Genomic DNA, 72,089 nt, shown 5'->3' on the forward strand with positions numbered 1-72,089 from the left:
GACTTGGCGCGAATCCCCGGAAGTCCAGTGAACAATGTCTTGGCCTCTCAGGCGAGCTCCCGTGAGCACCGCAGCTGGGCCGGACCGGAGCGGATCAGTCATGCTCCGTGACGGGATGAAGCTTGGTCTTCTTCTGCAGGGATGTGCGGCTGCGTGGAGCCGGTTGAAGATCGTGTGGAAAAAGAATAAAAGTCCGTGTCTCACTCGTCCCGAGTGAGATTCCTGTTTTGTCTTTTCAAGTTAAAACCGGAAAAGTCCTTTCCAAAATAAAACGTCGACTAAGATGAAAGAATAAATGAATGAAATGAATTGAAATGAATAAAACAAACGTCTAGTCGCCTCCTTAGTTACTGAGTCGTGTGGTTAGACCTCTTGAGGTCAGAAAACAACTTGAGCAGCGTGGAAAAGAAGAGGACAAAGAGAGTCTCTTAAAAATACCGAGTTAACTAGTAGAACCCCGGAGGGGTTCTGTTGTCGCTTGGGAATCTGAGTGAAGAGAGAGAGAAGTCTGTGAGTTCAGCCCTTTTAAGTCATGTCTCAGGTGACTCCCCCCTGGGAGGAGGGGTCAGTGTGGCCCTCCAGCCAATTGAGTTGTCAGGATTTGGCCCCCAGGGGCGGGCTTACCGTGGGGGACCAGGAAGTGACCTGCTGCCACATGGTGATAAGGGCCACATGCTGGATTTTTAAATGTAAGGGGTTTCCCGAGCCTGGCCTAAGGTTTTACAACTCTTTGTTCTAAGTCAGGACTCTACCCCAACATGTGTGTGGCTCAGATATGTCAAGAACCGCTCATCTTATCACCTTCACACCTGATAAGGAACTGCAGACTGTGGAATGTGCTGCGATTTGGACACATGCTATGTTCAATATTGATCAACTTTAAACAGGGTTCATACACATTTTGACCAATGGATTTCCATGACTTTTCAATAACTTTAAACCAAATTTCCATGACCAAGCATTTTGTGAAACCTCGGTGTATACATGACAAAGTGACAACATTTAGTATTTAAGCTAACAATGAGAATTGTTAAAGTATACAGTATACCTTAAATGACACAAATTAATGATAGTTTGATTGAAGTTTAACCCGGAGACAATTTGAATTTGTACTCTACTTCGCCTCTTTCCACACACTGAACAACCAACTGGACTGGAAATTGTAAAAATAGTTTATCCAGACGTGCGCAGGAACACAGTCTCCCTCTCTTTACCTTCATTAGAGGAGTCCATCCCCACTTCCCCCTTACAGTGCAGTTCCTGGAGCATGGGTGTCATGGCTGTGTTGAAATGACTGTACTAATCAGAGTATATTGATAATTAACATTAAGAGCTAAACTCAAAAAGTACAAGTTGAAGCAGCGACAACTGAGTTAGGGGCGGTGTGGCCTAGGTGTTAGAGCGGGGGTTCTCCAACAAGAAGGTTGCCAGTTCAAATCCCACATTTCCCCATCTGCATGCCGAAGTGTCCTTGGCAAGATACTGAACCCCTAAATGGCCCCTCATAAATGCTGAGTGTACTAAAAATGTAAGTCGCTTTGGACAAAAGTGTCAGCTAAAATGACATGTAATGTAAAGGCAACGCTAGCAGCTAGTTACTAGCTTCAGCTGTTGTACTCGTACTGGATCGTGTAACAACGTTAACCGAGGAAGGTGTTGCCCAATGCTCGATGGATAACAGCTGTCTGCGTGCCGTAGGGGATTCGTGGCTAGCGCCTTGCATCTGTGACTGACCGTGAGCATTGATCCCCATTGAAACTACACTCGCTGGTGTTTACCTGGCGTTACAAGGTTGGCGGCCACCTCCTCGGCCTTCAGGCGTTCCTCCTCAGCTAACTAAAGTATGGCGGGCTGCTCCGCAGCCTCCGGGTTGGCGGCCTCCGGGTTGGCGGCCTCCTCTGCGACATTCCTTAAGACAGACATAAAATAAGTACACATAACATTTTCAATTAACGGCCTCCACTCCCATGTCAAACCTTTTTTTTTTAAACAATCTGTTTATCAAATTTTACATAACTAACAAACAAACATGTCTGTGACTTGTCATTTCATGGAGGATTTTCAAATGACCTCAAATCTCCTGGACTGTTTTGTCATGACAGAAAGACACACTGCTGACAATCTTGCAACGGAGCTGACCAGGGTTAGTGAAGAATGGGGTGTAAAGGACAAAATTGTAGCCTGCGTCACAGACAATGCTGCCAACATTGTGTCAGCTGTGAGAGACCTTCACTGGGACCACATACCCTGTTTTGCCCATGTTCTGAACCTTATTGTCAGAGCTGCCCTGAAGATGGTCCAAAGCATAGTGCAAAAGGTCAAAGCCATTGTTGAGTTCTTCCACAGGGGCAGAGTGGCTTCAGAGAAGCTCAAGGCCACACAGCAACAGATGGGACAGGAGCAATTACACCTAAAGCAGGATGTGGCCACAAGGTGGAATTCAACATTCTACATGTTGAAAAGAATTTTAGTGGTCAAAGATCCTGTCATCTCCACCCTGGCACTTGTGAATCCGTCTCTGCCAACCTTGTCCCTAGAGGAATGGGAAATTGTTAAAGAAACAGTGGATGTTGTCAGGCCCTTTGAGGAGGTCACAACTGAAGTGAGCGCTGAGAGGTATGTAGATTAAGTGATTAACACCTATTTTAAATCAAGATCGCAAACTCAATTTCTCCTTAATGATGGATTGTTTTTTTAACCTTTTTTCACCAAGACTGTGCATTGTGGCCACATCTGTGCCTTCTGAGAGAGATTTTTCTAAAACGGGGCAGATAATTTCAGATCGGAGAAACAGGCTCAGCCCATCCAAGGTCCGGGAGCTTGATTTCTTAAATGCAAACCTGCCTTAGAGCAGGCCCTAAACTGCAAATTTTTTTTACAGAATGTTCCTTTGGTTTTTAGTGTGATTTAATTACTGTTATTGTTATCTATCTGTGGCTGATTAGTGTGATTTAACTTAATTTTTATTTAACCTTTTGAGATATATTATTTTTGAGAGAGCAATGCCATGTTAAATAGACCAGGCATTGATGTCACGGAACATGTTGTGCCGGCGTGCACTGGTCACCTGTTGAGCATGCTCTTAATAAACGGTCTCGTGTTCTCAGACCAAAAGAGAAGAAGGTGTGCTGATTTTTCCTCCCGTGATTATAGTTAAAGTGTGTTATTATTATATGCAAAGAGTAAATTATTAATAAATGTAACATGGTGCAATATTGGGATTTTGGGGTTACAATAAAAACATTTTATATCACATTTGATTAATTTCGCATTTCATTCAAAGCGACACACTAACTTCTAGATGGCTTGCAAGTCACCTAGTGCAAAACTGTGGGGAAGGGCCACAGTCCCCTTGGAGACCTGGCGTGAAAACTTTGTCGGCCACCCACCGTTCCTGCTCGGCCTCCAGGCGTGCCCGTTTGGCGGGCTCCGAATAAAAGGCTCCCAACCAGGCCAGAAGGGAGGCATCATCTAGGGGCTCTGCGACATTCCTTAAGACAGACATAAAATAAGTACACATAACATTTTCAATTAACGGCCTCCACTCCCATGTCAAACCTTTTTTTTTTAAACAATCTGTTTATCAAATTTTACATAACTAACAAACAAACTGTTACATGTCTGTGACATGTAGGATTTTCAAATGACCTCAAATCTCCTGGACTGTTTTGTCATGACAGAAAGACACACTGCTGACAATCTTGCAACGGAGCTGACCAGGGTTAGTGAAGAATGGGGTGTAAAGGACAAAATTGTAGCCTGCGTCACAGACAATGCTGCCAACATTGTGTCAGCTGTGAGAGACCTTCACTGGGACCACATACCCTGTTTTGCCCATGTTCTGAACCTTATTGTCAGAGCTGCCCTGAAGATGGTCCAAAGCATAGTGCAAAAGGTCAAAGCCATTGTTGAGTTCTTCCACAGGGGCAGAGTGGCTTCAGAGAAGCTCAAGGCCACACAGCAACAGATGGGACAGGAGCAATTACACCTAAAGCAGGATGTGGCCACAAGGTGGAATTCAACATTCTACATGTTGAAAAGAATTTTAGTGGTCAAAGATCCTGTCATCTCCACCCTGGCACTTGTGAATCCGTCTCTGCCAACCTTGTCCCTAGAGGAATGGGAAATTGTTAAAGAAACAGTGGATGTTGTCAGGCCCTTTGAGGAGGTCACAACTGAAGTGAGCGCTGAGAGGTATGTAGATTAAGTGATTAACACCTATTTTAAATCAAGATCGCAAACTCAATTTTTCCTTAATGATGGATTGTTTTTTTAACCTTTTTTCACAAACAGGTATGTATTGGCTTTTTTATAATACATTGTATTAATTATATTAAAATAATTGTTCATTTCTTTAGGTTTGTGACTGCCTCCAAAGTCATTTCAATGGCAAGAGGCCTTCAGAGTATTGTTGCCCGCAATCAAAGGAATCCCTCCATCCATGAACCTGTTAAAGGTCTCGTGGACAGCCTGATGACAGAAATGTTGAAGAGGTTCAGTAAAGTGGAGTACATTGAGATGCTTGCTGATGCTACCTGCTTGGACCCGAGATTCAAAAAGCAAGCCTTTGTCAACAGCAAAGTAGCAGACGAGGCAGTGAAGAGAATGACATCAGCTGCAGCACATGTTAACCCCCTCCATAGGGAGGAAGAGGAGGATCCACATTCTGCTACAGCTGCCAGTACAGGGGCCATGTTTTGGGAGGACTTTGATGAGAGGGTTGCAAGCTTGAGGCCTTCTACTACCACACCAACTGTCTCTACTAATGCCATGATGGAGATGCGTGGTTACCTTGCTGAGACACATTTACCCCGCACATCAGACCCTCTGGCATGGTGGATGAAGAGTTCACCTGTTTACAAAAGCCTTTGTGAGGTCATGAAGACAAGACTGTGCATTGTGGCCACATCTGTGCCTTCTGAGAGAGATTTTTCTAAAACGGGGCAGATAATTTCAGATCGGAGAAACAGGCTCAGCCCATCCAAGGTCCGGGAGCTTGTTTTCTTAAATGCAAACCTGCCTTAGAGCAGGCCCTAAACTGCAGGGTTTTTTTTACAGAATGTTCCTTAATAAACGGTCTCGTGTTCTCAGACCAAAAGAGAAGAAGGTGTGCTGATTTTTCCTCCCGTGATTATAGTTAAAGTGTGTTATTATTATATGCAAAGAGTGAATTATTAATAAATGTAACATGGTGCAATATTGGGATTTTGGGGTTACAATAAAAACATTTGATTAATTTGGCATTTCATTCAAAGCGACACACTAACTTCTAGATGGCTTGCAAGTCACCTAGTGCAAAACTGTGGGGAAGGGCCACAGTCCCCTTGGAGACCTGGCGTGAAAACTTTGTCGGCCACCCACCGTTCCTGCTCGGCCTCCAGGCGTGCCCGTTTGGCGGGCTCCGAATAAAAGGCTCCCAACCAGGCCAGAAGGGAGGCATCATCTAGGGGCTCTGCGACATTCCTTAAGACAGACATAAAATAAGTACACATAACATTTTCAATTAACGGCCTCCACTCCCATGTCAAACCTTTTTTTTTTAAACAATCTGTTTATCAAATTTTACATAACTAACAAACAAACTGTTACATGTCTGTGACATGTAGGATTTTCAAATGACCTCAAATCTCCTGGACTGTTTTGTCATGACAGAAAGACACACTGCTGACAATCTTGCAACGGAGCTGACCAGGGTTAGTGAAGAATGGGGTGTAAAGGACAAAATTGTAGCCTGCGTCACAGACAATGCTGCCAACATTGTGTCAGCTGTGAGAGACCTTCACTGGGACCACATACCCTGTTTTGCCCATGTTCTGAACCTTATTGTCAGAGCTGCCCTGAAGATGGTCCAAAGCATAGTGCAAAAGGTCAAAGCCATTGTTGAGTTCTTCCACAGGGGCAGAGTGGCTTCAGAGAAGCTCAAGGCCACACAGCAACAGATGGGACAGGAGCAATTACACCTAAAGCAGGATGTGGCCACAAGGTGGAATTCAACATTCTACATGTTGAAAAGAATTTTAGTGGTCAAAGATCCTGTCATCTCCACCCTGGCACTTGTGAATCCGTCTCTGCCAACCTTGTCCCTAGAGGAATGGGAAATTGTTAAAGAAACAGTGGATGTTGTCAGGCCCTTTGAGGAGGTCACAACTGAAGTGAGCGCTGAGAGGTATGTAGATTAAGTGATTAACACCTATTTTAAATCAAGATCGCAAACTCAATTTTTCCTTAATGATGGATTGTTTTTTTAACCTTTTTTCACAAACAGGTATGTATTGGCTTTTTTATAATACATTGTATTAATTATATTAAAATAATTGTTCATTTCTTTAGGTTTGTGACTGCCTCCAAAGTCATTTCAATGGCAAGAGGCCTTCAGAGTATTGTTGCCCGCAATCAAAGGAATCCCTCCATCCATGAACCTGTTAAAGGTCTCGTGGACAGCCTGATGACAGAAATGTTGAAGAGGTTCAGTAAAGTGGAGTACATTGAGATGCTTGCTGATGCTACCTGCTTGGACCCGAGATTCAAAAAGCAAGCCTTTGTCAACAGCAAAGTAGCAGACGAGGCAGTGAAGAGAATGACATCAGCTGCAGCACATGTTAACCCCCTCCATAGGGAGGAAGAGGAGGATCCACATTCTGCTACAGCTGCCAGTACAGGGGCCATGTTTTGGGAGGACTTTGATGAGAGGGTTGCAAGCTTGAGGCCTTCTACTACCACACCAACTGTCTCTACTAATGCCATGATGGAGATGCGTGGTTACCTTGCTGAGACACATTTACCCCGCACATCAGACCCTCTGGCATGGTGGATGAAGAGTTCACCTGTTTACAAAAGCCTTTGTGAGGTCATGAAGACAAGACTGTGCATTGTGGCCACATCTGTGCCTTCTGAGAGAGATTTTTCTAAAACGGGGCAGATAATTTCAGATCGGAGAAACAGGCTCAGCCCATCCAAGGTCCGGGAGCTTGTTTTCTTAAATGCAAACCTGCCTTAGAGCAGGCCCTAAACTGCAGGGTTTTTTTTACAGAATGTTCCTTAATAAACGGTCTCGTGTTCTCAGACCAAAAGAGAAGAAGGTGTGCTGATTTTTCCTCCCGTGATTATAGTTAAAGTGTGTTATTATTATATGCAAAGAGTGAATTATTAATAAATGTAACATGGTGCAATATTGGGATTTTGGGGTTACAATAAAAACATTTGATTAATTTGGCATTTCATTCAAAGCGACACACTAACTTCTAGATGGCTTGCAAGTCACCTAGTGCAAAACTGTGGGGAAGGGCCACAGTCCCCTTGTAGACAGCCATGACTGACAGCTTTTGTGTGGCAGATCATATTTTTTAAAGTAAACCTCTATTAAATACAGTGTTGGGCAAGTTACTGAAAATTAGTACTTAGTTACAGTTACTAGTTACTTCTTTTAAAAGTAATTGAATTACTTCACCAGTTACTGTATATCAAAAGTAATTAGTTACTAGGGAAAGTAACTTTTAAGTTACTTTTATGTCTGTATAAAAACACCGTTTTAATTTTTTCAAAATAAAACACTGTTTTATTTTGAAAAATTACCGGATCCTCTCCGTTATGACTCATGCTTTATGCATGTCAAGACGCTTGTCTCGGTCACTTCACTTTTTCGCTGAACACAAACCCAGACGGTATTTGTCGGACCCATTTGTCAACAGACCAGGTGAATCCAGCAGGTCTGTGCCAGAAGAAGATCAGCTGCTGGAGATCGCAAGTGACGGCGGCCTTAAAAGTATATTTGAGAAAACAACTCTGCCGGTGTCCTGGATTAAAGTCACGGCAGAATACCCTGAGATCGCCACAACAGCACTAAAAACTCTGTTGCCATGTCTGACATCATATCTGTAGTGACATCGGTGGAATTATTTTTAACTAACGAATTAATGTTTTATTTTAAATAACAAAGCAACCTCTCCAAAGCGCACAGAAGCGCAGCGTGTGCGTAATGGAGCTTTCGTATCCGTTCGTCTCCACGCAATAATTAATTTGAGGCCGCGTATTACAATTCGTTAATTTTCGTTAAATAAATAAAAAATCTGTTGATGTCACCAGAGGCCGTACTAGAGGGCCTCCGTAGTGAGGCTCCGTAGCCGAACCTTAACGGCCGGTCCGTGAAAATATAGTCTGACATCCAACCTTGTCTTCTTGTCTGCAAGTGTTCATTTTTCACAAAAGAGAGTAACGCGAGTAACGAATTAATTTAAATTACAGTAATTGTAACTGCGTTACTTGATTTAAAAAAATACTTCGTTACAGGCTCGTTACCGCTAAAAGTAGTGGAATTACAGTAACGCGTTACTTTATAACGCGTTACTCCCAACACTGATTAAATACAGTACAACATGACAGTTTGTATGGTTTGAAATTGTCACTTATTATCACACTGGCATTTAATTATCACGGCAAACAATTACACTGCACTAAACTGTAAGTGTTAATGTAAAGTGAAAATAACAAAACCAGTACCCGAAGACCCAGTCGGGAAATGAACGAATAATTTCTGTTTCCTTGACTGAGCCGATGGAACAGTCCCGATGCGCGGCCACAAGAAAATGAACGAATGCTTCACGAACGACACATCACTAGAAGAAAGTCATAACTGTTCAATTGTTATCATCTGTGAAATTGGTTGAGTTTTTGAATCGTACTGAATTCATTTGAGGTCAGGTATTGAGTACATGCAGTTGCTGATACAACTACTAGGCTACTTAAATATATATCACACTAAATGGTTAGAAATTATGATCTTCCGGACCTTTGCTTCAAGAAATTTTCTCAAACTGGACCTCTTTAAATTTTAGTTGCATATGTTGAGATTTCTAATTTTAGTTTCTCCCTGTGTCTGACAGAACTCTAAACAATTAAGATAAGTTGGGACAGAAGTAGTTTTAGTTAGATATTGGGCCTTCATACCAATGATTTTAAAAATGACCTTTCCTTACTAGGATCTACAAAATAAGAATTAATGTTTCACTAGTTCTCATTTCTATTAAAGCGTAACTCCCTCAGATTCAACATCATACAGAGATCCAGGAACTGTCCCTTCTGGGCCAAAGTAAGTGGGACATTGTTTGGGTTAAGTTTGCTGCAAATGTTTACACAGGCAGGAATTGTTTTGATGGAGCAGACACACAATAATAGTTTCTGGCACTCACTCTTTTCATAAAGGCGGAAGGGGAGGTAGGAGCAGTTTAATTCGGGAATAATACCTTATACAAATCATTATTTTCAACCTTTCGGTTATCATATTTAATATTTGGAATTTGCTAATAATGTTTGTGCATCACAAGGATGGTCAGTCTAACAGCTGTCCTGATAGGAGAGTCGAAGAGAGTTTGTTATGGTTAAATTGGTGCAGCCAAGATGGCTGGAGCAAGACATTTTCTACTCAAGGCTAAATTACGAGACAACATCAGACTGTCAGGGTAGATAGAGTTGCCCTAGCAACCGGCAGAGTAGCATAGAAGCATCACATCAAATCTACTGTTATAATTATACACGACCCCTGCTGTTCGGGGCCATTTTTACTCCCTATGCTAACTTAATTAGCATGGTCTGTGATAATTGTCCATAGCTATGAATAACTTTTCATTGTATTTTTAATAAAACACTTGATTGAACCAAAACCTTGGATCGGCTCCTCTCATATTTAAGGATAAACGAACACGATCAACATACCCCCCCTCTAGAGGGAGCCCGGCCTCCCCCGGGGCCACCACCTCGTCGAGGCTCTCCTCCGGGGTGACGGGGTCCTCCTGGTCCCGGAGCTCCGCGCTGTAGTGGGCCTCGTTGGACACCTGGTTCCTCCTCTTCATCACGCTGGATATTTCTGGCAACAGATACACAGGGAAACACAGTGAAAAATGATTTTAAACGATATTGATGACATATTTTATATGATATAAATGATAAAATATGCATCCCATAGTCTGTATTCCCCTTCTGTTGTCCTAGAGTTTTAATTTTACCAATTTTACCAGTCACATTATTAAATGTCCCCCTCTGCCCATTACAGACACTGTAACTAACTGCATGTGTCTCTCTGAGCGAGTAAAAGGGGGCGGGGGAAATCTGAATTTAGCCTTTAATGTATCCCTTAAGTAGCGCCGCTGCACTGAGGCGCATTACTAAGCTGGTCAACAAGTGACTCTGCTATCCTAACCCATCAATACATTTGAAAACATACTAAATTATGATGGTTTAATCGGGTTGTTGAAAAATATGATTTAATATCGATGTATTTTATTGTATTCAAATATACCGGCTGCTATGACGACTTAATTTCCCGGGACGGGATTATGCTAACTGAAGAATTACAAATTTTAACCTTAATATGTTTAATTAAATTTAAAAGAAATAAAATTTGAAAAAAAAAATTACACTTTTTTTTTTTACACATTTTTAACTACAGCAGTCACACAGGACTCTCAAAAAATCGCACATTCATTGTCTGACAGAAAGAGTGAAATCAATCAGAGGTTAACAGTCACCTTTAGTTGTCCATGTAACTGCTGTTTCAAAAATCAGATTTTCCATGTCTATCACAGACAGCTACGTGGCTAATTAGCGTTAGTTAGCTTAGCTTCCCTGCCAACTATTTATCAAACTCTGCAGAAACTAAATAAAACTCACCAAGCCCGCCCGTACTGTTTCATAAACCCCTCACACTGACGTCGGGGCGAGTTCACCGACTTAGATGTGAAAATAGTGTGGCTAAAGGCATTTTCTTCCACACTGGCCTGCCGGACCAGGCGAGCTAACGCTAGTTAGCATCGCTCTAGCTTCTCACTCATTCATTTAAATGCCAATATATAATGACAATAATACCTATAACTAGCAGAAAACACAAAGCAAGCCAGCAACAGTATTTCCACATTTAGCAGCAGCAGCAGGTAACAGCAGCTAACTTATCATGTTACACTATTTTACTTTTAAAAGTCTGGAGTGTATAAATTAGCATACTAGCTAAACCTCCATAGAATGACCCATCACTTACCTAAGATGCAGATGGGAAGAGGCTGAGTCAGTTGAAGCCGATGCACTTCATGCAGTCAATATGACAGCAGCCAATCAGAGTTCTCCTGTCGTGTCCAATCAGATGCATCAGAGCAGGTGCTCATCTGCCCACCTCTCTCTCTCTCTCTCTCTCTCCCTCTCTCTCGCTCATGCTCCTTGCACCGACCGGTGGAGGGCCCTATTGAAATTGTAAGGATTATTCTGTGCGTAGGGAATGGGCTTTTTGAGGGCTTTCCCATGCTCAAAAATGTTTTAAACTTTGCAGTAAATTAGAACGTGGTGACAATTGACGTATTCTGGAGTGTTTGGAAATAGGCGTGGCAAAATAGCTCAACAGCGCCACCTACGGATAAGCCCCTCATTTAGCATTCACCGATCCTCACGAAAAAAAAGATAGTTGTGTATCTTGACCAGACGCACAAAAAAGTCTATCAGTGCGTTATGAAAAGCGCAACAGGAAGTCCGCCATTTTGGATTTAGTCACCATTTTGGCCATATTCCATATTTTTTATTTGATGTACTTGTCGTAGAGCTTTCATCGGAACAACTTAAAATTTAGACGAGTGTCATCACAACAAGATGGAGTACTAAAGTAGTACTTTTCGTCAGCGCGTGTGACCGTGGCGTGACGTCAAAGTTTGATTAAACGCCATCAAAACACGAGCATCTGTATCTCAGACATGTTTGGTCCAATAAAGTCCAAACTAGACACATAAGACAAGAGTCGCGACCTGATGACATCAACACAGAAATCTTGACTTAAAATCACAGCGCCCCCTGGTGGCAGCAGGAAATGTCTTGTTTTTGGTACGTCTTACACTTGGAAGTATTCCTCCTCATCCACTTTGCGCAACCATGTCAAACTGTGTCAAATGGGTTTCAAGACATTGATAATGAAGATATCAGATTACTGTGACTTTTCGTCAAACACAGTATTAATGGCCTGGCGTCAAAGTTCATCAACTCGCCATGACACACGAAATCGCTGTAACTTCCGTGTTCATGGTTCCATCTCCCTCAAACTACATGTGTGTATCAACAGCCCCCCCCTGAAGACTGTCAGATGGTTTTAAGGAATTGTCGTGGCAAAATAACTGACTAGCGCCCCCTAAAGGGCAGCCCCGGCACTACGATTGGCGGACATCTACAAAAATCAACAGGGACATGTGTCTTTTCATGACAAAGAAATAAGTCTCTTGGATACATATGCTAGACCAAACAGGAAGACCGCCATTTTGGCCATATTCCGCATATTTACTTTGACATACTTGTCGTAGGGCTTTCATTGGATCAACTTAAAATTGAGATGAGTGTCTTCACAACAAGATGGAGATCTAAAGTTATTGGAATTTTAACATTTCGTCATTCCATGTGACCGTGGCCTGGCGTCAAAGTTTGATTACACACCACCTAAACACAAGCTTCTGTATCTCAGGCATATTTGGTTAAATCAAGTCCAAACTAGACATGTAAGACAAGAGTCGCGACCTGAAGACATCTACAAAGACACCATGACTTAAAATCACAGCACCACCTGCTGGCTAACGGAAGTGAAGCGTTTATCCTTGCCGCAGAGCTCAAAACGCATGCAACGCGGAGACGAGCGCTTGGTACTCGAACGCTCTCTCTTCCCCGACCGCAACAGACTTGAAACGGCGGTGTGCTCGGGCCCGTTAGTGCTGCAACGTAGCCCTAGTTTAGCAATGTTTCTTAATAAAAATGCGTTTTGATAATATTTATGGCGAGATATGTGTGTTTCAGTTTCAATAATTTCATTCATGGTTAAAAACAAACCGTTAATATGTTTTCTAAACCCTATTTTCACAACCCTAATCTCAACCCATGTCACTTAGCTGACGCTTTTGTCCAAATCGACTCACATCTTTAGTACACTCAACATTTTATGAGGGGCCAGTTAGGGGTTCAGTGTCTTGCAAAGGACACTTCAGCATACCCCATACCCCATATATATATATGAGAAAACCTAGAAATTAGTACATAAAGCATTAAGTACTCAAGAGGCACTTCTGGCAAGAATGAGTGTTATAATATGGGAAATATATTTAAGTGTGTATTTAAAGACGTCAGTATTTATGATTGAAAATCAACAATTACTATATATTATCTCACCTCAATATTAACAGCTATGTACCACTTCAGATTGTCCAAAACATTTCCTTGTTCTTTCATTCTCATATATATATATATATATATATATATATAACCATAACTTACTCAATTTTCAACCGACTTTTAAACGGATTGGTTTGTTATAAACGTCAGAGATGTAGTTACGACACTGCATTGTCGTGAATAATTGTTTTGTTCTAAAAAATAGTATTATGTTCTGAAAATAGGTACAAGATTTCCCTTTACAAATATACATCAAGAAATGCTGCATGTTGAAGTCCCCACCCTTTACAGAGATGTATACTTATGAATAATTATAATTATAACCATGGGTTTTCATAGGAAAATAACATTAAACAAAACAGATAGGTGCAATAAATACACACATGCACAAGGTATTTATGTCAAATCAATATATAGGCTACTAAAACTGTACATACAGGATGGCAACATGAGATATATGTACACTTATTATAGGAATATTGCTAATATAATTTGAATTATGACATGTTCAGTTTAAACAAGTGACACACACTACCTCACAGAGATACACACACTCATTGCTACAGCTTTCACTATAGAGCCATCATGTAGCACAAGAGCATTGATTTCTGCTGATAGCAAAGTGGTACAATTCAATCACACAACACACACACACACTCTCTCTCTCACACACTGACACACACACAGATTACATGGATCTTTTTTGTTACTGAGGGAGAGTAAAGTGCTTCAGTCTAACAGACATGTCGGTGGATGTTTGCAGTAAGGGTCATAAACACAGCCTCCTCAATGTTAGCAGACGGGACATTGAATGGGATGTCTAACTCCACAGCTTGAAACAACAAACACAATCCACCAACAGCACAACCGGCAGTACGACTTATAAAACAAATTTAAAACACTTTATTTCTGCTGCTACGAGAAGAATTCGGGTATCAAATGATATTTATTTCTAGAACCTGACACTTTTCTTGTGTTGAACAAGACAAATGTAAACTTTGTTCTACATTGAGCCGGCGATGAGGTAAGCACTGTGGATTCCTCCACTTCCACAAAGCTCTGAGCCGGGCAGCAAACCTTGAACCTGTGTTGATCTGTGGGAGGTGGTGACAGCTTTAATGTCTGAACAGCCAGGCATGACACATCATGAAAATGTCTCTTGTTGCAAAACCTCACATCCAGAACGCAGCACACAAAAAACCACTCACTTTGTTCGAAGCTGGGAAACTTAGGTTAACCAAGTAAGTCAATTTAAACTTCATCAAAACCAAGACCACCAACAGTCACTTTAAATTCAATCCAGCCAAACTAAAGTTACTCTACTTGGCAGAAGTAAAAAAAAGTCCTGAGCTCCTGCCTTAAGCCCACGTTAGGGCAGCTCTGAGAATAGGGTGCCATTCAAATTTCATTGAAATTAATTTTTAAGCCGATAGCAATTAATTCATCTTTCTAATTTGCTGCACTGGGGTAATAGAGGCAATAACGCAGGTGCATTTACGACACCAGCGCTACACATTTCATCACAAGTGTTTTAATTTTGAATGTTAAAAACTCTGGACTATTTGACCGATGCACTTTTAGATGAATACGAAATCAATGAAATATTAATTGTGCAAATAGTAAACCTCGGTGATCAGCAGAGTATTCTGCTCCACAGTGATCTGTTATCTAAGACAGATAACTGAGGACAGTTAATGTGATCTGAGAAACATTCCCATCATATCAAAACACATCATGCACCGAAGCTGCATCAACTACAGTCGAGTTGTCTCCAACTTATTTTGTTAAAATCAAAAACGTTCTGACATAACTAAGTCAGTGTTTGGTTGCCACTGTACCTCGACACATTATTGTGCCTTAACAGTTTGTGTCGATGTCAACAAATCAATATACATCACATTAAGGTACATTACATTACTATATATACATATATACACACACACACACGCAGCAAAAATAGGCGGGCGAACAGAGAGACCCACCAGGGTCGTAACATTGGGCTAATGCCCTTTGAAAAGGACTGTTTTATTGAGCTTGTGTCTCATGTTATTGCTCTGTAAGCCCAGTGTAGTAATTTTTGCGATGTGGTGTAGCCTTAACTTAAAAAACAGGGACACAACTAACGTAAGCAGCGTATGGTGGTGGCTGCCTATACCATACTGCGTGTCGCTGATGTGCTCCCCAAGCACAAACACATCCTCTGACCCGATCCTCTTCCGCACAATGTACATGACCTCCAGCAGTTTGATTGGCTGTGATCGTGTGAAACTCGATGATGCCTGGCGAATGACCCACTCTGCTGCCCTGACGACCCTCACTGTGCCCTCTGATGGAATCACCAGGCCTCCATTGTTTCTTAGTGCCAGCAGGTGGTAGCTCTGGTCCTTGATGGCAGATGCAGCGTCTGTCACCAGGCTGGCACGGCAGAAATCACAGGACAGCTTCTTCAGTGCCCGTCGCACAACAAATCCTGAAATTTGAGTTAGTATTATAATATCATAACTTATAATAATAATAAATAATAAGCATGGGGAAATTAAGGGGACATTTCTCTTTTTGGACTATTGTCACATTGTTTTCCCACAGATTTGACGATTGGCTCTATCGGTTATAGGCAAAATCGACATTCAGTCAGCCTTTACCTGAAATGTACACAAGAGCGTTGTCCACAAGACCATCGAAGCGGACAGGAAGGTAGCTGTGGTCATGTATTAGGGCAGGAATGTCCGCAAACGGGGATGGAAGATCTTCTTCTCCTCCTGCTGCAAAGGACATTTCTACAGCTGACAGGCTTGAAGAGGTGTCAATGACCGCTGGTAGGGACTCTGTCTCATCCTGCACTGTCACATTTCCTCTGCATGGCTTGACAACTCCACACCGGGCCATCAGCTTCCTAAATATGTATTTGAATTGGCTGGCATTGGGGTTGTTATTCCAGCCACCTTAAAACAAAACACAAGATATACAAGTATATTACACAGATATTCAATATATGCTTTAAAATGTTTTATGCTTAAAAAAGACAAATTAGAACTAGCCACCCCTGAATGATCTTTCCACATAAATTAAGTTGAATGACATTATCAAACAATTCAGACTGTATCAGTGGTGATAAATTCTGCAAACAGTCAAACACATAGACATTTTTCTAAATACTCAAAAAAGTTTGTGACATTTCGAGGTAATGTATATGTCTTCAGAAAACACATTTTACCAAAAATGAAAAAAACAGCAACTTATGGGCCGACCAACTGAAAACAATACAAGCATTTGCTGAAGCTTTGTGTCACTTAGTGTTGCGGCTGGTAAATATAAATTATGAACCCTACCGGATGCTCTGATGGAGTTAAAGAGAAGTTCCAAGTGGTCCTGGCTGAATCTGTAGGTCAAGACATATCGCTGTCCTTCAAGCAGCACAGGAACCATCGACAGCAACGTGTCAATGTTTTTGATGTAGCCCAGGACAGAGAGGAACCTTCAAAAGCAAATATTGCATTACTGTGATGATTCTGCCAAAACAGGACACAAGAAAGCAGGGATGCAAACTAACAGTATAGGGTGAAAATAGTGAATGCTCCCAGAGCAGCAATTCCCAGGGCAGACACAAGGACCCATTTCAAACCATTCACTTCATTGCCATTGGGGGGGGGGGGGGGGGGGGGCTGACTAGTTTGCATCCCTGACCTTAAAGTATAATCAGTGTGAGGTATAGGATCCTTAAAATTACTTTTAGGACACTAAACCTTCTTGAATCAATTCACAACTTAACATGCAATACCTACCGTTATGACACCGATATCTGGGGAGAAAAAAACTGAATACAAGGGAATTGGAACACAGACAAATTTGCAGGCAGCAAACACATTGGAGCAAGATAGTATCATATGAATTGTAGCAGACCCCCGAAAGATGGTTGAGACTTTACTGATGTTCAGGTCGTTTATTGATCCGTCCTTTTCCTTGTACACCTTAATAAAACTTTAAACAACTTGGATACACCGTAAGAAAATTGTGCCTCTTCGGAGGTTGCTAAAAACATAGCCTGTTCCGCCGGAACCATTTCAAAATAAAATCATCTAACATGTTTACAATAGAATAAAAGAGACACTTCTGGCGATATAAACAATAACACACAGTGGGTTAGTTACAAATAATTCTATGTACATTTTGACTGTTGAAGATGTCAAACAGCCTGTCTGTTATCTATAAACAAATATATATATTAACAGAAAGCACTGAAAATCATCACTATAACTTAGTGTCAACAGGTATCAGATAGTAAACACCCAAGTATGAGGCATAGTTTTCTTTCTCTCCATTTCCTCTGTGGCTATGCTTTTTAAAATTAAATTGCTACATTGCTTTAAACCTGTAAATCTGAGATGTGACAATAAGGGTGCTTTTGAGGACAGTATGTGGTAGGTATAAACAGTTTTAACCAAGTTCTAGCATATTGTTGAATTTGAGGAGGGTCATAATTATTTAATCGTTCCTGATGCCAAAACTGAAAAAAAGAAAAAGATAACGGGTTAATCCTGGTGGCATTCACATTTAACAACCCTCGTTTTGGGGTAGCTGACCAACAGATCAACTACAAAGGGAGGGTGGGTGTTAAAGGGTTAAAGGGGTTAAAGAAATTATCACTCAAATGTTGGTAAGAACAGTAGAATGTTGGGAAATGTTTTTTGTCAATGATGCAAATCCCTAGCTGCATTACCTTAATCAATTCTGAAGTAGCCTCACAACCTTTGAACTCTGCATAGCCCACGTCCTGCAAGGTGCGGAGCGCCACTGCCACAGAGTTACTCAAAGTCTGAGCAGCCAGGGAGACCTTGATTGAGTTTATAAGGAGAAATGAAGAGCACATTAGCGCTACAAGATGCGAAAATCATCAAAAAGTATAAAAACACAATAAAGCCCTAGAGCCCATTTCTATTGCGGCCCTCTATACATAAATCATCATGCAAACATACCTTCATCTTCTGATTAGCAAAGTTCACATGCTTATCTGTGACTCGGTTGGCAGCATGTAGTCCACTTTTCTTTTGGACATTGTTCAGCTGAACTATGTACTTCCAATTGATACTGCCAGTTATGCTTCTAATTGGGCTGTATGCCTGCAGAATAATGCACACGTCAACTGTAAAGCACCATAGTCTGCACAATTATGTAAATACAATCAAAATGTATAAAAAGCAGAACAGTCAACCAGAGAAGATAGGCAATAATGAGCATATACCTGCAACATATTGCGTGTCAGCTTCAGCATGTGGCAAGCATCCATCATAACAAAAACATTGTCATGGGTTACTGGATGTGGGAAATGGGTCTTCAAGGGCTTACAGGGGGTCTACAGGGGTCTGCTTTTAGAGAGGCCGATTTTGTAAACTTTTAAAGTCGTGGGACAGACTGTTGTTAGATATCAGAGAAGCTAGTTCAGTAAATGTAAATCATGTTAAATTTTTCCTAAAATTACGAAGTGTCAGATTCTGAAGTGGTGCTGTTACTCTGCAGACTCACCCCCACACTCTCCCATACTTCTTAGTACACTCGACATCATCTAAGTAGGAAACCTGATAACAAAGATGCCATAATGATCATGAATTATTAACATGCATATTTATCTCGATCATTAAATGTATTTCTAAAAAGGTCAACCATTTTAAATAAGAGAATTACAAGTCAAGGATTTACGTACTTTGTTATACCGGCCAACTGTGCCCATGATCAGCCTTGGTTTGGGACCAGGGATCCCCATCTTCTCAAACACTCCATAAGTCGAGTAGCCGTACCTTTGTAGAACATAAAGAATTAGTTTCCTTAAAAGTCACATATTGTTAATCAGAAATCAGAAGTCATTTTGATTGGAACCAGTCTCGGATCCTTACATGACAAACAAGCAGACGAGCGTGATCAGTAGAATCCATGTTTCTAAAGAGAAGAAAGGAAGAAAGCCCATGACTCTGTCCAGCTCGTCCAGGTTGTGGTGATTTTGTTTTGCACTGAACTCTGACAGCATTTCAAGGAGGTCGGACTCTTGTAGTTGTGCAAAACAATAATTGAACCCTTTCCTGGTTCCTGCTGGGCAACGAAATAACCTGGATCAAGGAAGCAAGAGCTTCTGCCATTGATACATCAAAAATTATAACAGAGTTTCAGGACCACACGGTAAGAATAAGGTCGTAATATTACAAGAAATTAGTCACAATTAAGGAGATTGTTATAATTTAATGACAAAAAAGTGTAAATATTAGAAGAATTATGTTATAAAAAAATCTAAATTTTGTAATTTGAATGAAATTGTAATTTAATTAAAAGTCATAATGTTATGAATATGAAGCCATACTTTAATTAGGAAAAATTCATAATATTATGAGAAAATAAAGTTGTGTTTTAATCAAAAAATACTACAAATTACGATAATAAAGTCATAATTTAATGAGAAGAAATCACAATATGAGAATAAAGTTGTGATTTAATGAAGAAAATCAACTGTGAATTTTACTCCTCATGCACAGTTCTACTCTTCAGTGAAATCCATTGAGCAATGAAGTTGTGTCAATGAGACTTCACCTCTGCCCTCTGGACAGTTGATGTCCCAGCAGCACACTTCAGGGGGCAGTCTTATACTGCAGGTTATACATTCACCAAATGTGTAATTGTGTTTATATTACTAAGTATGGACGGTTACCATTGACCCACAAAGACAAACAAACATGACAGAGAACAATAAAATGTTCATGATGTGGGAAAGGAACTTTTATTTGGTGTCAAAAGATTTTTGTTGTTATATTGACTCTCTTTCTCTACAAGTTGGCATCAGTCGACCACCAGTTCTTTTTGGTCTTTACGTTTGGTAAACAACATATTTGTATCATTTAAAATATGTCAATTATTCTATGTATTCTGTATTTCGCATAAAATGACATGATACAAAAATCAACACGATCACTATTATTGGTTTACATAAGATTTCAAGTTTCTGATGAAAACGATCACGGTGTGTGTGCAGCATTGTCAATAACTGAATAGGATAATTCAGTCTTGAGGGGCGTGTCTCTGCTGGTCCGTCCTAGTTGCACGTGTCTACAGGTTCGGAGGCGTCGGAACGATGCACCAGCTTCAGTTTAATAGGTTTTAATGTTCCAGTGAGGCCTTCAGGATTCATCTGCAAGGGGATCTGTGGAATCAGCAAATTCAGGACATCAGGAACTTCTGGCTGTCACTTCATTTAATAATCATATTATACAAGAACTAAACAAGCCTGTCGATCATGACCAGGCATATTTTTAAACTTGAATATAATCACCTCTGTCTCCTCGCAGACTGTGAAGCTGTAGTTCTGCAAAATTTCCACCACAGCCAGTTTAACTATGATCTTAGCAAGCGCATGCCCACGCAGTTCCGAGGCCCGAGGCCGAATGGCAGGAAAGCGTATGGGTGGATGTTCTGCTTGTTCTCTTTGCTAAATCTAGAAAACAAGCGGGCAGCAGCAAATGAAAAAGAAGTCAAACATTTATAATAGTCTCAAATGCCAGTCTTCAACCAGCACTTGATTACATCACTCATTTCATTATTTTGTCTATATCTGAAGTTAAAATAAATTTAATTTGAAAATCAAAGTTTAAACTATGTATGAACCATAATATGAATTTGAATGGCTCTCATTACAGTTCCTACCTTTGCCAAGGCCTTACAGTTCTCTTTGAGCCAATCAAACCATGTGCACACTCATACTGTCGATATCAGTCCCCTAAATATTGTTGAAATCTGTATTTTTCCATTGGACACTTTAACAAAACGCTCCATCTTGCAAAATTAACAAAAGGGAAAAAATTATATATTCTGGATTTATACCTTTAATCAGATTTACACATTCTTGTTGCTCGTTAAAAACAATGTTAAGTCATGTGATCCGATAAGTAATTTCCGAACATTCAAAGCTGTTTTGGGTTGAAACGTAAACAAATATTTTGTAATAATATTCCTCACTGTGCTTTGGAGAATCTTTACAATTCAATCCTGGTGGACACGTCACAAAGGTAAAGCACCTGTCGGGTTTGAACTCCTCGGGCTCGGGCCACAGCTCGGGGTCGCGGTGCAGAGCGTAGACCGGGATCGCGACCAGCATGCCCTTCGGGATTATGATTCCATTGATCTTGACCGTTTCTTTGGCCTCTCGCTCGAGACGTGCGCCCGGAGGGTAGAGCCTGTTGACAAAATGATCATGTTTTTAAAGGTCCAGTGTATAGAATGTAGCGACCTCTAGTGGTGAAGTGATATATTGCAGCTGAATACCCCTCACCTCACACCCCCCCTTCGCAAACATGAAAGAGAACCTTTGGTAACTTCTGTTAAAAACTCAAATGATAACATTTTATTATAAGCGCGATGTCATGTGATATAATCAGTTCAGATTAGGGTTGCAAAATTCCGGGAATATTCAAAGTTGGAAACTTTCCATGGGAATTAACGGGAATATACGGGACTTAACAGGAATAAACGGGAATATACGGGAATTAACAGGAATAAACTGGAAATGTTGTGGGTAATTTATACTAACTGTATTTACCTTGTCATATACAGACATAAATATCAACATTTTGTTTTGTCATAGGCTGAGTTGAGCCCTGAGAAAACTTTGGGCACTTGACTATATGCTTCTGCATCGTTGTGTCATTCTTAACATAGGTCCTTGCACAGTATTTGCAAATGTACACAGCCTTTCCTTCTACATTGGATGGGGTGAAATGTCTCCACACATGAGATAGTGCACGTGGCATTGTTCTGTAGAATAAGATGAGAAAAAAGCTTGTAAAAAAACACTAATGCAATGCCAGAGATATAAATAGTGAGCCAAACAATTGGAATCGTCTGTAAACTTATTTTACAATTGATGGATAAATGAATGGAAATAGGCTAGATGAACAGATGAACAATCCTCAATAAGCATGCTAATATATTTTCCCCAGTAATATCATGGAAACTTACCTGACTAGTCCTGCTCACTACAGCAGGCCTCAGTAGTGCTGTAGTGTGCAGGATGCTGGGAATTATCTGTGCATGTGATGGAAGAATGCACAGTGGAGGGTTGAAATTCAACGTGCAGCGTGTGCTGCATTCTATACATCTTTAAAATAGAGTTTTGAATGATGTTTTTATTGCTCAGCGTTTAATTTGCATAGTTTTTTTTTTTTTAAATTCCCAAAATTCCCGAGCCAAACTTCCCATGGAAAGTTTCCGGAAATTTACCGGAAACTTTCCACCCCTTTGCAACCCTACTCCTGATTCCAGTTTGTGTATCACTGGGACTTTGCTTCCGTGACTCCTTTCCCCCGATCAGCCTTATTCTCCAAATGCACAACATTCGTATCTGGGATATTTCAGCTTCATTTCTAAATAGTATGCGTCTCTTTGCGTCTTCACACGCAGTCTGTGGTGAAGACGTGTAAGTGAACAGTGTGTTTTCCTGTTGGTTTTTGTTGTGGAGATGTGATTTGTGTGCTTTGGCATCGCGGAGCCCTGTTTTCAGACTCTCTCCTGTCTCATGTTGTTCCTCCTTTGATTCCCGTGGGTTCCTTGATGGAAAGTAGGCCACAAAAAAACACACCGAGAAATCGTAGTCACACTCTTCAAATCTCTGTCTTCCTGCGTCTTTAATGCTTCTGTCCCTCGCCAGGCTACCAGATCTCCTACTGCCTGGACAGCCGGGACCCTCTGCGCTGGACCACGGTGGAGGTGGGCTCCAACGCTCGCCAGTTCACGGTCACGGGACTCTCCTCGGAGCAGACCTACGTGTTCCGGCTCAACGCTCGCACGGCGGTGGGCTGGGGTGAGGAGCAGGAGGCCCGGGTGGTCACCGCGGAACGCAGAGGTAAGGGACACACACGTACATTTACATTGACTCTCACATTCACTCATTTGGCAGATGCTTTTATCCAAAGCGACTTAGAACTGAGGGTCCACACTAAATCTTCAGAACAGCGTAGACCTTGAAGTGAGTGCTAAGTGGTGAATCTGTTCAACAAGATAAAGTTTAGGAGTTGAGGTAAGGAGGTAAGTGCTTGTCAGGCATGTTAGAGAGTTAGAAGGTTTGAGAGAGGAGGTGCTCTCAGAGGAGAAGATTCTTCAAGAGGGAGGAGAGAAGATGGATTGCAGAACGAGAAGGACTCTCCTGCTCTGGTAGCATTCGGTCGCTTGTTCCTCCACCAGAGAACAAACGAGTCCGGACTGTGATCGCCTCGTGTGCAGGGATGGAAATGTCAGCCAGCGTTCCTCAGAGGAACTCAGTGGCCGACTCGGAGCACAGGCCCGTATGATGGAGTTCAAGTAGATGGGTGCAGACCCAGAAGTCTCTGCAGGAAAACATCAGTGACTTTAGCAGAACTTCGGGATCACGCTCCTATTAAAAAACATCCGTCCCGACACTCCGCCTCTCACCCTGAAACACGAAGTGCTGAACGTACGTAAAGAATTTATAGAAATCTAATTTGAACAGTGTTTGTAGAGTGTGACAGAAAACATTGAGATGATGTGAGTGATTCATCAAGGCAGCTTTTCATCAAGCACACATCTGATGAGAGGTGATATTCTCAGCTCTGCCTGGAGTCTCACTGCCGGTGTGTTTAACTTTAGCGTCGTCCTGAGGCTGACGGCAGATTGTTGTGAAGAAACTAAAAGTAACTATCGTTAATGACGTGAACGACAGAGACGGTTTCCTCTTTGAAACATTTCCCCTGTGCTTCAATTTCAGGTGCACAAATTAATTTTAATAGGGATTAAAAGCAAAGAGATTCGTTTTCACAGAGATATTTGTTAACGGAAGACGAAGCTTTTCTAATTATCACTGTTGCTTCTTTCAAAACAATATTTTGCAGCATGAAAAAACTGTAATACATTTAATTCTGCAAGACACTCAAATTGCTCCTGACATCTGTGCACACACACAATCACACACACACACACACACACACACACACACACACACACACACACACACACACACACACACACACACACACACACACACACACACACACAATCACATGTACGATGTATGACTGATAAACAAAGCCAAAATAAGTGAATGTCAGCTGTACTTTGAAGAGCTCTGAGTGGTCGTTAAGACCAGAATAACTCTTTATAAGCACAGTCCATTCCCTGTTCTCTCTGCTGAGGAACATACGATGTGGTTAGAAGCCCCATTAAATAGTTGATCAGACATATATATAGGTGCAACCGAGCTGCTATCTGAACAACTGCAGCCAGCAACGAGTTGGAGCAGGAGGAAAACGTTAAAGGTTCCCCTCTGTGCACCGGCAGGAAGTGAGACGTGTCGTACGTCTTCATTCACGTGGGAAAAATGACAAAATGCAGTAATTTGTGTTGTGTGTGATTGTTAAAAATCAATCCCTCATTCGCTCTCTTTAAAAATGAATGCACACAGGCCCAGTAAGAGTGTGATTAAATTCTGGAACTGTATTAAATCACACACTAATGGAACCAGCATAACAAGTGTCTTTGTTTTCTATTCATAAAAAAAAAAAATACTTCTCTACATTACTGGATAATTCAACTAGAATAATGGGGTGTGAGCTCGGAGGCTTTGAGTAATGACGAGTAAAATCTGCTTTCTTCATCCAGTCCTGCTACTTATGAATTATCCTGTGCTGCATTCATGCAACAGCAACCAGCAAGGAAATTCACATTCCATTACAAAGATGAATACGCAGATAAAAGGTCTTAAATAAACCAGATTGTTAAGAGGAGTAATGAGTCGTGGTCTTTGTGAAATCTTTGCAAAAGATAAAAGTCCAGACGCAGAAAAGCAAACAGCTCGGACAGATCCTCCATGATCCAACAAGCAGTTAGTGGCTGAATGTGCACAATCCGTTTGTACTGGGCTCCAAAAGTTGGTGAATAAAATAAGACGTCTGACCTTTTCCACGAGTCGCTGTGCAAAGAGAAAAAGATGAAATGACATTTAAAATCTCCAGCGGATTTAACGGAGCATGCACGGCGACATGTGTAGATATTGAAATCACCAGGTATTATTTGTACGAGGGAATAACGAGCGTCTGGAGTTTCAAATACTCCCCCGGGGATCTGTGCAACAGTTCATGAAAGATGTTAACTTTTCAGAACAAAACGCTTGTTGTAGTTATTGTGTTACTAAACAGACTCAAATTAACTGAATTGTCGAGTGAAACGCCGATTTTCAGCTTCTCTCACCAACTCTGGCTTCCTCAATTGGGTAATTTTTTCAATTGTGGCAAGATAGATAGATAGATAGATAGATAGATAGATAGATAGATAGATAGATAGATAGATAGATAGATAGATAGATAGATAGATAGATAGATAGATAGATAGATAGATAGATAGATAGATAGATAGATAGATAGATAGATAGATAGATAGATAGATAGATAGATAGATAGATAGATAGATAGATAGATAGATAGATAGATAGATAGATAGATAGATAGATAGATAGATAGATAGATAGATAGATAGATAGATAGATAGATAGATAGATAGATAGATAGATAGAGTACTTTATTCATCCCTGATTTGAATACAATAAAATACAATACAATACAATAAAATAAAAAATATTGAGGTAGAAAGAATAAAAAATAGAAACACAAGATAAATAGGTAGATAAGGTGCACTGGCAAGATGATGGTAATAGTACTGATGATATGATGGTAATGTTATTGTTAGACAGTATATACAAATAGTACAGTATATATAGTATATAATATAACATAATATATATTTATATATGACAGTAATTATGCCAATATAATAGCAGTATATAGTAATAATGGCAGCAACAGTATATATAATAATAATAGTAGTAAGACGTGTGATTCAGAACAGTAGTAGAAGTAGAACAGTAATATGAACAGAGATATCGGAGACTGAGCTGTGACTCTCCTTCGTTTTGTCCAACCTGGAACCTGAAAATGACATTTTCTCCTTCAGGCAGTTGATGGACAAAGCGGATGAACAGCTCTTTATAGTGACTTGATTTTAAAAGAGCTAAAGCGACTGAGGAATAAAGTTTATTTTCCTCAGATACGGAGGTTCGTGATGCTTTTATCTCGTCTCAGTGTATTTTCAGAGCAATTTCTTTCATAGACGCAACTACCGGTTGACATGTGCACCAGGTTATACAAGTGATTTTATTTTACACCGCATAAAGGCTTTTTCTCTAAATTGCGACAGGAGAAGATTGTGTTAAGTTAACAGAAGGAACAGCAGAAAGCCAACTGTAAAAATAGATGTTTCATGAACTCACTGATATTTGGTGAGTATTTTTTTAAACAAGGAATTTGTTGTAGACAGTGTTCGGGAATTCTAGTTTGAAACAATATTTTGAAAGGGTTCTTGTTGCCAGTTTGAGAAAAGGTCTGTAGAGCCGGGGGATAACTCCCTGTGATTCTTATTATGGATTCAATTTAATTAAAGAATATTGATTATAGTCACTATAAAGACATGGACAATTGACTGGCCACCCTATTTTTTCTTCTTTCACCAAACTTAGTTTTAAAAACACTGCATTGTTATTCCTGAATCCTGTTAATTTTAATAATCCGTGATAATTAATTTTCCTTCTCCAAAAATTAAATATTTAGCAAAATGAATTTCAAAAGGTTTTTTGACTCCTGAGGAAAGAGGAGCCATCCCTTGAAAGTAAAAGATCACTTTCATTGTCACTTCTAAAGTAACAGCGGCTCTCGTGTCTCAATGGACCATCGGAAGAATAACTTTGACTTGTTGGAACACTACTCGAAACCTTTCATATACGTCCGTCCCTGATCTCTTTGTCCGATTCTCTCTGTCAGCCACACGTCTGGTGAAGCATTGAAATGCTACAAAAGTCCTTATAATAAATTGTGACAGTGAATTTTGATGAAAAACTGGAAATCATGATGTCTGATATTCCGCTCGCAGCTCTCGGCGTGTGTAGCGCATTTTAATTGGATCAGATATCGTGACATCGGCAGCATCATTATCAGGATTTCTTTAGAAACAGAATCCAGTGGTTCCCTGTTCCACTTCAGTAACATAATGGCCCGTTCTCACTGGGAGATAGACAGAATGCTCTAATCAGTGGCAATTCTAGCCTGAAATTTCTGGTGGGGCAATTTTGTATGACGTCATGTCACCGTCACAAAAATAGAGGTAGCTGATTATTATAAGCAGTAGGCCTATATAGACCAGTGAGATATACTATGGGCTTCATTTTGAGTGCCAGCTGGGGGCAGAAATCCTATTTCAAATACATTTCACATGCTTTAGCGCTCAGCCCGACACAAAGATGTTGCCTATAATACAGCATTAAAGTAAAATGATTGCAACAAAGTAAAAAGATTAGACAGACACATAGCTCAAATAACTTGCACAATTTATTAATGTATTATTATCAATATGAGGACGACATGCACCAGCTTCATCTGCACAACACTTTTTCCTCCCTAACTAAAGACGGCCTGCAACTGTTTAGAGATACGATACGATACATCTTATTTATCCCACACACATGCACAAACATGCACAGACACACTCATGCAATTGAGGGAAATTTGTCCTCTGCTTTTATCCCATCTGGTGCAGGACACACAGAGTCATTGCTAAGTGTCATGGATAATAGAGTTAATTTCTATATTCATTATATATTATATATTCAAATGAACACTTATTAGAACAATGTTTATCTTTTGCTTTCTGATTTGATACACTTTAGATAATAACCCAGTGTTTTATTTGTCTTCTTTGCCATAAGAGACAGAACACGGTCAGCACAGCTGTGTCCTTCAGGCACGTCCGTACCTAATAAAATGATAGGAAATATAAAAGTATGGCATTATTGTAGAGGAAGTGTTACCTATGAACAAAGCTTGTATCCTTATTTTCTGTGGATATTCAACTACTGATTTTGAATATGGTTTTGGATTAAACAGTTCACTACCAAGACAATGAATGTAATGTATGGAGTTCTTACACATTATTAGTATTGCATATATTATTTAATACATTATGTATTATGTGCAATACTTTACTTTGATTGTTTGTAAGTTATGAAAACATGTCTGTACCTGGAGTCAGTGTTAACAGACTTTTACATGGTAAAAATAAAAGTTTATTACTTCAAAGTTCATCAGATTATAATCATTTCAGTTTAGGAAATAGGTGGTGGGTAAGATTAACGATGTAAAAAACTGAATATAGTACTACTATAAATACTCACGTTTCAGTTGTTGATCACAGTAAATCTGTTTCTGCATAAAAAACAATCTGTGTAACGTAGTCAAGTCAAATGGGTTGGCGAGTGAAATAACTTTACATTCAATTAGATATCTTACGTGGGGGAGCTTATTCTCCAAACACACTCATCCTCATAAACTAACGCTTCTCTCTGCTGGGTGGCCCGGATCATGTGGCTTCATGTCGGGTCAATAACTCCGTAGGCTACGGTCCCGTTAGCAGTTCTATTACTGCTGCAGGCATGTCTGCGGGCTAGCCGAGCTAAGCTAACACCCAGGTACAGCATCACTACTTTTACAGATACATACAATACTAAACTTGACAAACCTCACCTAAGAAACGGGAGCTCACACGTCTTGAGCCTCTCTGCCAGGAGAAGAAGCAGAACTTCAAAGCGTATTATTCATCCGATGTGAGTGAACCTCTCAAACAGAACCGGGTGGTGTTCACTGACGAGTAGCCTGTTAGCCTGTTAGCTCAGGTGACGTCGATCCGGAAAGTCAGCCTGTTTCCGGGTGACGCTGACGCTGGAGTCGAGTGGCTTGCTGGGAGACGTTGCGGGGCCCATCTGCATAATCATTAGTTTCCAATGTTAACAGTGGCCTGTGTGCTTCAAGCTGATTGGTGCTCCCATGGCACTGGCCTGAAGCTTTTCCTGTGTGCCCCGAGCAGAGAAGTACGGCAAGAGGGAAGCGTTTCACAAAGCAAACACACAGACAGAAACACACACGAATCAAATGACTCCAAAACAAGACTATAATGCTTGTGAGTCTCGTTTATTCACATACACATTCACGCTTTTTGCATATAACATAAAATAAAATATATTTTTGCCACATTCAGATATGCAGTATTTAGCTTTCTGCACACCAGCGCCATCTGGTGGGGGCAGTGCCCCACCTGCCCCTTACGTAGAAACGCCACTGTACATATGCATACATATACACACTTTGCATACACAGCAATATGAAGTTCATCTTCATCATCTTCATCCGCTTATCCGGGGTCGGGTCGCGGGGGCAGCAGCTCAAGCAGGGGGCCCCAGACTTCCCTTTCCCGGGCCACATTGACCAGCTCTGACGGGGGGATCCCGAGGCGTTCCCAGGCCAGTGTTGAGATATAATCTCTCCACCTAGTCCTGGGTCTTCCCCGGGGTCTCCTCCCCACTGGTCGTGCCTGGAACACCTCCCAAGGGAGGCGTCCAGTGGGCATCCTTACCAGATGCCCGAACCACTTCAACTGACTCCTTTCTAAGCAAAGGAGCAGCGGCTCTGATTCGAGCTCCCCCCGAATGACTGAACTTCTCACCCTATCCCTAAGGGAGTAGCCAGCCACCCTCCTGAGAAAACTCATCTCGGCCGCTTGTATCCGCGATCTCGTCCTTTCGGTCATCACCCATCCCTCATGACCATAGGTGAGGATAGGAACGAAGATCGACCGGTAGATCGAGAGCTTTGCCTTGCGGCTCAGCTCTCTTTTCGTCACAACAGTGCGGTAAAGCGAACGCAATACGCCCCTGCTGCTCCGATTCTCCGGCCAATCTCACGCTCCATCGTACCCTCACTCGCGAACAAGACCCCGAGGTACTTGAACTCCTTCACTTGGGCTAAGGACTCATTTCCTACCCGGAGAGGACAATCCACCGGTTTCCTGCTAAGAGTCATGGCCTCAGATTTAGTGGTGCTGATCCTCATCCCAGCCGCTTCACACTCGGCCGCCAGCCGATCCAGTGAGTGCTGAAGGTCATCTGCAAAGAGCAGTGATGAGATCCTCAGATCACCGAACTGCAACCCCTCCCCACCACGACTACGCCTCGATATCCTGTCCATGAATATCACAAACAGGATATAATATGAAGTTATTGTATCTAAACAGAAGTACAAGAAGTTTTGTGTTTCTCTCTGATGTTCTACGTTGCTAAGTTGTTTTGTTAGTAGTTCTCTCTTGTTGAGGGTTAAGAACAGAGGATGTTGCACCTTGTTCTGGTGTGAACTGTGATTTGTGAATATAACTATGTGTCGATTAATTGTTTGATATATTAAGAAATGAGACAAGACCCAAAGATCATCTTTTGTGTGGTGCGCTGTCTAAATATTCCCTCACATGCTTTGATCAGCTGTTTGTTTGTACATATTACCACCTTATTATTACACCCTATAATTACACATGAGTGTGATCATCATCTTTTTCTTTGATGAGATGAACGGCTGCTTTTTAATTGCAGCAAAAACACCAACAACATTTACATTTTGATATGTAAGAAAGTGTCAAAATCAATGATCCAAATGTTCCTGATTCAACTCAATCAGGAACGTTTCCCCTTCATGCTGCAGAAATATGTTTGATCTGTTAGTTGCTGCAGAAAATAGAACAAAACTAGGAACAGAAATAGAAATGAAAAGATGCTCTGAAGCACAGATTTACAACAGAATGGGAAAACAAACAAAATCAGTGGCTGCAAATGGGAAGAAGAAATGGCAGCAATAAATAAAAAAATTAGAATAATCTCCCCTGTTAATATGAGTCATAAAGAACACATGGACACAAACACACACACACACACACAAACACAGGGGCGGGGGGGGGGCATTGCTCTTTCTCCGACTTACTGGGGGGATATTTCTCCGGGGGAAGACTGACTCACTCATGGGACAGCCAGTAATTTGTCGCCTTGGCAACAAATTACTGGCTGACATAACTGAGGGGGGATTTGAGGTGTGTGTGTGTGTGTGTGTGTGTGTGTGTGTGTGCGTGCGTGTGTGTGTGTGTGTGTACTTCAGCCTATAAAAATCACCTCGTCTTTTCACTCCGCTTTTGTTGAGGAACAAAAAATAATAATTTATTCTCTTGAACCAAATAACGGCCGTAACGATCTTTTTTTCTTTTCTTGTTTGAGCTGTTTCGGTATCTTGGCATCAACTGAATGTGTAATTGTGAAATCCAATACTTAGAATACCTTGTGTCTACTTTTGAATAACACTGCACTTATGCCATTGAAAATATGGCTTTGAAAACCAAGTGTTTATGTTGCATTGAAGACATTATTCATAAAGAGTTTATTCACCCAGAGATGGAGCAGCGTTACGGTTCGAGTCCTTAGTTGGCACCTGATTTATTTAAGGATAATAATTGCTCATCTTTTAAGAGTTTTTTTTAAGTCTCAACCCACCAATATCGACTCATACTCCACCACGTTGACCAGTCAGTAACTCCCGGTTTACAGCGACTCTAGCAAACTGTTGGTTTTCACTGCCTTTCTGCACCTGCTTTATTACCAGAGCTCCCAGTCAGAGGAAGAAGTCTCTTTTGGTAGCTGTGAAATTCAAGTTTGAATATTTTGTCTAGCATTCGTGGCAAGTTGAAAACATGTTTTAAAAACCATTAGACTTTCTGAACTTGTGAAACCTGAGAAAACAACTAAATTCATGTTTTTCACATCATCACTTGCTGATATTAACTCACGAATCACACCCAACAAGTTCAGATCGATACTTTATCAAATAAGTAGATTTCCAAGCGATGTAATCAGCTGTATTTTTAATTCCAACATTGTGTATTCTATGACTAAAAGGTATCGTTAGAGTACATCTGACAATTTGCTTTGTGGTCGTTGAGCCAAAGTGTTTAGAATACTTAAGATTCAGTTCACTTTCAAATGTTTCTCTCATTTTGGATTCTAATAATCATCTCCTCTGCCATGTCTGTCCACCCTCTCTTTAAGGATTTGCTAACAAAAACATTTAGTAGCTGTGTGTCTTCCCAGATTTACTTCTCCGTTATTTTGGATAATCCGCAGCCTTTTAAATTGGAACCAATTTCCGCTGCCTGTGGCTTTTCCTCTTTTCTTATAAAGTTCTCATTTTATTTTCATCATGAAATACAAATATTGAGCGTTGTCTGTGCAATCTGCTCCAGATATTTGTGTTCCATGGAACGTGACTTTTAAAAAGATCTCCTGAACCTTTCAAATTTCCTTTAGCTCCATCATCAGATCTTTTTTTGGGGGGGTTTTATCCAATTCTTTACCTAACAGATAAATATAATATAATATACTTTAATGACCTGCGGATAAAGTCTGGAGAACTGAGTCTGGACAGTTTGATTTTCACACATGCTCAAGGTGGCGGGACGTTTTCTGCACAGATCCTCCACACAATTCATCTACATCACACGGACAAATTCATACAAAGACAAACAACCCTTCACTCTGACTGTGGGAGAAACCTACACAGACATGTAGAGAACATGCAAACTCCACACAGACAGACCCCAACCAAGCAGGGATTTGAACCAAGAACCCAATCATGATAATTTAAAACATCAGTTAAACATTATAAAGGTAGCTATCGTTTCCCTTTCTGAGCATGTTGACGTGAGCATTTAGCGCTGCCGTGACAAAGTGCAGCCTCACGGAGCTGCAGACACTTCATCTTGTTGATTTACAAGATCCCTGTGTCATTAGGCTTGAAATTAAATCAATGCTGTCAAGGTGAGACAGAAATCCTTCCTGGAAACACACCTTCAAAAAGATTTATCAATCCCCGTGTGTTTCCTGCAATTGAAATTAACACCGCGTAACTTTCGCTCTGCAACAATCAGCCACAAGTGGGAATTTAATCCGTTTGGCTGTTGGGGGCTTTTGAGTGGTTAAGTGGTTTTTACACACACGAAATAAAACCTATGAACTGCTTCACCCGAGCTCTGTCTGATGTTCGAGACGAGACTTTGGAATAGAATAGGCTCCATTCATCTCTATCTCAGTGTACAAGATGATTTTGGGACGAAATCGGAATTTTAAATCTCATTTAAAGTGTAATTGTGATGGAAAAAATGGAAAATCTCCTGGTCACATGAAATAATTCTGAAATGCTAGTCACCGTGAGATGCATCTAAAATCACTTGTGTGTGTTCATTTAATGCACAAATCCTTTAAGTATTCAATCATGTCATCACTCAGACATACTGCTGGACAATCAACAGGTGGCCCTCAGTCAGAAAACAGCCTAAACCGAATCATCAGCATTTCAGGCAACGTGAGACGCAATAATCACTCATAATATCAACTGTGTGTGTGTGTGTGTGTGTGTGTGTGTGTGTGTGTGTGTGTGTCGGAAATGTATTTCATTGATGCACAAAATCAAAGGGAGTTTATCTCCATCCTGCGTTTGTTGCTTTAGATTTGCATGAGAGGAAGTCAGATTACCTCGCCGCAAGTTCTGAATTCTAAACGTATCTCACTTCCATAAATTAGGAGTTCTAATCTCATCAGTCCCGGCGCTTTCTGCCGTGATGCCGCTGGCGGTACCTGATCACATTTCCCTGCATGTTGAGACTCTTTTTCACTCCCCAGAATTTCTCTCCATCTTATACTAATAATAAATCTGCAGGACTTGTCACTCTTTGGCGTTGAACCCTCTGCACTCGCCTCCCCCCCCTCTCTCTCTCTCTCTCCTCAGGCGAGTACTGGATCGATCCCAACCAGGGTTGCCATTGAGACTCCTTCAAAGTGTTTTGTAACTTCACCGCAACTTCACAAGAAGTTCCAGTCGGTTAGTTTTCATGCACCGACACATTATTATGGTTACTTCTTTGTTTTTTTTCTGATAATTTGATCAACTTTTCTCAGCAAAAAGAAGAATTTGCCATAAGTTTAATGAGTTGGGGATAAAATGAACATTAATGCATATCTAGTAACTGTCTGTGTGTTGATTGAGTGAATTTGAAGCTTTTTTTTTTTTGCCTTCAGGTGAAGTTGGCTGCCTGGAAAGGGGAGAAGCCCGGCACATGGTACAGTCAATTCAGGAAAGGAAAACAGGTATGGTTTGATCATTTTGCATCGAGGTTAAAAAGTGTTTCATTCTGGGTCTTAAATGTGTTTAGTTAGGTCTTAATATTTTAGGTGATTCCCTCATGTTTCAGTTTAAACCACACAATCAGGTCATTGTCTGAAAAAAAACCTCAAAATCAGAACAACTCAGGTCATAACATTGTTTGTATAGTGTAGTAAAGTTTTGTAGTGACACGTCCAAAGTAAAGGACTGAATGTGCACACAACTGCCTTCATGCATTATTCTGTTTCATACTTTATTTGTCCTTGACATTACATTGATGTTTGGTTCTGCTGTTCTCCTCCAGTTTTCTTACTCTGGGACGGACGGCGTTCCCATCCACATCGTTCAGCTGAACTTCCTGAAGCTGCTGAGCGCCACAGCCACACAGAGCTTCACCTACCACTGCCTCAACTCTGCCGCCTGGCTGCACACCGCCACCTACGGCCACGAACACGCACTGCGCTTCAGAGGCAGCGACGGGGAGGAGATGACACATGAGAACACACATTACATCAGTGCACTATATGACGGATGTCAGGTGAGAAACACACGTGAAGCTCTCGACTCTCGGACACATTCTTGTCTCAAACATGGCGTCACGCCTTCGCACCTTCAGAAAAATATTTATGAAGGAAAACACTAAAGAATATCTCAATACATTTTGATGCACATTGCCTGAAAATGAAAGTAAACACAAAATGACGCCAACGTGAAACGAAAGGACATATTACAAGTTGAATATATAAAAATAATGTTTTAAGTCCTTTTTAAAAAGTTCCTTGGAAGTTTTGAAAGAGAAATCCCTTCACTGAGCGTCATGTGACAACGCACAAGTAAATCTCTCGAATGACCAGCAGAGGGCGACTCCACTGGTTTCAAAGAAAAGTTTCTATAGTAGTCTATGAGAAAATGACTCAATTTATAACACCAGGAAACATTTTTCTTAAGAGTTTATGTCTCAATCTGTAGTTCAAGTCTTCTTCAACACAGCTTGACGTTCATTTAGTAACCTATGGTCACATTTAGAGTCTTGAAGATAAAGCATGATATGCACTGGGCTGTGTCAGGCTCCAGTTCATGGTAAAAAAACAAGTTGGCACCGGACAAAGTAGACAAACTTGAGGGTTTAAAACGGTTGTTAACAAACCAATGAGTTGCACAATGAACGTGGCTGCCACCACAAACAGGAAATATTAGTTCTGGACAAGAAACGCACAATATAACCATGTGGTTGCAGAATTTTTAGTCGTTTAAATTATTTAATTCTGACCTTTAACCTTTGTTTAACCTTTGTTTAACCTTTGTTTAACATTACATCGAATGAAGTATGTATTTATTTTATTATTTAGTGCATGAAATAGTGATGTCACTTTATTAGTTATTTATCGGTGTGAACTCAGAATATTCAGCACATACTTACCACAGGGATATGTTTGTGTTTCTCCGTCCCAGACACGCTCAGGGCAGGAGAGGACTGTGCTGGAGTTCCAGGCTCCTCTCTCCACCACGCTCCCCATCATGGACGTGACCGTGTCCGACTTCGGAAGCGGGAACCAGAAATTCGGTTTCCAATTTGGCCCGGTCTGCTTCAACGGTTAACTGAGCCAGGGGGCGCTCATGGCGCGGCGAGAGTAATTTAATAGGAAAAAAATACAAATGGACATTTTTTTTTACATGCAGGGAGAAAACTACTTACAAAGACAAACATGATGTCATATATTTATAAGTCGATTTACCTACAACAGTGTTCTTCATCTAAACCTTAATTCTCTTATTGACTCAGACTCTGAGTCTCGTATATTCATCACAAACCTTCTCACAGCCGACTCTGTGTTTTCATGAGAAGTGCATACTGTGCCTCTTTCTGACGCCTCAGTAACCTCAGCTTTTAAGTGGTGCTCTCACTCATCGATCCATGTCTGCTCCTGTAATTATCATCCGTGCACTTGATTCCCATCTATACACAATCATACATGATCGTCTTCAGTTATACTAAATTGCCTTTTTTCAGCAATCCTTCACCCGCCATGTCTGTCATCATCAAACCTCAAGTTGTTTTGTGTTATTTTTTTGTCTGTTGTTGTACTTTTGTTGTCGTAATGATCTGTTGTGATGTATGTTGGAGTGTAAGTCATCACGGTGCTATTATGTAGCTCCCTGCAGAGTACATTTCTTTGTAAAAGGGAACTGGGGCAGTGCATTTTTTTTATATATATATATATTGTGAAGCCATGTTTTTTATATTTTTTTTTTCAACATAACAGAAAACTGTGGTACGTGATTCCCTCGAGGTCTTTCTGTGCATAGCTGTGTGGAGGAGCGACTGACATATTTTAATAAAAGTACACAATGTACATTTAAATTAATATGATAGGATTTTAGTGTTATTGAATTCATTCGTTAAGCAAAGAGGAAGCAGACGGACACTTCAGCAGAAGAGAAACCCCCCTGAGGTGCGATGATGACGGGTTGTTCCAGATGTTTCTTGAAGATCACATACTGGATAATAATGGTGCTTCATCTTTTTGGTCCAGACTGAAATATCTCACCAGCGATTGCACAGATTCCCATGAAGGTTCACACAGAAACTACAGACCTTATTTAAAGATGGACGCCACGTCACCTCTTCCTCCAACTATCCAGACGGGAAGCCAAAATATCTTAAGGTATAATGGTGCCATATTATTAATGTATGTGAGGAGGATGGTTTTAAATTCTAAATGTAACAGGAAGCCAGTGTAGTGAAGCTCATACAGGAGACATGTTGTCTCTGTTCCTGGTTCTCTTCAGGACACGTGCTGCAGCATTTAGGACAAGCTGCAGAGTCTTTAACGACTTACTGCTGGAGCCTGATAATAAGGAATTACAATAATCAAGTCTGGATGGAACAAAGGCCTGGACTCGTTCTGCATCTTTTTGAGAAAGGACATGTCTGATGATCGAGATGTGACACAAGTGGAAGAGGGCGGTCCTAGAAATGTGTTTTAAGAGAGAATCAAAAGACAAAACTTGAATGGATTCTTTTATTGAACAACAAAAACAAGAATGTTGAATAAAATAACTGATTCCCTATGATCCCGTCCACCCAAAAAAGTCCCATTCTAAATGTAAAATGAATTAGTCAAGCTTCTCAAGCCTCTGGTCTGAGCGTTTGGCTGCGATGGAGGAATGCACAGTGCAGGGTTGAAATTCAACTGAATTTGCATTAAATCGGGGTTGTTTAACCAAGATCATGCTGCGAGATCTAGAATTGCTAACGTTAGCCACTTGCCAGCGAGACAGTTCTGTTCCTGTGGACCATAAATCCAGTCACCTGTCTGCGTTGTCAATTGATAATGGATACAAGAGGACTTCGGACTTTCATTTGATCATGTCGGGTTGAGAGAAAAACACAAATCCATTAATTCTGTCAATTTGGTTTACAATAGCTACATCCTTTGCAAAGAAACGCAGCGTGTGCTGCATTCCATACATCTTTAAAATAGAGTTTATTATAACGATTTTACTGCTCAGGCTTTTATTTGTGGTTAGAATTTTTATTTTTGATATGTCGCTCAACTCGCCTTTTTTTGATGGACCCCCCACAGCCGTGTGTAATCGAGGCGATGGTGCACCATACATACATCCTACTCTCACTGCTGTTAAAAGTTAGCCTACTGTATACATATGAACTTGGTATTAAAATGAACATGGCTTCAGTGTAACACGTAATCAACATGCTAGGTAATGACAAAGACGTTCAACAACAACACAAAGTCATCGGTTTACTTTTCTGGCAGACAATGTTCCCAACTGAAGAAAGTTACCGTAAATGTTCCCCCCCTTTGCAACACTAATCAGGATCAATACAGGTTCTAAAACATCACACAACCTGATTTCTACATTGATTTAGAAAACAACAGCAACATTAGTTCTTGCAAACACATTCATGTCAGTGTAATTATAGATTTCTGTCTTTACAAAGTGAGAACTTAATATGTGTGATGTTGTGCCATAGTGGTTAGGAATGATACCATAAGCTGGTGTGCCTTTAGGCGTTCAATAAATTTGGTTATCAAAATAAAATATAAAACATTAATATTCGAAATATTAATATTAAATCATAACTTTAGTTTGTTTAAGTTCTCGCGGGGCACCACTTTCATAGAAGGGAAAAGATAGCCAATTTTTTGATTAAGATCAGTCTCATTCAGATCTAGTTCAATTAGAAATCTTAATATTTACTATTAAAGATTATATAATGAACATATTAATATGAATATAATAAAGTATAAAAACACCAATTACTAAACAAAATACTGACTAACAAAGATGCGTGTGTGTGTGTGTGTGTGATAGTTAACACAGAGAGTCACACCTAGATGGTTTCTAAGATAGCAACCCCCCCCCCTCCTTCTGGTCGGGGGACGTAGTTAAGTAGGTGAAGAGATATGCGGTGTCTGTGAAGATGCAAATCAGAACAATGGCCGAGTCTGAGTAGATCCTAGCTTACATTAACTTTGATTTAACTTGTAACTACAATAACACCACATATATCAAACTTATAAACACCACACAGATCGAATAAACAGTCTTGCTTAGCCTAAGTATAATAATTAAGCCCAGTATGTTACCAGTCCTTGAACAGGGAGAAAGTTGCTGTGCGGTTCGCCGTTCGTCCTGGCTTTGAAGTCTCTGGTTCGTGTGGTCTCTGCTTCCGGTTCTGTTGAGCAGTGCAGTTCTCGCTTGTTACCTGCAGGATATCGAATCGCTGCTGGGAGCTGGTAGAGCTTGAAGGGCGAGGAGATTTCCTTGAGAAGATGAGCTGGAAGCTCGACCTTTGCCCTCCGGTCGTTGGATGGGAGAGGAGATGTGCTGGAGCAGCCCGGCCCTCTCCTAGGCGGTGCAGGAGAGGAGAGGCTGGAAGGCCTGCTGTTCCTGAAGAGTTGAGGAGGAGAAAGCTGGAGCAGCCTTCCGCCCTCAGTGGGAAGTGAGAAAAGAGAGAGAGCTGGAAGCTGTCCTGCTCTTAAATAGGCCCTGTGACCCCCAGGCCATGTGACCAGAGTGACCAATTGGAGTTGACCCCGGGTGGCTCTTCGCACCTCTATGTGAGAAGATGTTGAACAAAGGGACATGCAGCACTCTGGGAGCCGGAGTTTCTTGGCCTTCCCGGAACAAAGAAAACACGTTGCACTCTGGGAGATGCGTTCGCTCCAGCACATGTGGCTTTCTCAAGACAAAGAACATGTGCTTTCAGGTTTGGTCCACACATTTCAGCTGAAAAGGAAGCCTGTGGTTCGCACAAAAACATTGCCTAACATCGATAAAGGAAGGTCAGTGTTTGATTGACAGCTGATCTCTGTGGGGAGCAGAAACGTCACCACGACGAACTTTGATCAACAAACATGGAGACAAAAGAAGTTAAAGATTTACACACAGAATCTAAATCACTGCTTTTAATGATTCAAGTCTATTTGAGTTTACAGAACTCAGCTGTGGATCCAGATTCAAAAACCCAAACTCCAGCACAGAGAGTCTGAGTGAACGTGGTCTGGACTCTGTGGAGGAGAGTCATGGTGTCAGAGACGCTGTAAAGGGACAGAACACCTGCACTGTGATCTAGGTACACTCCTACTCTGGAGGACAGAGGACCTGACAGTGGAGTCTTGATCCTGTTGTAATTAAAGTTATAACTGTTTCCATTACAAAATAATGACCAAGATTTATCATTGAATCCAAATACACATTCATCTGACGCTCCTGCTCTGCTGATATTCTTGTATGTGACTGCTACAGCAACTGCTCCTCTCCCCACCACCTTCACCTCCACCTCCCAGTAACAACGTCCAGTCAGACTCTCTCTACTCAGGACCTGAGGCCAATTAATGAATCTGTCTGGGTGCTTAGAATAAGACTGTACTGTACTCATATATGTTACTTTTCTGTTTCCCTCAGATAATAACATACGTCTGTGTGCTGTGTTTGGATCCAGTGTGATTTCCTGTGAATACTTTAAGAAGTCAGCTCTGGTCTTGGGCTCTGGTTGTGGCAGTAAAACATCCACTTGAGACACAATCTGTAAAATCTTTGTCTCTGTCTCACTCAGAATGTCCTGCAGTTGACCTCTGACCTGTGACACAGCTGCTGTCACGTCCTCAAAGTTCCTCAGAGGACGGATCCTGATGCTGGATGAGTGTGTAGATTCACTGAGTGGTGACATTGAGGGGTAGTTGTGTAGAAACTGGTTGTGATCCTCTGTGTCTGAGAGCTGCTTCAGTTCATGGTCTTTCCTCTTCAGCTCAGCGATCTCCTGCTCCAGTCTCTCCTGAAGCTCTCTGACTCGACTCACTTCCGTTTGCTGCTGGGATCTGATCTGCTGCTTCACATCAGAGCTTCTTTTCTCCAGCAAACAGATCAGCTCAGTGTAGATCTTCTCACTGTCCTCCACTGCTTTATCAGCAGAGCCATTGACGGCCTTCTCCTCCTGTTGAAGCAGCTTCACATCTTTCTCTGTGTCCTGGACTCTCTGCTGGATTGTTTGTCTCCTCAGCCCGAGCTCTCTCTGCCTCTCAGTCCTTTCTGCTGCAGCTGTAACTGTGTCGTGGTCTTTATGTTCCTCCACAGAGCAGAGATAACAGATACACTGCTCATCAGTGCGGCAGAACATCTTCATCACCTCGTCGTGACGAGAGCAGATGTTCTCCTGGAGCTTCTCCGAGGGTTCCACCAGCTTGTGCTTCTTCAATGGAGGTGAGTGAAGATGAGGCTGGAGGTGTTTTTCACAATAAGAGGCCAAACAATTCAAACAGGAGTTGAGAGATTTCCGTTTTCTCCCAGTGCAGACATCACAGGCCCCATCTTCAGGTCCAGCATAGCAGTGATCAGCAGGAGCAGCTTGGGGTCCAGTCTTCTTCAGCTCCTCCAGTGAATCAGCTAACATGGTGTTTTTCACCAGGACAGGCCTCAGTGTGAAGGTCTGTCTACACTGAGGGCAGCTGTAGCTTCCTCTCTCGTCCTCCTTGTCCCAGTAGGTGTTAATACAGCTCAGACAGTAGCTGTGTCCACAGCCAGTAGTCACCGGATCCTCCAGTAGATCCAGACAGATCGAACAGGACAGTCTATCTCTGTCCAGTTGGTTTTCTTGCTGCTCCATTTCAGCAGCTGCCAGAGACTGTAGAATAGTTTCACTTCCTCCGAACAGAAACAGATCTCTGCTCCTCCCTCTCTCCTTCACTTCCTCTTTTTACCACGTTTTAACACACTATTGAAAAGAGCAACAGTATGGTCCCTCAGCAGCTGTCGCCTTTGAAAACTGTTTAAAGGCAATTACCTTTAGTGCAGCTGCCTTTACTGTAGCTGCCTTTAAACAGTGTGACATACTGTCGTATTTTTAGACTTTGATGCGGGCCAATTAAAAGTGGATGGCGTGCCGCAGTTGTCCCGCGGGGCCGTAGTTTGGACACCCCTGGTCTAGGCCCTGAAAAAGTTGAAAATGGCCACCAAATCCAAAATGGTGGGCTTCCTGTTTGGTCTAGCATATGTATCCAAAAGACGTATTTCTTTGTAATGTAAAGACACGTGTCTCTATCGATTTTTGTAGATGTAGACCAATCGTAGTGCTTCCCTACATTTTGTGTGTCATGGCGAGCTGATGAACTTTGATGCCACTCCATTAATAATGCGCTTGATGAAAAGTCACAGTTATCTTATATCTTCATTATCAATGTCTTGGGACCTATTTGATACAGTTTGACATGGTTGAGGTCAGTGGATGAGGAGGAATAAAACCAAGTGTAAGACATGCAAAAAACAAGACATTTCCTGAAGCCACCAGGGGGCGCTGTGATTTTAAGTCAGGATTTCTGTGTAGATGTCATCAGGCCAGGACTCTTGTCTTATGTGTCTAGTTTGGACACGATTGGACCAAATATGTCAGAGATACAGAACCTTGTGTTTTGATGGCGTTTAATCAAACTTTGACGCCACGCCAAGGTCACACGGTGTGATGAAAAATCGATCTCTAAATCAGATTTTATCTCCATCTTGTTGTGATGACATTCATCTAAATTTGAAGTTGATCTGATGAAAGCCCTGGGACAAGTACGTCAAAGTAAAAATGTGGAATATGGCCAAAATGGCCACTAAATAGAAAATGGCGGGCTTCTTGTTGCGTTTTTCATATAATCCTTGAGACTTTTTTGTTTGTCTGGTCATGATACACGTAGGCGCGGTTTTTGTGAAGATCGGTCACAGGGAAACCCAGGGGCTGCGTTCCAGGGGGCGCTGTTGAGCCATTTTGCCACGCCCAATTCAAATTACTCCAGAATACTAAAATATCCGTACACCTTGAATTTCCTGCAAAGTTTCATAACTTTTTGAGCATGTCTAGACCCTAAAAAACTCCCCCAAAGGGAAATAATAAAAATCCTTACAGTTTCAATAGGGCCTCTCACCATTCGGTGCTCGTGCCCTAATAATAATAATAATAATCATTACAGATTCAATAGGGCCTCTCACCATTCGGTGCTCGGGCCCTAATTTTAATGATAACCATGGCAGAAAACTTAAAACACGATGTCACTGTCGGGACGAAAGTAACAGCTGTCATTTCCTCCCTCATTAACTATGAGCCTGTCTGTCACTCTGCCGGTGCTGCGGTCACACTGTGTGTTTCAGGCAGTGTTATGCCTGAACGCGTTCAATGAACGATCGTTCATGAACTCGTTCATAATTTGAGTGAACGTGAGCTGAACGTACTCTATTCCCACTTGATGAACGTTATTGTGAACGCGTTCATTCTGGCGTTTGTGAACAGCGCTCTCTCACAGTTTAACTTTGTTCAAGAGAGTGTCAGATTTCCATAAGATTAAGATTCATTTATTTGTCCCAAACACATGCACAGTCATGCAGAAGCACACTCATGCAAGGAGGGAAATTTAGCCTCTGCTTTTAACCCATCTGGTGGAGGACACACACACAGAGCAGTGGGCAGCCATGTACGGCGCACGGGGAGCAGATGTTAGGGGAGTAAGGTGCCTTGCTCAGGGGCACTAGACAGGGTAGGGAGAATCCTCTTGGATTTTTGGACAGATCAATCCAGGTTCGTCTTTTTGTTGTTTCTCTGTGGAGTCGAACCAGAGACGAACCAGAGACCTTTTCTGCCCATAGTCCAAGTTTCTGCTACTAGTCCACCGCCTCTCCCAGCTAATAGAGCCCCAGCTAAAACACACCGTAAACAGGCCTTAACATGAATCTGACGCATAGTTTCAGTGTTAAAACTGATAAAAAATAATTGCTGTCTGTGGCAACAATTTTGAAAAATAATAGCTTGCAGCAACATATTGAAACAAAGAACTATGAACTAGTTCATTTTTGGAACTGATTTCTTTTTCTATCCCCTAGGAATCACTGAAGCGTGATATCTTTCAGAGACTACATGACCAACTGATCCATGCAACCCCTTGACCTGGAAGGACTGCAGTTTGTTTGCCATCAGCATTTAGCTTTGTTGAGTGCTCTTGCTGACCTGGTGGATGTGGGAGAGCACATCCAGACAGCACTGGCAGATCTAAATTCTCTCATCCAGCGAGAGAGAGAGAGTGAACACACATTTGTCACACTTGACTTCCAAAGGGGATTTTTTGGGTGTCCACGGTTGAAAGTGTCAGTAGACACTCTTTCACATTTAATTGAAATTGGTCTGCCATCACGTTGCATTGCCAGACTCCTCATTCATTGGTTACAGCAATTAAGAACACTATGCCAGATGATGGGTGCAGAATAGTTCGAGGTGCTCTATTAGCACAAGGACACAGAGTGCAATGGGACAGAGTGTATGCAGCCATGCATTGTGTGGACAGTCTTGGGGTGCTCTAGGCTGTCCTCCCTGAGATGTATAGTGAGGAGAACATACACAGTCCCTTACCCCAATTATTTGGTTCACATTGACACCAACCATAAGCTCAATGGCTGCATTCTATTTAGATGTAAACATTCCGAGTGTTTTTCTGTTGTATTTTTTTTTGTTTCTTTGTTTTTGTAATGTCATGCCACCAATCTTGTCTGATTTTTATTTTGGTACAACTTCGTCATCTTTGGCGGAATTGATGGCTATTCAAGAAAGGTAAGACCTTTTTCTGTCAAGGACCAATGTAACAACCGGTAACAACCACTTAACCAGTTATTGGGACAAAATAAATTAGCTTAGATAGCCTCTCTAATTATCTATTGTCTATCTAATTGTTTAATATATTTCTTAATTCTTTCTTATTTGTCTAATTTAATCCTATTTTATTGTGTTATTTACCCACAGGTTGTTCCCTTTTACTTATCCCGCTCTCAATCAGTAATTGAATTGAATTGAATAAACTTTATTAATCCCAATGGAAATTCTCAATGCCAGCAGCCCATACATACATCCATTCTATAGATAGACAGAATAACAACAAATACACAGAATAAATAGATAAACAGACAGATAGTACCTTTAAAATACATATAAAACAAATGCTTGCTAAGACTGATACTGATGGCTGAAAAGGTGCAAAGGAGTGTATAGAGTAGGAGTATAATAACAAAGTGCATAAAATGCATACAACTGCCTTACACTAGTGAGTTGTGTAGCCTGATTGCCCTGGTGATAAATGATCTGTTAAGTCTTTCAGTTGAACAGTTTTGGGATCTCAATTGCCAAATAATGTTCTATGTGTGCTTGTGTGTGTAGATCATGTACCTGAAGATAGCGGAAAACAATCGGTCAGACACTCACTTGGCCTTTTTCAATGAAGCTGTGAATGAGCACAGGTTTCCTCTAAGGTTATTTTATTTATTTATTTATTTATATATATAGTTTATAAGTATAAGTTTCAGGGTAGCTGTCAGCCATCTGATGCTCAGTAGATGTTTGGAGATGTAAACAAAAAATGCCCCTAAACATTGAGGAAACATTATTACAAAATAGATTTACATAAACTAATAAATGATTCAGAATGGTTAAGGTCACATCCTGCACTAAAATTATTTTATGTTCCGTGACACAAACTGAAAATAAACATTTATGAAAGAAATTTCTGAAATATCAGTATAATTTAACAGTTTTGTATGGAGACATGGAATTCCTCCTGACCTATGTGGAGTTCAACACATACAGGATATATTACATGACTGCTGGCTACAATGTGACTACATTGCAAAATGTAGGGAAATTCAAGGTGTTCACCTAGTACTTGATATCGTACCTATGTATCTAAAAACTTTGTAAATGGATGTAGATACTTAATTTACGTATGTGTTTGCAATATTTGAACTACATAGATTTCAATTATGCATGATTACGTCCTAGATGAGGCATATAATTTCATGTTTTTATTTTCAGAATAAGTTTTCGGCTGCAGTAAGTTCTGCTTTCTTGAGCTAAATCAGGTAGACATTCACACAAAGTAATAATTTAAGAGTGACATACAAAGATATCTTGAAAGGTACAATATAAACAGCCAAAATCTGGAGTAAACACAAGGACAGGAAATGCTTTGCAACAAATCAATCCAAACATGAGTGAGTCGTACTCACAAAACCAATAGTTTCACAGTGATCAAGATCAGGACAGTCTTGCAGGGTCAGGGCTGCTGCTGCAGTGTCAGTGCTCCCACCAGTCAACAGAGTCACCACAGGCAAACTGAGTCCTGATGAACCGATACCACTATGCAGGAAAGAATGACCCATCATCCGACCTGCCATCTCAAATAGGTTGCTTTCCCCGAAGCACAGCAGCTGCAGAGGGAACCAGATGTTCCTTTTCCCCTTCAAAAATGCTTGTCAAAGCAGCAGAGCCTTAATAAAATAGGAGAAAAGTATTTATAGATCAGTGCAGATCATAACAGGTAATTGGAATCCTATTTTGTCCATCTCACACTCTCTACTCAAAGTATGAACTTTTACTGTCATGTCAGGCAGAGTACACAGAGCTCAGAGGTGTAAAATGAATCAGTTTAAGAACTAATTTCTGTCTGTTTCAGTGTAACTCTTTAATAGCATCAAATAAGCAGAGGTTACAGAGGCTGTCCTGCAGGATAGAATAATGGATTGATTGATTCATCGTGGTTGCAGCTTTTTCTGCATTATAAATTTCGTGATCTTTTTTGTTCTGTCTGATCTTTGATATAATCTGTCTGTACTGTTGGGTGCCCATGGATGCAATGGGTCTAGCATGCTGGAGTCCAAGTCAAAGTTCCCCATGGGAACAACAAAGTATATCTATATCCAATGCCATCACATGTTGGTCAAGCTGTTTGAAAACATCACAATTAAAAACCAAAACTCACTCTTTGGAGTTTTATCTAATGAAACAGTGTTTACATGTCAATACTATTTTGGCATTTGATGAAATTAGTGTCAAAGGAATAGGCTACAAGCAAAAGAGCAAATACATGTTTAAAAATGCAGATATTCCTACAGAAGGTAATGTACACACTCTACACATACAAACCTAAATTTGTAGAGAAGCCAGTCTTGAGTTTCTGCATGGCCATTGACAAAACATGTCTTTTGACACCTTCGCCAACTGCTGCATCTCCTTGAAAATTAAGGTGATCTCAGATTAATAGTACAATCAACCAGATGATGATAATCCTATATATACAATATATATATATATATATATATATATATATATATATATATGTTTAAAACACAGTCTGTCTTCTGTGGAATAATGAACATGCACTCAACTCCCATGATTTAATGTAAATAATCATACAAATTTATTCCACATGACCATCTATAATAAAAAAAAAGGTCCACTTGTTAGTAATACCTCTCAACCTGCACTTCAATGGAGCAGCCCAGTGAACATTATGTTGTTTATAAAATGAAATAAATGAGCTGTCCTGTTCTTCTGCATCAAAGTGTCGACTGACAGAGGGAGATTTCGGCGTTCGGCGTTATGGTGCAGCAGTTCTTCTCGGAACAACTCGCAAGCTTTCCTGGGGTCTACTTCATTCACCCATGCTGAAAATGTAATTTTTTAAAAATGAAGAAAAGGGAGAGGTTGGTGCAAAGGAACTTCCAAATGATATCAGCTTCCATTACAGAGTTAGACTACATTTGTCATCTAAACAATGACATTTTGGAAGCCCTGCATTTTTAAGCAATATTTTACGGTATCAAAGTTATTACTGTATCAAAATCATTGTGGCAAAATCGCTGTTTTTAAAGACTTTGGTTGGTGGGGGGGAAGAAAATGTGTCCTCACAAACAACTATACCATAGCAGTTATTGTTCAGGATAAATTACCTGCTGACACTGGTGTTGGTAAGTGTGGAACTGAGGGTCCTGGCAATTCCTCTCCCCTGGCTGCTTCACTGTGGTCAGCAACGGTCATTCTTATGACAGACCAAATTAAATTGAAAGATTACTTGAAAACAGAGACAAATCATGATCACATGAGTGCTAATCATTCAAAACCCTATTTAGCCCTGATAGGATTTCTACTGCAATTACACAGTGAAACATTAAAGCATATTATAAAAAAAATCAGGCACAAGAGCATTCACAGCATATAACAGTACTAGAGTTAGGGGTCACACACTCTACACATTCTTCACCCCACTCAAAAAAAAAAAGTCTTTACTTTCCATCTTTTACATAAATCTGTCAAACTTCTTACCCATCACAACAGGTACTTGCATGAGCTGGGAGCACATCGGTAGGAAAACACTCCTGACAAATTGGGCAAACCTGGAAAAAAGTCAATAATTAAAGAAAATAAAAAATTACATTTTAAGATTTCACATTTGAGCAGGTTGTTTGTTCAGAAGGGCGATTGATATGGGACGGAAGGAGAACTTGTAGCGTTTTGACTAACACCTACATACTCTAGGTAAGAGTTCATATTCTGGGTAAAGGACATGAGAGGGGTCATCTAGGATGCTGTTGGCCTGCTTAACAACAGTTTCCTCGAAGATGGATTGAAGGGAGGATCGTTTTTTGTTGCAGCTTTTACCATCTTTTCGGCGGAGGAAATGTAATCTTTGGGCTAATTTACCACAAAGAAAGTCAACATGCACATTCCATTTCATTTGATAATCAATTTGAACTCCCAGGTATTTATAGGAGCCGACCTGCTCAATGATGTTATCGCACATGATTACAGGGGCATGTGTGCCCACTTCTCGGGGGTCAAAGATCATCTACTTAGTTTTTGTAATGTTCAAAGTGAGGTGAAAGTCAATCTCCTTAAAGTAAGGCGAGAGGCAGTCACCGGCTCGTAGCAAGCTTAAGATAATGGTGTCGTCGGAAAATTTGATTCCAATCCACCTATTTATGCACCTGCAAGCATTATGTCATTACGTGCGCTGAAACATCGGCTACCTTGATTCATGTGTTGAATAATGAATAAGAAATGGTATTATTGCTAAGTTGAAATTGCAAAGTAACATAAAACAGCACTGATTACCTCCAGTGATTCTGTATCTTTGTGAGGGGTGGGTCTGTCTGCTCGATATCTGAGCCATCTCTCTCGCATGTAACAGAATCAGTCTCCTTTTTAAAAAAAAAAAGAAAAGAAAGACAAATCAAGAGAGCTGTTGCTACAAACTTTTAAAAAGTACATACTTTTTTGACAAATGGGAGAAATGTTATAATAACAACTTACAGTTGTAGTGCCATTACATCCCTCCACATGTAATGGCAACAGCTGGAGGGGCATTTTAGTACCACATGTCATGCATTGCGACTGTGGCATCTTTGAAAACTCTGCACAGTCATATGGCAGTGGCAGGGTGCATACTTGCTCCTGAAGTGGAATTATATACACCACATTTTTGCCATTGTTCGTTGCAGCTCTTAGGAGGCGCGTTGAGTATCCCTCAGAGTCAGTGGGAATCACTGACAAGCTGCGTCGCCCACTACCACCTATTTTAAAATGGAAAAACATATGTGCCCTTTAAAACCTTGCAATAACACAATATTAGTTTAAGGAGACATAGTATGCTGTTCCATATTTTAGAATATCCTTACAATGTTATAATGTCATATGTCCATGCTGAACCTCTGCAAAGTTGCACAACATGAGCTAAGGGGATCTGCCGTGATCCACCAACGAGATCTCAGTAAAATATGCATAATATGTCCTCTTTAAATAAGTTGTACCATGTCAGACAACTTACTCTACAACATGAAGAGTGATGTGTATGATAATTCAAAGTAGGGCTTTGAATGTGAATTACATTATCTGCCATATCAGTGAAGATTGAGAAAAATTCTACCTGTGCTCTTGAAAAACATCCAACCTCCTTTTAATGTTCTCAGTTTGGGGAACTCCTCCTCCAGTACAGCCACAATCTATGAAACAAAGGCAAAGGCAAGTCAGTAAGTCAGTGACTGAGCCCATAATGCACCCTTGCCATAATTCAGCATCGATGCTGACTTATGGTAAGGAAATTACCCACAGTACATAGAGTTGTGAGGTCAAATACAGGGGATGGTCTCGGGACATGAGTGTTAAAAAAAATGTAAATAAACACAGGGACCAGCCAGTGTCAACAACATTGTGTAGTCAAGGTAACACGAAATTGGGTTAAGTGCTGTCCCATTCCTATCACAGCATCTGGACCCTTTCAGACTCTCACACTCGGTCACTAACAGCTGATGTCAGTTAAGTCTGTGAAGGCTCACGGCCTGAGTCTTTAGGGGGCAGAATAGAACTGGGCCCATTACAAGTTATCAAAAATCCAGTTATCCATCCAACAGTCATACCCACAATATTGTTGCTATATAAATATCACAGTACTTTGTCAAAACTTTCGCATGATATTTGGTTTGGTATTGCCCTACATCAAGCGTTCTACAATGCTGTAAACAACACAATATGACATGCTGCCTGCCATGGTTATCATTCTTTTCCCAAGGCCTGCATGGGCAAGTTCTAATTCCACGGAACCTTTTGGGCTTAACTGTGTCGGCTCAGGGAGGACATAAACATTGAAATCTGTCTTCTTCACAGTCTGGGGCCTGGGTGTGCAGAATCTCTTTTTCCCTCTTGGCTGATTTGTACCGAACATGCCAGAGAATTGCCTGATGTGGGAATGACAAAAACATATGTAAGGTAAACCAGATACTCTACAGTAAAATGAGAAGATTATGCAAATGAATGGCTTTAGTTGATGGTTTTTACTTCATTGTCGATTATCAAGATTAGAATTATCTAAATAAAAGCATAAAATACACTCTGGCTTGCAGTGTGCTGTAGTAGAAAATTAACTAAGCAAGGTTGAAAAAGTATTTTGTATTTGGAACAGTAGGTGTTTGATGCTTCTCAACAGACTTTTATGACTTGTATTACATACAACAGATGTTTGATGACTTGAGCTGTTTTCTGGTGGGAACTGTTTATGACGTCAATACAGTGAGACCTTTTGCGACTTAATTACCCATCAAAGGAAGGAGTGTATGTCTTCTTATCACCTTAGGAAACACATGTGAATCAGCTGTTGTGTTTAGATTCCTCTTCTTCCTCCACCTATGGGAACCTGTCTGGATTGGTTCAAAGAGACAGCCCTCAGTCCTCCTATATAAGACCCTTGTATTTGACTGTTCTTCATCTTCACTCTGAGACCCTTGCGGTTTCCCTGTGTTGATCCTTTCTGCAGAAAGCCCCTTATTAAATACACGTAGATAACTTTGTTGTTTCCAGCCTCTTGTATCTCCAGAATTCTACCACAATTTGGTGTCAGAAGTGGGATCGCACGTCTGGACGGATCTGGACTCGGTGTCTACGGTTGACTGATCATCTTGGAAAAAAGTTTCCAACCTTAACCTCCCCACGGGTGAGATGCAGGGACCTAGACCCGAGCCGGATCGTCTCAGCGCTGCGATCTATCTGGTGAGAATCTGAGATTTCAAGTGTAATTTATACCAGCAGAACATAGTGTTACGGAGAAGTTGGTCTAAGAGGAACGGGATCCTCCAGACAGGTGAAAGCCCTGTAAATTTTTAACCAAGGTTTAGAAGAAACCTGGAAGGTAGACTGACGAGGTACCTTAAGGAGTTGTTTCGACTGCAACCACAGAGAGGACATAATACTGAGTGTATTTGCATTGTGTCAGGCAACTCAAAAAAGCGCGCATGTAGAGAACTTCTTTAAGGCACTATGATTTGTGTTGGTGAGGCAGAATATTTGAAAGTGTATTTAAAAAAAAAAGATATAAAAAAAAGAAAAAAAAAAAAAAAGAGATGAATTGAGAAACTAACAGCAACCAAGTAATTACAAGAGGAAATTACTATTGTTTATATAATATAGGAGGTATTACATTATTTTGAGGATGTTTATATTACTAAGTTTCCTATTTGCTCCTTACGATAGCGTTTTGGAGATTGATTGAAGACTTAAGGTAACTAATACTTAAAATAAAATTTAAAAAAAATTCTTTACATAGGTAAATGAAAATATAAGATTTAGATAATGGAACTGAACTGAGTAATCCTTATGTGAACTTCATGTGAAAGAACTATGGTGACAAAGCACTAAGTTTGTTTCAAGTGTGAATGAGGAATGAGTGACTTTGGGTTTCCAGAGAGAGAGAGAGTTTTAGTATGAGACAGCTGAAAGAGGTGAGACTGAAGCTAGAGGAGAACGAAAAAGTAAATTAGGCCAGAAAAGTAAATCTTACATTTCAGGCAGATAAGAATGAGTGTGGAATGTGATTAGAAAAATTGCATCATAGGGACAGAAAGCACACACTGGCAGGGACAGTTAACACCTCACAAATGTCTCAGTGTCTCAAAATGCAGGTTTCCGACCTCGACTCTTCCCCGCCGACAAGACGACAACCAGAACAACACCAAGCTCCACCAGAAGCGGATGTTCCACAGGCAGGAGCCCAGGCTCCACAACGACCTTTTCCAGCTAATAAGGTTCCAGACTCGCAACTCCTCTCTTCACCTCGCACCAGACAAGTGGGCAATATGGACTGGGACAGGATCCAGCCCAAATCGCGAATTGTGAAGTTACCTGATGTTGCCAGCCTGTTAAAACGTACAGGCATCAAGTGGGACTCAGGAAGAGCTTAATAAAAGCACATGCAGTTCATGCGAATAAGAAGAAGAAAGAGAGACTGATCTGCATAAAGCCTCACTGAAGATGTTCAGAGGTACATCGCGATGCAGAAGAAGAGGATTTCAAGGAAGGAGGGGGGACGTATGTGGAAACGATGATTGGGACATTTGTTTTCTCTGTGGAGAGAAGGGACATTGGGCAAAACAAAAATTGCCAAGGAAACAGTAACTTTACAAGGCTGAATGAACCGAGGCGGGGATGGAGGAGAGGGAGGAACCAGCATCTTTGAGCAGAGAACGAGACCATGAGGAACACCTCACACATCAAGAGGGTGAATGCACCACACAAACACAAACACTTATCATAGAAGTAAATGATTTTTTTTTTAGAGAAGAAAGACAAACTACTGATAGGAACATAGCTTAAATAGCAATGAGATGATTATGCTAATATGCCAATGCACACACTCACAGTGCTAGGGAAAGAGATTATATTAAGTGTAATGCTGCTTCACTGTTATATGCGTATGAATGGAAGCTTTGCTCATCTGTTGTCACATCAAATCGACAAAGATCTAGTGGACAAGGCATATTCAGTCACATTAAGAACAGACACCACGTGTATGCATCCAAAAGATTTAAACTTCACTGCACTCAAACACAAAGGGAGAGATGCAGGTTTGAAAAGATAAGTTGTAGGGAAAGCAGTGTGAAAGAAAATTCAACACTAAGTTGCATGTTCTGGAAAGAACATAGATGTGCTGTTTCTGTAGTCACCCTCTCAGTTCCTTCACAGACGTTCAGAGGATGCTTTCCTTTTTTGATGTTCCTGGTTCACACTCACATGACTTGCTTTCAAAAACAAAAATGATGAATGGCAAGACTTGCGACCGTGGATACAAAAATGTGTCAATGCTGACATTTGGGAAAAGATATCAGATCCCGTGGTTAAGTAAAATCAATTTTTTAAAGTGTTTAGAAAATGATTTACATCTGTTATTTACACTTTCAAGGTTGTTTAACTGGTACCAGACACAAATACAGAAGCCCAATATGCACATGCATATTTAGTTTATACAAACAACATTTTAAGGGCTCAGAGGTAATCATGATGTGGGTTTAATTAACACATGGAACCTGTGGTTATTACACCATGATCTGACAATATCTACTGTAACAGAAAGCCATCGATGGTATTACACCAGTTTTCAACTCTCTATTGAGAGCAGGTGTAATTGTTCCTTGCAAGGATTTACTAGTGCACACTCTGATTTTTTCCGGTGGAAAGTATTTTTGATAAAACACAAACTGATGATTTGCGATTCATCCAAAATTTGTATGTTGTCAACGCCGCAGTACAACAATGCGCTTCGTCGGTTCCAAATTCTTAAAACAATCCTTTAGCAAGTTCTGAAGGATTATAAATGATTCTCTGTTGTTGATCGGGCAAATGCATTCTTCAGTTTTTAAATTGATAAAGACATATAATACTGGTTTACATTTGAGTTCAACAGAGAAAGTTATACATTCACATGCCTCGTCAAGGCTATTGTGAATCACTGACCATTTACAACCAGGCACTAAAAAGCTTAAGATCATTAAAGATAACACCAGGAAGTGCACATTTACGATATGTTGACAATATAAGGATTAGTGATTTGTGCTCCAACTGAAGAATATTGTGAAAATTATTCTGTAGCTCTACTAAAACATCTAAATGCAGAAGGACATAAGGCAAGCCTGAAAAACTGCAGTTTGTTAAAGTATAAGTTTGTTAAAGCAAAGGTTCGTAAAAGTATAAGTTTGTAAAAGTATAGGTTTGTAAATGTACAAGTTAAAATTTTAGGGCATGTGATCACAGCAGAGGGCAATTCCCTCTCCCCTAATAGTGTAACAGTAATTCAAAGATTCCTAAAACTGTTACAAAGAAATAAGTGATGTCATTCCTATGAATGTATTTTAACTATGCTGTCCTCGAGGAGTCCCTCAGCGCAATCGCACATGGGCTTAACAGCATATAGCAAAGTTATATAGACTGATGACACGAGAAAGCTTTCACTGACTTGAAACTGACCCTACAAACGACCTCGACTTTATGACTGCCCGACGACCCTGACCGACCTTTCACACAACCAGATGACAAGAAAGGGGGAGTAGATGACATCAGTGCTACTCAGATCAAGGGGGTAAACAGAGACGTGTAGCATTTTTCTGAGCAAAACTTGATCCCAAATGCTATGTGTATGATGCTATCGATAACATGCTATTCTGTTGGAAATGCCTAACATCACTGTGAAAAGATGTAATGTTCTTAACCCAGCTACTCTTCTTCCAACAGAAGGAGATGGTGAACAACATAATTGTGTAGTAACAATAACCTAAGTTTGTTCCCCCAGACCACACTTACAGGAAACAACGTTGCAGAATCAAGATTTACACTGTTTGTGGATGGATCAGCGTCCCGCAATTCAGACACAGGAGCAAATCAAGTTGGTTTCACTGTGGTAGCAGCACATGATACATTGATTGCACGACCTCTCCCTGCTTCCCTGTCGGCACAGGCAGCAGAGCTCACTGCTCTCATTGAAGCATGCAGATTGGCTAAGGGGAAAAGGGTTAACATCTACACTGACAGTAGATATGCATTTGTAAAGTACATGATTTTGGCACGATTTGGAAACACAGAGAATTCCTTACACCATCAGGCAAACCAATTGCACATCATGCTCTAGTGTCTCAGATCCTTGATGCTGTCCTCCTCCCCAAACAGGATGCAGTATGTAAATGTGATGCTCACACCTCTAATAATGACCAAGTATCACAAGGAAATGCCAGGGAGGATGTAGCAGCAAAAGCATTTGCTCGCCGGCTCTATCTTCTTCACACATTCTCTTACAGGTCGACCCCACCACCCCCACGGCTGACCTACAAGAACTTCAACTTAGAGCAACAGCTGAAGAGCGTGGACTTTGGAAGAGAAGTGGTTGCACACACACACATGGGGTGTGGGTGGGCCCTGATGAGAAACCTTGTTTGCCAAAATATCTGTTTCCTCATTTTGCAAAGTAAATGCATGGGAAGGATCATGTTTTAAAAGGATCGAAGATGGATTTTATTGAGCTAACACCGAGTGAGGGGAAAAAATATTGTTTGGTTATAGTTGATATGTTTTCTAAATGGGTTGTTTTCCCCACATCAAAACAAGACACAGCTGCCGTAGCTAAAGCATTGATCAATGAAGTTATTCTCAGATGGGGAATCCCAAGTAAAATCAGCAGTGAAATGGGACTCCATTTGTTAGTGCGGCACTAAAATAATTAAGTAAATATTGGGGCATTGGACCTGTTAAAAGACAATTGCCCTCAACAATTCTCTTTGAAGATGAAATGCGACGTTATTATTCAAATCTCTCTTCTGCCTTATCTGCCATCCACAAACAGGTTAAAGACGCACTCCCTAAACTGGCAAGTGGACCACTTCATGGCCTGAAGCCCGGCAACTGGGTGATAGTGAAGGACCTAAGGCGGAAAAGTGGGTGACACAGACGCTGGACAGGACCGTACCAGATCCTGTTAACAACCCACACGGCAGTGAACGTCGCTAAGAGTCCCAGAACCAGAACATCCACCTTCTGCACCCACACTGAATAATTAAAACAAAGGATCGTTGAAGAGGGGGCAGTGCTGACCAGCACAGCTGTTGGTAATAGTTGCCTCGGAGAATCACATAATACACACACAGCTGAGAAGACGACGATGAAACGCCGACCTTAGTGGCATCACTTCAGTCAGCTGGGTCGGAATGGCAGTAGAGGAACTGTTCTCTCAATATTGATGACACCAATCCCCCGCTGACTGATAACTCTTGATACGAATTTCATTTTTGGAACATTCAAGCCAATCTCCCGGGCCAGTCTGATTTGTTGGGTTTCAAGCATCCTGTGCGATAGGATGATTTGTTTCCCTTTGAAGCTACAGAGAGTGTTTGCTCGTATCAACATGCCACACTTCTTTTAGCACGTTTGTCTCCCCCACACTGCACCTTTATACTTACAGTTTGGTTACTGTAGCCTCCATGGGCTTTATGGGGCATGCCAGCTGTGTCCCTATGGTCTGTTCCGCCAGATGACACACCAATTAGATCTACAGTGACGATAATATAAGATGTGTTTCCCCTCCCTGACTGGTTTCCTCCCCAGAACCCTTTGATAGTGATGAAGAATCTGATGTTGTGATGTCTGCTTAATCTGCTCTTATCAGTCCTTCCTCCCATTTAAAGACGCATACCGTCCACGACAAAAGCAGTTTGTTTTACACTTCAATGATGATGATGATGTATTTTGAAATCCTGGTGAATTGATGTATTCGATTTTTTCATTCTCTTAAGTTGTCAATAAATGACAAAAAGGAGGGAAATGTAGTAGAAAATTAACTAAGCAAGGTTGAAAAAGTATTTTGTATTTGGAACAGTAGGTGTTTGATGCTTCTCAACAGACTTTTATGACTTGTATTACATACAACAGATGTTTGATGACTTGAGCTGTTTTCTGGTGGGAACTGTTTATGACGTCAATACAGTGAGACCTTTTGCGACTTAATTACCCATCAAAGGAAGGAGTGTATGTCTTCTTATCACCTTAGGAAACACATGTGAATCAGCTGTTGTGTTTAGATTCCTCTTCTTCCTCCACCTATGGGAACCTGTCTGGATTGGTTCAAAGAGACAGCCCTCAGTCCTCCTATATAAGACCCTTGTATTTGACTGTTCTTCATCTTCACTCTGAGACCCTTGCGGTTTCCCTGTGTTGATCCTTTCTGCAGAAAGCCCCTTATTAAATACACGTAGATAACTTTGTTGTTTCCAGCCTCTTGTATCTCCAGAATTCTACCACAGTGCCAGACATCAATATTCAGTACTTCAGAAAATATAAACCACTGACATTTAAGTTAACCTGTGTCAATGAATAAATGCTACATGACCATAAGCTTCATCTACATACCAAGATCATTGTTGGACTTGCAGTAAATGGTAAATGGATTTGTATTTATATAGCGCTTTTCTAGTCTTGATGACCACTCAAAGCGCTTTACAGTACAGTTTCACATTCACCCATTCACCCATTCACACACACATTCATACAGTGCATCTACTTGCAGCACTTTGTTATTCTATGGGGGGCCATTCAGGGTTCAGCATCTTGCCCAGGGACACTTCGGCATGCAGATGGGTCAGACCAGGGATCGAACCGCCGACCTACAGGTTGGAGGACGACCACTCTACCCCTCAGCCTAAGCCGCCCATGCAGTGATTGATCTTAAATCATACTCGATCACCTTTTCATGGCCTGCTTCACCCTACTGTCACTTGTTGCAGCACAGGGGACGGGGGACTCTGCTGCCCTGACTGGCGTGCTCTGAGGTGGAGCTGAGCTTGTGTAGGGCGAGGACAGCTCCTTTACCAGGAGCTGCACAATGGCATGTGCAGCTTCCTCAGCTCGAGCAGATAATCCTTGTCAATCAGCCATTTCATTGCCACTCACGTTAACTTAATAATTAAGATTTTATTTAGAAAAGCATACAACTCGAGGGATAGCGGCAATAAATAAGGGTTGGCTAGCAGGACAGTCAGCAGTCAGGGACAATCAGGGAGGAAATGACAGCTGTTACTTTCGTTGCTTCTATACTGACATGTCAAACTTTAGGATGTGTTAGAGGACTAATTCATCTAACTAACCAGCATAATTATAACACCTGAAACAGTAAACACAGCCGATAAAATTACCGCTCGAGTGCGTTTACTTTCCGTCACTGAAAACAGGTTCTTGAATGTAACTCGGTCAAAGTAAGACGTATCCTCAAGATTTTTTTTTGCATTTTTTGCCGTTCTGTTAGGTCATGCATGATGTAGCCTACATGCTGACAAAGTTAGACTTGTATCACACTTGTATCGGCTTGGAGAAAATCGCTGCGTTAGTTTCGTCCCGCGTTACTTTCGACTCGGCTCTCCCCTACAGTGTATCCCCGGCTTAACGTGGCTAGTTACCGCCTATCATGTTTCAAATAATTTTGAGTGAGTTAAGGTCACGATTCATGATAAACATCAGAATCAGAATCAGAATCAGAATTCTTTTATTTACCAAGTATATTTGCACACACAGGAAATTGCCTTGGTGTCATTGGTGCACTTAACATAAAACAACAATATAAAAACAACAATATATAACAAAATAGAATAAAATAGAATAAAAATATATACAGTAACAGAGTTATGGACACGTGTGGTGCTAAGGTGCAGTGATTGGTGATAGTGCCATTAATATATAAATTATAAATTATGTGCAAGGGGGGGGGGGGGGCAGAGTCAGTGTGATGTAGAGTCAGTGTGGTGCAGGGGGCTTGTTTGTGAGCCCCACTGCCATGGGGAAAAAACTGTTCAGGTGGCGCGAGGTTTTAGTCCCGATGGCCCGAAACCTTTTTCCGGAGGGAAGTCTCTGGAAAAGGTGGTGACCGGGATGTGAAGGATCAGCAATGATCTTGCCCGCTCTCTTACTGGTCCTGGAGTGGAACAGGTCTAGGAGAGCCGACAGGTCACAGCCGATGACCTTCTCAGCTGACCTTATGATCCGCTGCAGTCTGCCCTTGTCCTTGGCAGTGGAGGCAGCGAACCAGACGGTGATTGATGAGGTGAGGATGGACTCGATGATGGCTCTGTAGAACTCCACCATCACTTTCCGCGGCATATTGAATTTCCTCAGTTGCCGCAGGAAGAACATCCTCTGCTGGGCCTTCTTGATGACGGAGGTGATGTTCTCCGCCCACCTCAGGTCCTGTGCAATGATGGTCGCCAGGAATCTGAAAGACTCCACTGTTTTAACTGGGGAGTCGCACAGGCTGAGGGGGGGGGGGGGGGGTTTGGGCTGGGCTCCTCCTAAAGTCTGCCACCATCTCTACCGTCTTCAAAGTGTTCAGCTCCAGGTGGTTCTGGCTGCACCAGGAAGCCAGGCTGTTTACTTCCTCTCTGTAGGCGGCCTCGTCCCCATTGGAGATTAATCCGATAAGGGTCGTGTCGTCTGCAAACTTCAGGAGTTTGACAGAGGGATGGCTGGAGGTGCAGTTGTTGGTGTAGACGGAGAAGAGAAGAGGGGAGAGCACACAACCTTGTGGGGCTCCAGTGCTGATGGACCGGGACTTAGAGACAAGCTTGCCCAGCCTCACGCGCTGCTTCCTGTCAGTCAGGAAGTTAGAGATCCACCTGCAGGTGGGCTCAGGCACGCTCAGCTGTGTCAGCTTGTCCCGGAGAAGAGCTGGGGCGATGGTGTTGAATGCGGAGCTGAAGTCCACAAACAGGATCCTGGTGTAGGTGCTGGGGGAGTCGAGGTGCTGGAGGATGAAGTGGAGTCCCATGTTGACTGCGTCGTCTACGGACCTGTTGGCTCTGTAGGCGAACTGCAGTGGGTCGAGGAGGTGGTTGGTTAAGGACTTAAGGTGGGTCAGCACGAGGCGCTCAAAGGTCTTCATTACTACAGAGGTCAGGGCGACTGGCCTGTAGTCATTAAGGCGTTTGATCCTCTGCTTCTTGGGAACGGGGATGATGGTGGATGTTTTGAGGCAGGCGGGTACAACACATTCAGCCAGTGAGGTGTTAAAGATGTCCGTGAACACTGGAGAAAGCTGGTTTGCACAGTGCCTCAGTGTGGAGGGGGAGACAGCGTCGGGTCCAGCTGCCTTCCGGGGGTTCAGTCTCTTCAGAAGTTTGTTAACATCTCTCTCCTGAATGGAGAGAGGTGTGATGGGGGGAGGGGGCAGTCAGGGGCCATTTTGTGGGGGGGGGGGTTAGAGTCTTTGTCCAGGCTGGGGTGAAGAGGTGTGATAGCTATGTGGGGGGGCTGGGAGTGTGTGTTAGACCTGGTCCATGGTTCGTCGAATCTGTAGTAGAAGTCATTCAATTCGTTTGCCAGTTTCAGATCTTCCACAGAGTGGGGGGATTTGGTTTTGCAGCCGGTGATCACCCGCAGCCCCTTCCAGACTGACTGACGAGGAGTCGTTGGCTGCAAACTGTTGTTCCAGCTTCCTTGAATACTGTCGTTTGGCCTCCTTAATCTCCTTGCCAAACGAGTATTTAGTCAGTCTGAACCTATCCATGTCCTGTTGGAATTTCAAATTAAATTATAGTCTGGTCTTACTGAACTCTTAGCAAAATAAATATATAATCATTCTTATTTAGATATTAGGCCTTCATACAAATGAATTTAATAACTATTGCTGCTTAGTGTTAATAATGAATCTTTCACCTGTTCTCATTTCTCGTTCTGTATTAAAAGCTTATTCCCTTAGATTCATTCAACATCATATAGTCTCACAGCTGGCTTGATAAGTTTCGAGGCTAGACAGAGTGACTCTGTTGACTCCAATTGTGATTGTTTTGGCTTCAGTTGTTGCAAATGTTTACACAGTCAGGTTTGTTTTGATGAAGCTGAAACATAATAAACTTTTCTCCCATTGTAAACACTTTTGGCCCACATTGCACCTTTCTGGTTCAAGGTCGTTCTTATAGTAAAACTCATTGCCATAGCGACGATGGCATCATTGGGAGTGTCTTCGTTTTCACTTCCGTAAACCAAATGCCAGGAGGATGGATTACGCCTGCGCACTTCCGAGGAGGAGGAACGAAGATCAACTCTTATAAATTAGACATGCGCCGGATGTTCAAGGCGCTCTTATACACTTAATGTACTGGAAGCCCATTGCTTTACTGTAACCTGTTCATTGCTCTCTTAAATAAATACTCTGATTGACTAAACTGAGTTCGGCTCATCTTCTCTTAAGGGTAAAGGTCACGTATTTGTATTATATTCCTTAACAATTGGCGACCACCGACGTGATGAAGAACACGTCAACAATCTTTTGACAATTTGGACAACCTGACGTGACTCTTTGAGAGATTTAGAGAAGTTTTTTCCGACGTATTCCTGAAGAGAATCTTTTGACCAGAAAGACCGGAGACACCAAGGTCGAAGCTGCTCCTACCGATTCTCCAAATACTCAAACTAAAAGGTTGTATGTATGTATGTTTAGGACTTGCCAAAGAAAGATTGAGAGTGGTGACTGAAGGTCCGAGAGGTGAAGTAACTGGTGGAAAAAGTGTGTGTGTTGGAAACGGGAGAGAGAGAGAGAGAGAGACAGAGGCAGAGATTTTGAAATGCCGCTTGGTAGCTGATAAAGGGTATTGGAAAAGAGGAAGCTATCGGGGGAGAGCCAGAGGGCCTGACAGCTCGGGTTACAACTGGCGTTGACATCATAAGGAGGACAGTTTTTTGTTTGTCCGTTTGTTTGTTTCTATGATGTTTCTTTGTTTGTTTGTTTGTTGTTTTTAATATTGCTTCATTCATAGGTATAGAATTCCAAAGGAATAGTTAAAATTACACTTTTTGGCACAAATTTGTTGTTTCAGAAATTTCCAATACATCTAATCTATTGGAGGGAAGGAGAAAGGCTTTGACCTCCAAAGTTCTATGTAAAGAATCCAATCATTTAATATCTTATTTAATTTTTTACCTGACACAGCAGGGATTATAGTAAAGACCATTTTAATACTTCACAAGTTACTAATTTGATTCATAATATAACTATAAGGATGAATGATTGACCAAATCACATTAAGGTGTCCTTTTAAAGCCCATCTCTAAGTACAGTTAATATGCAATGTTTTTTCTTTTCTTTTCCTGTTTTTTATTTGATTTTTGAGACATTTACAATCTTACAAAAGTTAATTCGCAACTGTGGCTGTGTGACAATGAAGATGATAACAATGTTTAGTTTTTTAGTCTGGAGGAGTGCTGCTCCAATGCTGAGAGCCCAGTGAAAGTTAGATAAGAGCTGATCTGCTTTTCTCTGCTCAGGTTTGATGAGAAGGGAAAATCTATTTGATCTCTTTGGAATATAAATCTATATTCCACACCTTCTTCTTTTTTATTTTATCTTTATGTCACAAAAATGTATGTTGAAACAATTATCGATCCTATCAACTGAGAGCTTAGGATAATTGTGTCTGTCTACTTACTTGTATTTTCTTAGAGCTCAAATCATTCATGTTGTTCCTGTATGAGCCGAATCAATCATATTAGGATGAGAAATTCTAACTTAACTTTAAACTTAATTCTGTGCTACCTAGAATTAGATATTTTTTCAGTTTAACCTGCAGTTGCTTTAATTCCATATTTAAATCATCCATTTAAAATTCAATATAGTCAAGCCATGTTAAATCTATTTACCGTTGGAATTTAAACTAGGAGTTTGATTCACCCCCCATGTAAACTCTTGTTAGACTTTGCAGACCTAAAAATAATTATGTTTCACCATTTAAAAGAAGAACAACTCTGAATCCATTGAAAGGTCAGAGGTCAAATACTTTAACTCATAGCCTGTTTCATCTTAAATGAAAAGTACAAACCAGAATACAAGCCCCTCTGTTTACACACTTATTTGAATGTCATATCTTTAATTATATTTACATTTATTTGGGACTTTAACTTTTATATTCAGGGAAGACGGGTTTTTTATTTTTTTGTTTGTTTTTGGTTTAATACATTATCTTAACATCTTATGCTCTTAATTTGAAAGGTGTTGTTAAGATCTACTTGTTGTTTTTATTTTATCATGAAAGAAAATTGTGGCAGAGTAATGAAGTATATTCTGGTCAGCCGAATACAGGTTGATGTGGTTGTAGAAGTTTGATGTTGAAGGAAATGACCGCGGACCCAGTACTTACAAGTATAATGATGTTTATTACACAAAAGTAGTATAGGTCAGACGGGCACCATGGAACCCGGAGACATCACAAGCCAATAGTGAAAAGTCTGACTTGTCCTTGCCAGGCAAGACATTTTATAGATGGGGGGTGGGACAACAAACCAAGAGACAACATGACATCACACAACAGGGCTTCAGCCTAAATAAGGAGTTGTTTTGCACATAAAGGTGAAAATGCCATGGTCATGGACCGTCCATTTACTCCCGTCCATTTTCTGGTCAGAAGTCATTCTCAATGTCAAAGGTCAAGGGACAGACCTACTTGAATAAACATCTGGAGGACTCTGGAAATGTCAGTGTGGCATCTTCATGGCGTCTTCATACCATCTGGGATAGTGTTTAACGAGTGTGAGAATTTGAGAATCAACACACCGAAGATGGTAGCATGTCATCCTGGTTTATGACCATGTTAAAAAGAGTTGGCTAAAATATACCACAGTAACTTTTAAATTGTTTTGTTACAGCTGTCATCCCTGGAACGTTTGATTGAATCTCATGTCTCACACATTTTTCCTCTGTATGTGATTCCTGTTTTATCACAAGACAGTTTGACATCAAAACTTCTGAATTGTCGTTTAATGGAGCAGTCGAATTAATTTTGGAAAATGGTTTGAACACAAATACTCAAACACTGTCATATCTGCTGCTTTTGAAATTCAACTTGTTTAACCTTTTAATTTTAATGTCCACTGATTTGGCCGTCCACACCTCAAAAGTTTAATTGAAATTATTGACTATCAAAAGAGGGTATGTATCTTTAGCTTAGATTATTTTGTTTGTTTCTTTTTAATTATACATTTATATAATCTACTTTAATCTCAATTACGTTAATCTGTAAATTAATCATTTTCTTTTTGGTTTCCTTTCAAACTCTGGAATCTGGGCATCATGTATTCACAAACCACTCTCATCCGATGTGAACTCCACCTCCTCCACCACGACCAACTACGCCCTGAGCCTGGCTTGTGCAGTGCAAGCCAACCACCTGGCCTGTAGGCGAGTATCAATTCCACGAAAGGATCTTTACAAGGCTAAGATCCAGTTCATTGAGTCTCAAATTGAAAAAGCCTCACAATTCTTGATAATTTTGTTCCTGGAGCAGATCTGAAAGGAGCAGATATCTGAATAGCTCCTGCACCCTGTGTGGTCACACAGAACCGAATGGCCCTGGACCTGCTAAAAGGGTTATAATGTGTGTACTATGATAGGAAGTTCTTGAAAGACATTTTTTTTTCCAAACTGCCCCTGGTGGCTGGGTGACCAGTGCCCTCTCCACCTCTATGCACCATGACATGACATGGCTATAGACTCTGAAAATACTGAATAGATCACCATGGCTCTGAGGAAGGAACACATGCCTCATCCTCCAGCTGATCTGATGCTGTGGATGCTGGTGATGCTGAAGGTGATGCTGATGCTGTGAAGCGGAGGACGAAGGAGACGGATGATGATGATGGGGATGAGGACAGGTTTGCATTGGATGGGATGAAGGGTTACGTGAACATGAAATTCCCAGTAGGTGGTCACACCCTTAAAGGGCGTGAAAAGAGGGTTTGTTGGAATTTCAAATTAAATTATAGTCTGGTCTTACTGAACTCTTAGCAAAATAAATATATAATCATTCTTATTTAGATATTAGGCCTTCATACAAATGAATTTAATAACTATTGCTGCTTAGTGTTAATAATGAATCTTTCACCTGTTCTCATTTCTCGTTCTGTATTAAAAGCTTATTCCCTTAGATTCATTCAACATCATATAGTCTCACAGCTGGCTTGATAAGTTTCGAGGCTAGACAGAGTGACTCTGTTGACTCCAATTGTGATTGTTTTGGCTTCAGTTGTTGCAAATGTTTACACAGTCAGGTTTGTTTTGATGAAGCTGAAACATAATAAACTTTTCTCCCATTGTAAACACTTTTGGCCCACATTGCACCTTTCTGGTTCAAGGTCGTTCTTATAGTAAAACTCATTGCCATAGCGACGATGGCATCATTGGGAGTGTCTTCGTTTTCACTTCCGTATACCAAATGCCAGGAGGATGGATTACGCCTGCGCACTTCCGAGGAGGAGGAACGAAGATCAACTCTTATAAATTAGACATGCGCCGGATGTTCAAGGCGCTCTTATACACTTAATGTACTGGAAGCCCATTGCTTTACTGTAACCTGTTCATTGCTCTCTTAAATAAATACTCTGATTGACTAAACTGAGTTCGGCTCATCTTCTCTTAAGGGTAAAGGTCACGTCTTTTTATTATTCCTTAACAGTGCCCACTCTTGAAGGCCGCCTCCTTCTCCAAACCAAGCTGTTTGAGTTTTGCTGTGAACCAGGGCTTGTCGTTGTTGTTGCTCACCCTGGTGCGTGTTGAAATGCATCGGTCTTCACAGAAGCTGATGTATGACGTCACAGCATCTGTGTATTCGTCCAGGCTGTTAGAAGCAGTTTTAAAAATGTCCCAGTCTGTGTTATCCAGGCAGTCACGCAGCTCCTCCACAACTTCTCTGTTGCTCCAGTTCTTTGATCTCAGCACAGCAGGTTTACAAAGTTTGAGTTTCTGCCTGCAAGCCGGGATCAGGTGAATGACAGCGTGGTCGGACAGGCCCAGAGCAGCGCGGGTAACTGCATGATACGCCTTGCTGGTGGTGCTGTAGCAGTGGTCCAGGGTGTTGTCCCCCCTGGTCAGGCATTTTACTAACTGTTTGTATTTGGGAAGTTCCTGAGATAAGTTCCCCTTATTAAAGTCCCCGAGGACAATAACAGGGGAATAAGTGTTCTCTCTCCTCCTCTCCACCCCCAGTGGAGTCGGCGAGTTGTCGTTAAGCCTCGTGCACATCAGCTTGCGGGGGGATGTACACGCCGGCCAGGATGAAAGAGGTGAATTCACAGGGAGAATAGAACGGTCTGCAGGTTATGAAAAAAGTTTCCATGGAACCTGCAGGTCCGGAGAACAGGACTGTAAAATGACTTTCACGTCGCTGCACCAGTCTTGGTTTATATAAATACATATCCCTCCGCCTTTTGCCTTGCGTGAGAGGATCGGGTCGCGGTCCGCGCGTAGCAGCTGAAAGCCGGTCAGCTGTGCGGCGGAGTCCAGTGTATTTGTATGTGATTCCGTGAAACACAAGACAGAAGAAAGGGAAAAGTCTCTATTTGTCCGGATGAGGAGGCGCAGTTCGTCCATCTTATTACACAGCGAGCAGACATTGGAGAGGAGGATGCTCGGGAGAGGTGAGCGCACCAGGGCCCCAGCGCGCTTCCCTCATCGTCTCAGCTGGAGTCTCGCTGCGTGTCCGAGGACCACCGCACCTTTGATGAGTAAGTCCACTAAATCCACGGAAGAGGCGAGAAAGTTGGGACATAAATTGGATGGTGTTGTGTCCCTGATGGTTAGAAGCTCGTCCATCGTAAAAGTAATCCGAGTAGGGTCGCAGTAAACAGAATTAAATACTAAAAACAAACACAAAAGTGCGCACCAACACATCGAGGCAGCCGTTCGTGGCGCCATCTTTTGAGAACATTGATTCATTAATAATTCTAGAACATGACTTACTTAAAATATTCACAAGAAATTATTATTTTTCACTTACACTTGAGTGACCAGAGGCCATCTTGCCAAAGTCTCCTGTCTTCTTCTTTTCCAAGAATTGGTGGCCGTATTTCTTGCGCCTCAGCAGCGTCTACTCTTTATATGCCTATGTGTGTGTACCCGCAAGCCCTTTGTCGTCAGGGAGCGGGGGTTGGCCACATACGTGTGTAAACGTCCATCCACTCCTCTCAGTAGCGGCTCGGAGTCTCGGACGTACTGCAGGTCTCTGGACGTCCGCAGGTCGACCAACTCCATGGACTGACTCACATTCTGAACCTGACACACACACACACACACACACACACACACACACACACACACACACACACACACAAACAGTTGATATTATGAGTAATTTTGCGTCTCACGTTGCCTGAAATGCTGATGCTTTGGTTTGGGCTGTTTTCTGACTGAGGGCCACCTGTTGATTGTCCAGCAGTATGTCTCAGTGATGACATGATTGAATACTTAAAGGATTTGTGCATTAAATGAACACACACAAGTGAATTTAGATGGTTACTAGCATTTCAGATTTATTTCATGTGACCAGGAGATTTTCCTCTGTGATATTTCTGCTTCCATTCCATCACAAAAAATCATCTTGTACACTGAGATAGAGATGAATGGAGCCTATTCTATTCCAAAGTCGCGTCTCGAACATCAGTCAGAGCTCGGGTGAAGCAGTTCATAGGTTTTATTTCGTGTGTGTAAAAACCACTTAACCACTCAAAAGCCCCCAACAGCCAAACGGATTAAATTCCCACTTGTAGCTGATTGTTGCAGAGTGAAAGTTACACGGTGTTAATTTCAATTGCGGAACACAAGGGGATTGATAAATCTTTTTGAAGGTGTGTTTCCAGGAAGGATTTCTGTCTCACCTTGACAGGGTTGATTTAATTTCAGGCCTAATGACACAGGGATCTTGTAAATCAACAAGATGAAGTGTCTGCAGCTCCGTGAGGCTGCACTTTGTCACTGCAGAGCTAAATGCTCACGCCAACATGCTCAGAAAGGGAAACGATAGCTACCTTTATAATGTTTAACTGATGTATTAAATTATCATGATTGGGTTCTTGGTTCAAATCCCTGCTTGGTTGGGGTCTGTCTGTGTGGAGTTTGCATGTTCTCTACGTGTCTGTGTAGGTTTCTCCCACGGCCAGAGTGAAGGGTTGTTTGTCTTTGTATGAATTTGTCCGTGTGATGTAGATGAATTGTGTGGAGGATCTGTGCAGAAAACGTCCCGCTACCTTGTGCATGTGTGAAAATCAAACTGTCCAGACTCAGTTCTCCAGACTTTATCCGCAGGTCATTAAAGTATATTATATTATATTTATCTGTTAGGTAAAGAATTGGATAAAACCCCCCCAATAAAAGATCTGATGATGGAGCTAAAGGAAATTTGGAAGATCAGGAGATCTTTTTAAAAGTCACGTTCCATGGAACACAAATATCTGGAGCAGATTGCACAGACAACGCTCAATATTTGTATTTCATGATGAAAATAAAATGAGAACTTTATAAGAAAAGAGGAAAAGCCACAGGCAGCAGAAATTGGTTCCAATTCAAAAGGCTGCGGATTATCCAAAATAACGGAGAAGTAAATCTGGGAAGACACACAGCTACTAAATGTTTTTGTTAGCAAATCCTTAAAGAGAGGCTGGACAGACATGGCAGAGGAGATGATTAATAGAATCCAAAATGAGAGAAACATTTGAAAGTGAACTGAATCTTAAGTATTCTAAACACTTTGGCTCAACAACCACAAAGCAAATTGTCAGATGTACTCTAACGATACCTTTTAGTCATAGAATACACAATGTTGGAATTAAAAATACAGCTGATTACATCGCTTGGAAATCTACTTATTTGATAAAGTATCGATCTGAACTTGTTGGGTGTGATTCGTGAGTTAATATCAGCAAGTGATGATGTGAAAAACATGAATTTAGTTGTTTTCTCAGGTTTCACAAGTTCAGAAAGTCTAATGGTTTTTAAAACATGTTTTCAACTTGCCACGAATGCTAGACAAAATATTCAAACTTGAATTTCACAGCTACCAAAAGAGACTTCTTCCTCTGACTGGGAGCTCTGGTAATAAAGCAGTTGCAGAAAGGCAGTGGAAACCAACAGTGTGCTACAGTCGCTGTAAACCGGGAGTTACTGACTGGTCAACGTGGTGGAGTATGAGTCGATATTGGTGGGTGGAGACTTAAAAAAAACTCTTAAAAGATGAGCAATTATTATCCTTAAATAAATCAGGTGCCAACTAAGGACTCGAACCGTAACGCTGCTCCATCTCTGGGTGAATAAACATCGAACAACTCTTAAATGCTCAATGCAGGATAAACCCTACCACTTGGTTTTCAAAGCCATATTTGCAATGGCATAAGTGCAGTGTTATTCAAAAGTAGACACAAGGTATTCTAAGTATTGGATTTCACAATTACACATTCAGTTGATGCCAAGATACCGAAACAGCTCAAACAAGAAAAGAAAAAAAGATCGTTACGGCCGTTATTTGGTTCAAGAGAATAAATGATTATTTTTTGTTCCTGAACAAAAGCGGAGTGAAAAGACGAGGTGATTTTTATAGGCTGAAGTACACACACACACACACACACACACACACACACACGCACGCACACACACTAACACACACGCACACACACACCTCAAATACCACCTCAGTTATGTCAGCCAGTAATTTGTTGCCAAGGCGACAAATTACTGGCTGTCCCATGAGTGAGTCAGTCTTCCCCAGGAGAAATATCCCCCCAGTAAGTCGGAGAAAGAGCAATGCCCCCCCCTCCTGCCCCTGTGTGTGTGTGTGTGTGTGTGTGTGTGTGTGTGTGTGTGTGTGTGTGTGTGTGTGTGTTTGTGTCCATGTGTTCTTTATGACTCATATTAACAGGGGAGATTATTCTAATTTTTTTATTTATTGCTGCCATTTCTTCTTCCCATTTGCAGCCACTGATTTTGTTTGTTTTCCCATTCTGTTGTAAATCTGTGCTTCAGAGCATCTTTTCATTTCTATTTCTGTTCCTAGTTTTGTTCTATTTTCTGCAGCAACTAACAGATCAAACATATTTCTGCAGCACGAAGGGGAAATGTTCCTGTTTGTGTTGAATCAGGAACATTTGGATCATTGATTTTGACACTTTCTTACATATCAAAATGTAAATGTTGTTGGTGTTTTTGCTGCAATTAAAAAGCAGCCGTTCATCTCATCAAAGAAAAAGACGATGATCACACTCATGTGTAATTATAGGGTGTAATAATAAGGTGGTAATATGTACAAACAAACAGCTGATAAAAGCATGTGAGGGAATATTTAGACAGCGCACCACACAAAAGATGATCTTTGGGTCTTGTCTCATTTCTTAATATATCAAACAATTAATCAACACAATGTTTTATTCACAAATCACAGTTCACACCAGAACAAGGTGCAACATCCTCTGTTCTTAACCCTCAACAAGAGAGAACTACTAACAAAACAACTTAGCAACGTAGAACATCAGAGAGAAACACAAAGCTTCTTGTACTTCTGTTTAGATACAATAACTTCACATTGATGTGTATGCAAAGTGTGTACATGTATGCATATGTATACATACACTGACGATCCTCTCATGTGTCCCATCGGGGGAGACGATGGTTCCATTGAGTCCCACCAGCGACGGCAGAGTCTGGGACATCCAGTTAGTGACCATGGCCATTGTGCTGAGCACCGCACCGATCTTTAACATGGGAACGCTCATCCTGACACGCACACATCCACACGCCACACACACACACACAAACACACACACACAACAGGCAGAAAGTCCGGCCGGTCTCTCACACGCAGTCCAAACAGTGGACAGCAGTCAAACCACAGCAGGTGCACGACATGATGCTACAGGTGATGAGCAGTTTCTCAGCTGAAGGAATCCGAACACAGGGTTTCTGTCCCACTGCTGCACGTCCGCTCTCCCCCACTGCCACAGGTTAGAATCCGGGAGCACCAGCTGCTCCAGATGTCTCCATGTGAAGACACACCAGGTCCAAACGTCCACAACATCCAGCTCCGGCTGCAGGAGACGCTCCTGTCTGCTTTGTCTGACTGAGCAGAGTGTGGGTGTGTGTGAGTCTGTGTGTGTGTGTGTTTCCTGTATCCTTCCTCCTCCTGGCAGAAGGATGCTGTGACTGAGCCAGTGTCGCTCTCTCATTTACCCTCTAACTCTCTGCTGCTCCCTCCCTCCCTCCCTCTCTCTCTAATACACACCATCTCTCACTCTCACCTATTCTCTCATCCTCTTCATCATCAAATGAGCTCATCCTCCTCTTCATCAGTGTCTGCTCTAATAAACAAACAGATTAACATGAAATAAGAAGTTATAAAAAGCCCACTCAATCTTTATCCCATTTCATGCTGTTCCTGTTTTCCTACTGACATTTGTAATCATCTTATTTTGTATTTTTATCTCCATTAGTTAAATTATTCATTTATTCTCTCTGCTCATGCCCCCCCTCTTTTCTTTATATTGATGAAATGTGAAACGCCCACACGACAGCCCGATGCTCTGGATTGACCTCTCCCTAGTCCTCTAAGTGTTTTACTGTGTGTGTGTTTGTGTTTCATGGTGCACGACAAACTAATACAACAGCGCCACCATGTGGCCGGTGATGACTCGCAGCATCAAACCAGATCTGATCCCAACTTTGAGGAAGAACCAGACCCTGAGAAGATGCTGTATTTCCTCTGTGTTACCATGGAAGCATCGGTTTGCCTTCACCTCCACAGGGACTGAGCATCAGAAAGGAGCCAGTTAATGGAGGATTGTCACAGTTCCACAGTCCAGTCTGAAGAGCAATGGTCTGTTGGGAACCATCGTCATGAGGAAATCAGTCAGACGAGCTTCTTCTCTCTTTATATGTCTCTTAAAGACCAATTTTTATGAGTGTGTGTATATACTTATTTTGACTTTGTTTAGGTTTGTATGTTGATATACAGTTTATTAGTATTTAGTGATTATAAACATAAGACTTTTTATTTGTAGCTCGGTTATGAAAAAATTAAATCCCCACAATGAAGGAGAGGTGACACAATAGAAACCACGTAGACCAATAAATACATAAATAGCCAAGTGTTTTGATTTATCAGTTCTGAATAATTAGTCTTTTCTGGTTCCAGCGACTCAAATTGTGTAGTTTCTTTTGTCTTATATATTTAAACTTGACATGTTATGGTCAAAATTATGAGGAAAATCTTTGTTGTAGCCATATTCAGTGAGATTTTGAGAAAAACAGTTGTGTTGTGTTGACACACCTCAATTAATTTCTCTTAACTGTCCACGTTTCCCTCTAATCTCAGTTCCTCCCACTGAAGATGTAG

At 41.2% G+C, this 72,089-nt stretch overlaps 2 protein-coding genes and 2 long non-coding RNA genes across 4 annotated transcripts; 1 reads left to right on the forward strand and 3 right to left on the reverse strand.

Moving 5' to 3' along the window:
• Positions 1–17,627: 17,627 nt before the first annotated feature.
• On the reverse strand, positions 17,628–18,208 carry LOC133026222 (uncharacterized). Its single transcript, XR_009683181.1, has 3 exons — positions 18,153–18,208; positions 17,897–18,010; positions 17,628–17,683 (listed from the first exon to the last, which is right to left on the reverse strand). It is a non-coding gene; the product is annotated as an uncharacterized LOC133026222 (long non-coding RNA).
• A 2,105-nt stretch (positions 18,209–20,313) lies between these two features.
• LOC132996829 (uncharacterized) lies at positions 20,314–20,559 on the reverse strand. Its single transcript, XR_009677138.1, has 2 exons — positions 20,489–20,559; positions 20,314–20,359 (listed from the first exon to the last, which is right to left on the reverse strand). It is a non-coding gene; the product is annotated as an uncharacterized LOC132996829 (long non-coding RNA).
• A 2,202-nt stretch (positions 20,560–22,761) lies between these two features.
• On the forward strand, positions 22,762–35,885 carry LOC133015974 (collagen alpha-3(V) chain-like). Its single transcript, XM_061083277.1, has 6 exons — positions 22,762–22,768; positions 22,859–23,053; positions 23,392–23,492; positions 34,202–34,270; positions 34,591–34,824; positions 35,739–35,885. Exons 1-6 carry the CDS (start codon positions 22,762–22,764, stop codon positions 35,883–35,885), a joined length of 753 nt encoding a protein of 250 aa, XP_060939260.1.
• A 4,150-nt stretch (positions 35,886–40,035) lies between these two features.
• On the reverse strand, positions 40,036–40,872 carry LOC132996818 (tripartite motif-containing protein 16-like; the record flags this gene model as incomplete). The annotated part of the gene is made up of 1 exon (XM_061067181.1): positions 40,036–40,872. A coding segment is annotated over one exon (837 nt), but the record flags the coding sequence as incomplete, so codon positions are not given.
• Between the last annotated feature and the right edge of the window lie 31,217 nt (positions 40,873–72,089).

This window comes from Limanda limanda, chromosome 2, assembly GCF_963576545.1.
Source record: "Limanda limanda chromosome 2, fLimLim1.1, whole genome shotgun sequence".
In the NCBI taxonomy this organism is placed as follows: Eukaryota; Metazoa; Chordata; class Actinopteri; order Pleuronectiformes; family Pleuronectidae; genus Limanda; species Limanda limanda.

Bases quoted from the DNA above. Each gene is read 5' to 3' on its own strand.
- LOC133015974 (XM_061083277.1), top strand. The intron at 23,054-23,391 runs GTAAGGGACACA...TTCCTCCACCAG, and splicing joins GGTCACCGCGGAACGCAGAG to AGAACAAACGAGTCCGGACT. The intron at 34,825-35,738 runs GTGAGAAACACA...TCTCCGTCCCAG, and splicing joins CACTATATGACGGATGTCAG to ACACGCTCAGGGCAGGAGAG.